Here is a 71,644-nt window from a genome sequence, read left to right as displayed (position 1 = left end):
GGTGAGTTACTACAGTGCATCTTGTAGGTGGTACACACAGCTCCCACTGTGCGTCGGTGGTGGAGGGTGTAATGATATGTATAATGTAAGGAGTGTAAAGGGTTGACAAGATGATGTTTGAGGAATCTCAACACTAGATGGCACCACAGAATAGTCTTTGAAAAGGCTGCGTCTCGGTGTTCTGGGAGAAAGTTGTGAAGAAGGATAGTGAGAGGTTGAGATAAGAGTGTAAAAAGATATAGATTTCTGTGACATAAATTTTATACTGTTGTTTTATTAGCTATTACTCGGTGAAGTGTGTGAGCCATTTGAAGTAGTGTAAAATAAACTAGTTTTGTTTCAAATACATAGCTTGATGTTCTTTGTCAACACTACAACTTCTAGCCATCTGGGAGAACTATACAAGGAACATCACAGATGGTTTGAATGTTTGCGGTAGGTGGAGCAATCAAGCGGACTTCTTTGTCCTGGATGGTGTTAAGCGTCCTGAGTGTTGTTGGAGCTGCACTCATCCAGGCAAGTGGAGAGTATTCCATCACACTCCTGACTTGTGCCTTGTAGATGGTGGACAGGCTTTGGGGGGGTCAGGAGGTGAGTTACTTGCCATAGGATTCCTAGCCTTTGACCTGCCCTGGTAGCCACAGTATTAATATGGCTGGGTCCAGTTCAGTTTCTAATCAATGGTAAGCCCCAGGATGTTGATTGTGGGGATTTAGTGATAGTAATGACATTGACTGTCAAGGGGTGATGGTTAGATCCATTGTTGCAGCAGATGGTCATTGCCTGGCACTTATGTGGCGCGAATGTAACTTGCCACTTGTCAGCCCGAGCCTGGATATTGTCCAGGTCTTGCTGCATTTGGACACGCACTGCTTCATTATCTGAGGAGTCACAAATGATGCTGAACATTGCACAATTAGCAAACAACCCCTCATGATGGGAGGGAGGTCATTGATGAAGCAGCTGAAGATGGTTGGGCCGAGGACACTATCCTGAGGAACTCCTGCAGTGATGTCCTGGAGCTGAGATGAGTCCTTCTCTTTGGTAAATACTGATGCAAAGTACAGTACTGATTTAGTACCTCACCCATTTCATCTGGCTCCACACAGAGATTCCCTCCCGTCCTTGAGTGGGCCAACCCTTTCCCTGGCTACCCTCTTCTTTTTATAGATGTATAAAAAACTTTGGGATTTTCCTTAATCCTGTTTGCCGATGACTTTTTGCGACCCCTTTTAGCCCTCCTGACTTCTTACTTAAATTCCTTTCTACTTTCCTTATATTCCTCACGGGATTTGTCTGTTCCCAGCCTTCTAGTCCTTCCAAATGCTTCCTTTTCTTTTGGACTAAACTCACAATATCCCTCATAATTCAGGGTTCCCGAAACTTGCCATACTTATCATTCCTCCTCACAGGAACATACTGGTCCTGAATTCCTATCAACTGACATTTGAAAACCTCCCACATGCCAGATGTTGATTTACCCTCAAACATCTGCCCCCAATCTAGATTCTTCAATTCCTGTCTAATTAGGTTATAATTATCATAGCATTATAGCATTTACAGTGCAGAAGGAGGCCATTCGGCCCATCGAGTCTGCACCGGCTCCTGGAAAGAGCACCCTACCCAAGGTCAACACCTCCACCCTATCCCCATTACCCAGTAACCCCACCCAACACCAAGGGCAATTTTGGACACTAAGGGCAATTTATCATGGCCAATCCACCTAACCTGCACATCTTTGGACTGTGGGAGGAAACCGGAGCACCCGGAGGAAACCCACGCACACACAGGGAGAACGTGCAGACTCCGCACAGACAGTGACCCAAGCCGGAATCGAACCTGGGACCCTGGAGCTGTGAAGCGATTGTGCTATCCACAAGGCTACCATGCTGCCCCTTCCTAAATTAGCCTTCCCCCAATTTAGCACCTTCACCCTGAAGGCTATTCTTATCTTTATCCAACAGTACCTTAAAACCTTCTGAATTATGGTCCTGTGGTAGCCATGGAATGAGTGGTCGCACGCAAGACAGTTCCGGCTCGAAGGTGTCTCTTTTTACCCGAAAGTGGGGGAATTTTGACAGGAAAGCTCATGGTGAGGAGGAGAAGCTCCTCCCTCGGGGGTGGTATGTCTGCTGATTATCAGACCCGGCAGAAGAAAGTCAAGTCCTGGAACTGGAGGAGACCTGTGAGGTAGCAACAATTGGAAAGATGACGAAGAGGAAAGGGTTGTCGCATGCTGGAAAACCCCAGATGGAGCAGCTGATGCTGTTCATCAGAGAGGAGTTCCGTCAGCAACGAAAGGAGATGCAGAAAGACCGGTAAAAGGCCATCGAAGGAGCGGTAGCATCCTCGAAAGGCTCAATGGAGAGTCGAGAAATACTTGGAGGCATGGGGATTGCCCATCCGGGAGATGGAGAGGGTGATGTCTGATAGTGATCGGGTTTGGCATCAGAGGCACAGGTAGGGCACCTGGGGGACCGTTACAAGTTGCGAAGGGCTAAGGTAGAAGAGCAGAAGAACAGATCGAGAAGGCAGAAGCTGCATATCGTGGATCTGCCTGAAGGTGTGGAAGGCACGAGTGCCACGAGGGCCGGTGGTGGAGCCGGCTGGACAAGACCCCGGAGGGGGACAGAGCGCACAGGTCCCCAAGGCAGAAGCCAAGAGCGGGGGAGCCGTCACGGATGGTGATCATGAGGTTCCATAAGTTTGTGGAGGAGGAGCAGATCCTGCAGTGGGCCAGGGAGAAACAGAACTGTGAATGGGAGGGGTACAGGGTCTGAATCTATCAGGACATTGGAGCGGAGCTGGCAACAAGGTGCGCGAGGTTCAACAAGGCAAAAGCGGTTCTAAACCGAAGGCAGATCCAGTTTGGAGTGCTGCACCCGACAAAACTGTGGGTGATGTTGAAGGTCAGGAGTACTATTTCGAAACCCCAGAGGAGGTCAATGACTTTATTTGAGACCTTGAACTGGGGGACAACTGAACGTTGATGGGAGATGGAGGAGTTGGAACAACAGAGTTTGGAAGATGCGGGTAGTATGGGGGTCGAAGGGTGGGGGGGGGTGTTCTTCTCGGGTGGGGTGATTGTTGTTGTTGTGATTGTTTGTTATGGGGCAATAAGTTTGTAAGGAGGCAACTGCCCCCCCCCCCCCCCCCCCCCCCCCCGGCTGCTTGTGGTGTTTTTTTCTTTTCTGGAGGGTGTGACCGTGGTTTTGGATGTGCCTTTGTTGGGGTGGGGGTGGGGGAGGTCCACAGGGATCCACTTGCACAGACTGATGCGACCATCAATTCACACGAAACAGAGAGTAGATGTAAACTGTGGCTTTAATCAACTAGAACAGTGCCTGCCTGTGACGGCTCTGCTACTGAGAGCCGCCTACAGGGCTACTGCTCTTTATGCCTCCCCTCAAGGGGAGGAGCCAGGGGCGGAGCCCACAAAGGCACCAACATGATACATCACAGGTAATACCTTACACTGGTCCATAGGTGGAGCCCTCATGGGCAACAGCGTGATACAGTTACATACATGGTGAATGGTTACTGCAATACATTAACCACACAGACCAAGGAGGAGAGGGTGGGGGGAAGGTGGAGGGGTAGATAGGAGGACCCTTGGGCGGGTACTGCCGCACTGGCAGGTAATGCTGGTGAACTGAAGGGAGGTGGGGGAGGTGGCTGATGGGATTGGCCAGGTTGGGGGGGTGGGTGATGAGAAAGAGGGGACACAACGTGGGGCTGGAATAGGAACGGGATCATGGATGGAGACGGGGCAATCTGGTGTGGGCCCGGTTTAGGGTGAAATTAGAGGGGACAGAATCGGAAGAGGAGGATGGCGGACAGTAGAGGGGAGTCGAGGTGCAAGCCTCCAGTAAGGTTCATAACATGGAACGTACGGGGGCTGAACGGGCCTGTGAAGAGGTCCAGAGTCTTCACACACTTGAGGAGCATGAAGACGGGGGTGGTCTTTCTGCAGGAGGCGTACATCCGGGTGAAGGATCAGGTTAGGTTGAGAAAGGGATTGGTGGGACAGGTATTTCACTTGAGGTTCGATTCAAAGTCACGGGAGGGCAGGGAGGGGGGGGGGGCATCCTGCTGAGCAAAAGAATGGGGGGGGGCGTGATTCTCCCTTTGGGGGACTGTCCCCACGCTGAGGGGACATGGTCAGGAATCCCCGGAGTCAGATTCCCCCCGGCCCCCCCCCCACCAGGACCGCAGCCGTGGGTTCGAGCTCCCGCTGGGTGGTACCAGATGTGAACCACGCCGGCGGGAACTCGTCCAGTCGACCGCGGAGAATGGCCTCTTCCGATGGGCCCCAATGGGCGGCGTGTCGACCGCGCGCGCGGGACTGTTGGGTCCGCGGACAATCGCGAAAGCGCCGTCACGCCGGTTTCTGCCGTGAACGGCTACTGTCCGACCCCGCGCCAGGTGCGATTCCGGCGCGGAGGGTCGGAGAATCCCGCCCGGGGTTTGTCAGTGCTAAGGAAGTTTGGAATTCAGGGGGGAGATGCGTGATAGCGAGCGGGGTGTTGGAGGCGATGCCGGTGGTGCTAGTGAATGTTTATGCGCCACATTGGGATGATGTAGGGTTTGTGAAAGGGTTACTGGGAGTGATTCCAGACCTGGACACGCATCAGTTGATTGTGAGGGTTGATTTTAATTGCGTGCTGCAGCCAAGAATGGATTGGTCGAGCCCTAAGTCAAAGGGAAGGTTGAGGATGGCGAAGGAGCTGGGAGGGTTTATGGAAAGGATGGGAATGCTGGATCCGTGGAGGTTTAGGAACCTGGGGGAAAGGGAGTATTCCTTCTTCCTGCATATGTACAAGGTCTACTACCAGAATTGAATTATTTGTGCTGAGCCGATCGGTGTTGGTGGGGGTGGTGGGGGCAGAGTATGCAGGAATCGCTTTCTCTGACCATTCACCACACTGGTTGGAGATTAATCTTAGCTCGAGGCAGGATCAGAGGCCGGGATGGAGGTTACTCAGGGCTTTTAGCGGACAAGGGGTTCTGTGACAGGGTGCGGTCGGTGATCAGAGACGATCTGGAGTCAGAATGACGGCCACATTTTGGGAGGCGTTAAAGGCAGCGGTTCGGGGGGGGAGATTATCTTGTTCAAGACGCACAGAGATAGGTGGAGGGAGGAGTATGGACAGTTGTTGGATGAGATAGTTGAGGTGGACAAGAAATATTTGCAGGCCCACCAAAGGAGGGGTTGGTGGAGAGAAAGACGTTACAGGGACAGTTCAACAGGCTGACGATGAGAACGATAGCTGGGCAGCGACAGAGGGCACGCAGGGTGCAGTATGAATATGGAGAGAAGGTGAGGCACATGCTGGCCCATCAGCTATGGAGACAGGCCACAACCAGAAAAATTCTGAGGGTACGGTCAAGAAAGGGGGGAGGTAGTGTCAGAGCCGGGGTGGATAAATGAGGCATTCAGGGAGTATTATGAGAAGTTATACAGGGCCGACCCGGGGGTGAGGAAGTGGACATGGGGTGGTTTTTAGACGGGCTGGAATTCCCACAGCTGGATGAGGGGAGGAGGATGTAGGCGCTGGAGGCACCTTCAGGGTTGGGAGAGGTGATGGAAAGCATAAAAGGACTGAAGTGGGGGAAGACCCCGGGACCGGAGGGTTACCTGGTAAAGTTCTATAACGGAGCAATGGAGCTGGCACCACATTTACTGGGAATGTTTAGCGAGGGGCTGGAGAAGGGGGAGCTGCCGAAGACACTGACCCATTGATCACGCTAATCCCGAAGAAGGGAAAGGTGAAGGACCCACTAGAGTGTGGGTCATATAAGCCCATATCGTTGCTAAATGCGGGTGTGAATGTGTTGGCTAAGTTAGTGGTGGGGAGGATGCGTTCTGAGGATGGTTGCAGAAGACCAAACGGGTTTTGAGATGGACAGGCATCTTTCCGGTAACATTAGGCGGTTATTAATTGTGATTATGACCCCGCCGAAGAGATGGACATGGAGAAGACTTCGAACCGGATAGAGGGGCAGTTACTGTTCGAGGTCCTGGAAAGGTTTGGGTTTGGGCCGAAGTTTGTGGTGTGGGTGTGTCTGCTGTATGTGGCACCGGTGGTGAGTGTCCAGCGAGATGAGCTCACGGAGTTTCAGGCTGTACAGGGGAACAAGGCAGGGTGTCCGTTGTCACCGCTGTTGTTTGCGCTGTTGATAGAGTCGGAGTAACCCTGTTGGTTGCTGCTCCCGGATGTGGAAGGGAAGGGTAGGATTGGAGATATATAAGGCGGCACTGTGGCGCAGTGGTTAGCACCACTGCCTCACGGTGCCAAGGTCCTGGGTTCGATCCCGGCCCCAGGTCACTGTCCGTGTGGAGTCTCACTCCCACAACCCAAAGATGTGCAGAGTAGGTGGTTTGGCCACGCTAAATCGCCCCCTAATTGGAAAAAAGATAATTGGGTACTCTAAATGTATTTTTAAAATTAGGATTGGGGATATATACGGTTGGATGGGGGAGCAGGGGGGGGAATGGGGGGGGGGGGTGCAGGTGGTGAGGATTAAGGAGAAATTGGAGGAGGAGCACAGAGGGAGATAGGGTGGAGTGTGTGGCGATGCACGGGGTGAATTCGACTTTGTGTGCGAGGATGAGTTTGATTCAGTTTAAGATGGTGCACAGGGTGAATATGACTTGGGCGAGGTTAAATGGGTTCTTCCAGGGGGTGGCAGACAAATGTGAGAAGTGTGGGCGAGCACCAGAAAATCATGCACACATGTTCTGGGGCTGCGAGAAGTTGGAGAGATACTGGGACGGGGTGGCGGCCTGGCTGGGGGACCTGTACAATTTTTTCTGAATGGAGAAGATTAAGTTTGAATTGAGGGGATCAGCAGAGGGCTTTGAGACACGGTGCGGACTATTCATGACTATGTTCGAGGAATTGTTCATTGTTGGGGTCGGGGGGGTAAAAAGGGAGAAATAAACTTGCACAAACTGTGAGATGTGAAGAATGCTCTTCAATGTATTTATGCTTTTGTACTTTTGAATATGTTTGGAATATAATACATTATAAAAAATTAATGAATTATGGTCAATGTTCCTGAAATGCTCCCCATCTGAAACTTCGACCACCTGGCCGGATTCATTCCCCAATACCAGGTCCAGTACGGCCCCTTCCCTAATTGGACTATTTACATATTGTTTCAAGAGGCCCTCTTGGATGCCCCTCACAAACTCTGCCCCATCCAGGCCCCCAGCACAAAGTGAGTCGCAGTCAATATAGGAGAAGTTAAAATCATCCACCACAACAACCCTGTTACTTTTACACCTTTCCAAAATCTGCCTACCTATCTGCTCTTCTATCTCCCGCTGGCTGTTGGGAGGCCTGTAGTAAACTCCCAACATTGTGCTGCACCCTTCCTATTCCTGATCTCTACCCATATAGCCTCGCTGCCCTCTGAGGTGTCCTCCCGCAGTCCAGCTGTGATATTCTCCCTAACCAGTAGTGCAACTCCTCCACCCCTTTTACATCCCCCTCTATCCCACCTGAAACATCTAAATCCTGGAACGTTTAGCTGCCAATCCTGTCCTTCCCTCAACCAGGTCTCTATAATGGCAACAACTTCATAGTTCCAAGTACTAATCTCTAAATTCATCTGCCTTACCTGTTTTACTTATCGCATTGAAACAAATGCCCTTCAAACCACCAATCCGTTGTGTTCAGCAACATCTCCATGCCTGCTCTTTCTCTGAATCTCACTGACCCTTTTCTCTAGTTCCCCCTCAGTTATTTCACTTTCTGATATATTGCTCCGGTACCCACCCCCCAGCCACACTAGTTTAAACCCTTCCGAGTTACACTAGCAAACCTCCCAGCCAGGATATTGGTGCCCCTCCAGTTTTGATGCAACCCGTCCTTCTTGTACAGGTCACACCTGCCCCGGAAGAGCTCCCAATGGTCCAGAAATCTGAAACCTTCCCTCCTACACCAACTTTTTAGCCACGTGTTTAGCTGCACTATCTTCCTGTTTCTAGCCTCACTGGCACATGGCACTGGGAGTAAACCTGTGATTACAACCCTACAGGTCCTGTTTTTTAACTTTCCACCTAACTCCCTGAATTCCTGCCGCAGGACCTCATCACTCTTCCTGCCTATGTCGTTAGAACCAATATGTCCTACGTCCTCTGGCTGTCCACCCTCCCCCTTCAGAATGCCTCCAGCCTGTTCAGAGACATCCTGGACCCTGGCACCAGGGAAGCAACATACCTTCCGGGAGTCTATTCCACGTCCACAGAAGCGCCTATCGGTGCCCCTGTATAAAGAGTCCCCTATAACTATTGTTCTCCTGCACTTTGCCCTCCCCTGCTGAGCAACAGAGCCAGTTGTGGTGCCACTGGTAGCTGCTGTTTCCCCATCCACCCAACAGTGTCTGAAATGGTTTACCTGTTACAGAGGGAGACAGCCACAGGGGATTCCTGCGCTGACTGCCTGCCCTTTCTAGCTGTCACCCACCTATCTTTCTGTTGTAACCATGTCTCTAAAACCCCTGTCTATGATGCTTTCCGCAACCTCCGTGCTCCTGTCGATGTAGTTGTCTCAAATGCTGGAAGCTTCACGGATCTCCCTCATCTCACAAGTGAAGCATTTTATCCCTCTAATTAAAAAATAAATACTTATTAAAATAAGTTAGTTACTTGCACTAACACTAGATTTCTACTCTAACTGTAAAATGCTAAATGCAGTAATCTCCTGCCTCAGGTTTAGGTACCCCTCTACTTATGATTAAGTAATTAATTAATTAGGTTTAATTAGTTTAACAATGTTTTATTTTCAAATTGAGTGCAGATTCCCTACCAGCCAATCATGGCACAACTGTGATGTCACTTTTTCAGTTTTTAAAATGAATTTAGAGTACCCAATTCATTTATGTTTCAATTAAGGGGTAATTTAGCGTGGCCAATCCACCTACCCTGCATATCCTTGGGTTGTGCGGCTGAAACCCACACAGACACGGGGAGAATGTGCAAACTTCACACGGACAGTGACCCAGGGCCGGGATTCAAACTCGGGTCTTCGGCGCTGCAAGGCAGCAGCGCTAACCACTGCACCACTGTGCCGCTCACACTTTTTCAGTTTTTTTCACCTGAGGCCAGTTACTCTGTTTACTCATCAGCTGGAACTCCGCCCTCTGACTCTGCTCTCCGTCAGCTGCACTCTTTGTAAACTCCGGACTCTCCTCACGCTCTTTGAGGAAATGTAGGAAATGATATGAGCACCTTGCTCCCTCCTCACCGAACTCCCTCAGTCATCAAACTCCCTCCTCACCGAACTCCCTCAGTCACCAAACTCCCTCAGTCACCAAACTCCCTCAGTCACCAAACTCCCTCAGTCACCAAACTCCCTCCTCACAGAACTCCCTCAGTCACCAAACCCCCTCAGTCACCAAACTCCCTCAGTCACCAAACTCCCTCCTCACCGAACTCCCTCAGTCACCAAACTCCCTCAGTCACCGAACTCCCTCAGTCACCAAACTCTCTCCTCACCGAACTCCCTCAGTCACCAAACTCCCTCAGTCATCGAACTCCCTCAGTCACCAAACTCTCTCCTCACCGAACTCCCTCAGTCACCAAACTCCCTCAGTCACCGAACTCCCTCAGTCACCAAACTCCGTCACCGAACTCCCTCAGTCACCAAACTCTCTCCTCACCGAACTCCCTCAGTCACCGAACTCCCTCAGTCACCGAACTCCCTCAGTCACCAAACTCTCTCCTCACCGAACTCCCTCAGTCACCGAACTCCCTCAGTCATAAAAATTTCTCAGTCACCAAACTCTCTCCTCACCGAACTCCCTCAGTCACCAAACTCCCACTTTAGCACTCTAATGCAGCCAAGAGTCAGCACTCCAGTGTCCAAGTCAGGATGGGAACCTCCAGGTGGTGGGGTTCACATGTAACCGCTGCCCTTGTCCATTTAGATAAATCTATCCCCTTAAATAAATCTGAAATTGATCATTCCCACTTTTGCCCTGGGTTTGGAAGGTGCTGCCGAACAAGAATTATAGAATCATGGGCCGGGATTCTCCCGCAATCGGCAGGCAGGCCGTGCCGGCGCCAAAGAGCGGCGTGAACCATTCCAGCGTCAGGCCGCCCAGAAGTTGCCGAATCCTCCGCACTTCCGGGGGCTAGGCCGGCGCTGGAGGGATTGGCGCCACACCAACCGGCGCCAAAGGGCCTCCGCCAGCCGGCGCGGGTTGGCGCATGCGCAGGACCACCAGCGTGTTCTGCCGCATGCGTAGAACCGCTGCCGTGTTTCCTGCGCATGCACAGGGGGTTTTGTCTCCGCTCCAGCCATCGCGGAGCTTTACAGAGGCCAGCGTGGAGGGAAGGAGTGCCCCCACGGCACAGGCCCGCCCACAGATCGGTGGGCCCCGATCGCAGGCCAGGCCACCGTGGAGGCCCCCCGGCACGATCACCCCGCCCCCCCCCCCCCCCCCCCCCCGAGGACCCCGCTAACCGCCCTCCAAGCCAGGTCCCGCCGGTATGGATCATGTCTAATCCACGTCGGCGGGACTGGCCGAAAACGGGTGGCCGCTCGGCTCATCGGGGCCCGGGAAATTGCCGGGGGGGCGCTGTCAACTGCCCCCGACCGGTGCGGCGTGATCCCCGCCCCCGCCTGAAAACCGGAGCCGGAGAATTCGGCAGCCGGCGTCGGAGTGGGATTCACGTCACCCACCGTCGATTCTCCGACCCCCCGCCATTGAATCTCTACAGTGCAGAAAGAGGCCATTTAGCCTATTGGATATGCACAACCCTCTGAAAGAGTGTCCTACCTTTGCCCACCCCCCCCCCCCCCCCCCCACCTATCCCCGTAACCTCACATAACCTGTACACTAAGGGCAATTTTATCATCAGCAATCTACCTAACCTGCACAGCCCCTGGTTGAGGAGACACGTCCTTCAAATTACTATTGGGGAGATTGACTTTGATCCCTTGCACACAATGGATTCCCTACACACAGGCTTCATCCCTTACCCTGGGCACTGAGACTAAACCAGATTGTCTGCAACCCTAATGTTGTTTGTGACTCAGTTAGCTTCAGTTTCATGCAGCTTATTGCTTCCTCTTGTAGCTGACTGCAAATCTTGTCCCAAGATCACTTTTGTGGTCAAGCGGGGGTCTGCAAGTTCAACGAACCTGACCCATAATCACTCCATTTAAGAGCGTAAACAACAGAAGATATTCAGTAAGATCAGGGCTGACATTAAATACCTTTCTACACTGTCCCCACATCCTTTGATTCCCTTATTATCCAAAAATCCACTGATGCCTAACCTGAATATAACAAAGTGTTCCAAGTAATAGAAAGATGGTTCTGGGCCTTTCCAATTCAATCGTAAAAGTGAACTAAGTCTCCAAACAAAGTAGACCACCTTGCCTCCAGGCAGAAGATAATCAATCCTTTCGTGGTTGGTCATGATCTGAAAACAGTTGTGGCCTTTCAATAAGATTCACACCAGCAATCTGCTAGAAGGTGGCCTTCGCAAGGTCCAAAGGGTAGATTTCCTGGGGTAACCTCTCATACCCCTCCGCTCGCCATCCTCCTTTGATGTGGGGATGGAGTAGATTAGCACCCCCCACAAAAGATTACTGTGATGTGACAAATAGAACAGAATCCTGGCCGAAACCTAGATTTTGTCCCAGACATTGTCCGTGTTTGTCTCAATCTGGAACATAAGGGTCAGAACTTGACTTGTCTTAATTCCATTTGTTGAGAGCTGTCTTGTGTGAAAGAAAATTAAAATATCTGACATTGTAAGTCACTTCTGAATGAAGAATTTGACATGTTGGAGCTAAAAAGCTTTTTTTTTAAATAAACAATTGAACAGGTTTAAAAAATTGTTGTTTGTGAGCCTGAGATAAGCATCTGACCACATATCCACTCCATTACAGTGGCCTCTTATTTTCACCTCTGTAACGTTGATCGATTCTGCCCCTGCCTCATCCGACAGCTGCTGAACCCCTCATCGAGAATCTGTCACCTCGAGACTATTGGAATGCTGTCTGACCCCTCTGGGATTCCCTCCATCCTGGACGACTGTGGGATTTGCAGTAGTCCCGGCAGCAGCCACCACACCACTGAGCAAGGCTGTGTGCATCGTCCACTTTTTCAGTGGCGTGGTGGGAAAGCTAATCACCCGAAACACCCAGCCCCATATTCCATTGCCTGTAATGTGGCTGAGTGGGTGTCACTTTCGCCTCTCTGCCAGAACGCCGAAGGATCAGCCACACTCCACAGTCCTCAGCCACAATCAAGAGATCGCATGACAGCATTTGTAAAATATCAAGGGAATCTGTCAGGGAACAAACCATCTCATTGCTGTTTGTGGGATCTTACTGTGCACAAATTGCCGTATTTCCTCCCCAGTGGTTACACTTCTAAACGGTTTCAATAGTTGCAAAATGCTTCGGGGAACCTTGGTGTAATGAAACGAGTGATAGAAATGCAAGTTAATGTTTCCTGTTAATGTACTGATTGATGCTTATGGTCCAGAGAAAAAATAAAACAAAGACACAGACATCAGAAAAGACATTTCCTTTAATTGTGATTTAAGTGTAAAACAACAGAAAAAAATATGTGGAAAGTTTGTCCTTATTGAATTTTTAAAAAAAATTTAGAGTACCCAATTCATTTTTTCCAATTAAGGGGCAATTTAGTGTGGCCAATCCACCTACCCTGCACATCTTTGGGTTGTGGGGGTGAGACCCACGCAGACACGGGGAGAATGTGATCTCCTTATCTAATTCAGAGGCATCCAGCAAAAAGATCCATGTGACAATGGAGAGGGGACAGTTTGAATGCCCCCTCCTTCCTTGGCAGACGCCAAGGCCCTTACTGCCACTTCCCTGGGGTAGAGGCGGGGCAGGCAGGAGGGATCCCGGGCGCAGGGGCTGGGTAAGGAGTGGACAGAGTTTTCTTGGAAAAATAAATCTGAAATTGATCATTCCCACTTTTGCCCTGAGTTCGTTAGCCAATGATCAGCAACTGACCCAGGCAAGCCCCCTTTATAAAGTGTGGCTCCCTGTAATGTCCACTAACAAAGAGAATATTCTAATCCAAACCCGATCACTAATCACTTTACTGAAAAGACTCTCCAATTGCCAGACTCTGAGCCGGTGGGAGTGCGACCTCAATCTGAACAGACTGCTCAGGGAAACAGGAAAGAGAAATAATGGCAGCCAGTTCAAGAGGGAGTGGGGTAGGTTACTGCTGAGCAAAGTGAGCGAGGCACACACAGGTATAGATTGGGATTTTTGTCCTCTGGGACTGGTCGTTTAGTTAACGTCTATAATTGTCATTCTGATCCATAAACCCCTCCTGATGGTGTGTACATGTGGCAGTAATACTGGCATTGAGGATCACCCACTCAGCTGTTGCCCAGCTCTCCTTGGGCGATTCAGTGTCCGCAGCATTCATCGGTACCATTTAGGTGTTTCTTCTTCAACATGGACATGCGGTAAACGAAGCTGAGGTGATGCTGCAGGCGCGGATGTAATGAGAAGAACTTTGTGAGGGGTGTGTTCCTCAGGGACACCGATGACAGGTCGAACCAGGGGAATGGGCTGTGGGGAGATATTTTTAAAAAATTGTGATTCTCGCAGAAACCTTTGAAAACACCGACAGGAAATGAACAAGCTGCACAGCACATCCTCTTTGCTTTTCCCCACTATTGGAAATGCTACCTGGGGTATGGTTCCCACAGATCCTCATGTGTGCCCAGGGAGTGGGGTGACTAGCTGACCACTTCACAAGTGAGCTTGATATGTGAGGTTGGCCAATGCCAGCAGCAGCAACAACTAGAAACAGGAGCCCAGACTGTGAATTGCCACTGTTCCCTATCCGTGGAGGGCACTCGTAGCTGAACTCTCTGATTGAGCACAGCCAGGTAAACACTGGACAGGGCGTGAACATGTCGGTGAGCTCCTCCTGCTCTGAACCAGCAGAGTAATCTGGGAATTGATGCTCCAATCATGGAAATAACTCCTGTTTTTCTTTCTAGTTTCTTTAGCCTTCAACCACTGCTGTGCCCTTGGGGACCTGCGCAGCAGCATCAACACTCGGGCAACGTTTGATAAGCAACTTTTTCCTTAACTTATCATTTTGCAGTTTAGTGTTTGTTATTTTATTTGAATTGATGACATTCATGTCATCCCAGTTGGCAGTCTCTAGGGTTTCATCTTCTCCACGAGCCAAGGAACAGGCTCATTTGCAAGTCCTGAAAAAGCCAATCTCAAAATTCAAATAATCCCCCATTTGCCTGTTCCTGTAACTAGCAGGAAAAGCTGACCTGTCTCCGGGACTGAGACGCTGCCCTGGTACAGGAGGTTCCCACCTGGAGTCTATAACCCCGCCAGGGGTTTGCACAATGCTTTCAAGAGTTCAGGAAAAGTTAACCAGAGAATGTGTGGAAAAAAATACAACATATCCCCATAAATTAACAGCTTGGTGTCCAGCTACATTCACTTGAATGAATAGGATGACTACATTCTGCAGGCAATTCCCTCTGTCAGGAGGTTTTGAAACATTTCAACTGCATGAAAAGGCATTTAATACTGTCGAAGACGTTTCCATCTCAACATGAGTACAGCCAGAGTCTGTCATGTAACAAATCAGCTCAAAAGGAGGGAGGCGAAGGGCAGCACGGTAGCACAGTGGTTAGCACAGTTGCTTCACAGCTCCAGGGTTCCAGGTTCGATTCCCGGCTTGGGTCACTGTCTGTGCGGAGTCTGCATGTTCTCCCCGTGTGTGCGTGGGTTTCCTCCGGGTGCTCTGGTTTCCTCCCACAGTCCAAAGACGTGCAGGATAGGTGGATTGGCCATTCTAAATTGCTCTTCAAGTCCAAAATAGTTAGGTGGGGTTACAGGGTGGAGGTGCAGGCTTAAGTGGGGGGTGCTCTTTCCAAGGGCCTGTGCGGACTCTATGGGCCGAATGACCTCCTTTTGCCCTGTAAATTCTAGGTCTACAAAATTATGAGGGGCATAGACAGAGTGGATAGTCAGAGGCTTTTTCCCAGGGTAGAGGGGTCAATTACTAGGGGGCATAGGTTTAAGGTGCGAGAGGCAAGGTTTAGAGGAGATGTATGAGGCAAGGTTTTTACACAGAGGGTAGTGGGTACCTGGAACTCGCTGCCGGAGGAGGTGGTGGAAGCAGGAACGATAGTGACATTTCAGGGGCATCTTGACAAATACATGAGTAGGATGGGAATAGAGGGATATGGACCCTGGAAGCGAAGAAGATTTTAGTTTAGATGGGCAGCATGGTTGGCGCAGGCTTGGAGGGCCGAAGGGCCTGTTCCTGTGCTGTACTTTTCTTTGTTCTTTGTATCAGCTATCAGGGTGCTAATCATTTGAGGTAGTTCCCCAGACACATTTCTATCTCACAGTGACTACTAGGTGTGAGGTGAGAGGTTGGTTAGGGACAGGGAGAAGAATTTAATATGGCTGATAGGTTAAAGCTTTAGTGTTAGTAATTGCGCAACTGAAGATATGGTTATAAAAATGCGCTTTAATTGGGGAGGGAGGCCATGAGACATTAGGTTTGAATGTTGGTGCGTGAATAGAGAATTTTTGCTCAGCACCAGGAGAGGTTCACACTAAATAATTAAAACAAAAATTAACAAAAAATGATTAATTATATAACTAAATATTAAAAATATGACTTGTGTTTCAGGGGTTTGAGGAATTGTTAAACCTCAGGAGGAGTTTCTGAAGCAAAAAGATTGATAACCCATTAGCTAACAGATGTCGTTAAAATGGTGGAAGGTTTGGTAGAGTTTGGGTTGTGTAGAGGAGATGGGCCCGACTTTAATTCTGTGGAAGTGGCTGGAATTTGAGTGTTGAAATCTTGCCTTATGGGGAGTTCAAACAAAGGGACCGTCAATATGAGACAGTTACTCAAAAATCCAATAGGAATTCAGGAGAAACCTCTTTATCCAGAGAGAGGTGAGAATGAGGAACGTGTTACCACACGGTGTAGCTGAGGTGAGTAGCATGCTGGGACATTGCTGGTGGTGTCTGACTATGTGTGTCTGACTACGTCAGGCTGTGGCTTGACTTCTCTGAGGGACAGCTCTCCCAATTTTTCAGCATAAGTCCCCAGATGTTAACAGGAAGAACCATGGAGGGTCAACTGGGCTGGGTCTGCCTTTGTTATGTTCAAATCTGATGTCTCGGTGAATGAAAATCGCTTATTGTCACAAGTAGGCTTCAAATGAAGTTACGATGAAAAGCCCCTAGTTGCCACATTCCGGCGCCTGTTTGGGGAGGATGGAACGGGAATTGAACCGTGCTGCTGGCCTGCCTTGTTCTGCCCTGTGCTAAACCAGCCCTACCGCCAGGGCAGGGCACTACAGGTCAATCCAGCTGGTGCTTTTTCAAAGCAGTTTGATACAATTGAGTTGCTTGCTGGGGTGTTTCAAGACCAGGGCCAGGATTCTCCGACCCCCCCCCCCGCCGGGTCGGAGAATCCCCAGGGCAGGCGGGAATCCTGCCCCGCCACACCGATGCTGGCTGCCGTATTCTCTGGCACTGTTTTTCGGTCGGCGACGGGATTCCCACCATGCCGGTCAGGGGCCGTTGACAGTGGCCTCCCCTTGGCGATCCTCCGGAACCTGGCGGGCCACGTGGCCGCCCAGTTTTGCCCAGTCCCGCCGGCGTGAATTACTCACCTCACGCAAGGTGGGACCTGGCAGATAAGTGTGCGGGGGCGGTCCTGGGTGGGGTGCAGGGGATCCGACCCTGGGGGTCTGGCCCACGATCGGGGCCTACCTGTGGGCGGGCTTTTTCTGTGGGGGCCTTCTTTCCTCTGCGCCGTGCCCCTGTAGGGCTCCGCCATATTGCCTGGGGGCCAGCATGGAGAAGAGAACCCCCGTGCATGCGCGGAAATACGCCGGCTGGTCCATGCATGCGCGAGATCACGGCGGCCGTTCCGCGCATGCGCGGACTCGCGCCGGCTCTTGACTGCCAGCTGAAGTGGCGCCACCCACTCAGGCTTCAAACTAGCCCCTGAAAATTTGGAGAATTCCTCAATTTCAGGGGCTGTTGACGCCGGAGTGGTTGGCGCCGGAGTGGTTGGCGCCGGAGTGGTTGGCGCCGGAGTGGTTGGCGCCGGAGTGGTTGGCGCCGGAGTGGTTGGCGCCGGAGGGGTTGGCGCCGGAGTGGTTGGCGCCGGAGTGGTTGGCGCCGGAGTGGTTGGCGCCGGAGTGGTTGGCACCGGTTTTCCTGCTGGCGTGGGGACTTTGCCCCATTATCGGAGAATCCCACCCCAGTTACTGCTGTCATTCTGGAGTCACGGGTAGGCTTGACTGGGTAAAGGCAATCGGTCTCCTCCTCCAAAGGACATTTGTAAACTAATTGGGTTTTCTTGAGAGTTTAATAGCTTCATGGTCACTTTTACTGACATTAGCTTACTATTCAATTCACTAAATTCAAATTCACAGACTGTCACAGTGGAATCTGAATTCACACCTCCAGGTTATTAATCCAGGTCTCTGGAATACTGTAACATCATCATTATGCTGCTGTATCTACAATCACATTATGAAGAATCATAGAATTTACAGTGCAGAAGGAGGCAATTCGGCCCATCGAGTCTGCACCAGCCCTTGGAAAAGAGCACCCTACTTAAGCCCACACCATCGCTGTAACTCAGTAACCCCACCTAACCATTTTTGGTCACTGAGGGCAATTTATCACGGCCAATTCACCGAACCTTTTTGAACTGTGGGAGGAAACCGGAGCACCCGGAGGAAACCCACGCAGATACGGGGAGAACGTGCAGACTCGGCACAGACTGTGACCCAAGCCGGGAATAGAACCTGGGAGCTTGGAGCTGTGAAGCGACAGTGCTAACTACTGTGCTACCGTGCCGCCCTAAAAATTTACCTTCCATCTTGCCAATGCTCAATTCATGAGATACAACATACCTGCTGAGTGACAGTGATTGTACGCAGGATGCATTGATAAAGCTTTCACTGGAAAACAAAACTGGGCTGTCTATTGCTTCCACACCTTCTGAAGGACCGAATAATAGGTCATTAAGCATGCCCACCATGAGGCCATGGGGCACTTTCAGTAAGTAGCTGAAATTCAGGACAGAATACAGAACTTCTTCAAACCACTTCAGGTCCACACATGACAAACCTGCGAAAATCAGAGGTAAATTCAGAACCAACACAACTGAGATGAGAAATATCAAACAGGGCGAGGTTACATCCAGTTTACTCAGATATTCAGAAGGCATTTGATAACGTTCCATAATCAGACTTTTAAAGTAGATAGCCATCTTAAAGTTTTCTCTACCTGTCAATCCTCTCCATTTTCCCCTCACCAGCATTAAGTAACTCATGGTGTAACTCAAACATCTGGCCTGGGCTTGCAAAATCCTGGCTTGAGACAATTCACACCTCTTTAACCTGGAATCACCCCTATCTCTGACTCTGTAAAGATTTAATTACCTGCAAATGCTCGCATTCTAAGCATTGTCTGGCATCTTTGAATTTGCCTATGTATATGTTTCTGGAACCCACCTCTTCATTCACCTGAGGAAGGAGCAGTGCTCCGAAAGCTAGTGTTTGAAATAAACCTGTTGGACTTTAACCTGGTGTTGTCAGACTTCTTACTGTGCTCACCCCAGTCCAACGTCGGCATCTCCACATCATATCTCAAACATGTCCAATCCAGGCATCAGCCTAGACAGTGTCAACCATCTGTTTTACAATGCGTGGTGCTGTAGCCAAATACATTGGGTCTGCACCAGCATCAGTGGAAAACAACAAGAAAGCATTAACCCTGACCGCACCGTCCCTATATCTTCCTTAACCCAAGGGTGCTGGGATCAATTTAATGTTCCACCACTGCCCTGTCTGAGGTCAGCACAAACCAGGTATGAATATTCAATCTTTAATTGGTGAACTCCAAAAGAAGATAAAATTGTATGTGGTTAAAGACAATTATGGAATTGGGTAGCAAGGGATGTGATTGGGAATAGTAACATTTGCTTCTTCAAGGGGCGATGCTGTTGGCGATCCAAGAATCCATATTACAACAATGGCTCCACAAGTATCAGTGTAACCTCCTTCAACTAGTTACAATAAATGTAGTCACAAAACATAGCATTTCATCAAATTAATTCTCCATCTAACTATGTGAGAATATCTAATAATTGTAAAAACCGTTCTAAGTCTGCAATGCACAACGTCTCTACTAATGTTGGGTAATAAATCTTCCATAAACTTTTTAAAAATAAATTTAAAGTATCAAATTCATTTTTTTTCCAATTAAGGGGCAATTTAGCGTGGCCAATCCACCTACTCTGTGCATCTTTGGGTTTTGGGGGTCAGACCCACGCAGACACGGGGAGAATGTGCAAACTCCACACGGACAGTGACCCGGGGTCGGGATTGAACCTGGGTCCTCGGCGCCGTGAGGTAGCGGTGCTCACCACCGTGCCGCCCACAAACCTTACATAAACTTAGCCACATCGACAGCACAGCTGTCCATGTGCTAACCCACACCAAATCCTGTTCACCCATCATCCTCACGCTCGCTGACCTGTACTTGGTTATGTGTCCAGCAAAGCTTCAATTTTAACATTCTCAACCTGGTTGCCTCTGCCGAAGGACAGTCCTATTTTTAGCCAGTCTGGCGCTGCATGTGGTAACGTCTGAATGGTAAATTCACAGAGTGTCTCGTATGTGATGATGCCACTCTGCCCATGTCACAACACGCTGCTGGTCTGCTGAATCTTGGGCTGGATTCTCTGCCCCGCCACGCCACATTTCTGCCCCGACCCGCTGGCGGGATTCTCCGTTACGCCAGCCGGTCAATGGGGTTTCCCATTGTGGGGCAGCCCCACGCCGTCGGGAAACCCCCCGGGCTGCCGGCAAAACGGAGAATCCCGCTGGCGGAGAATCCAGCAAAGTGTCTGGTTTTCTTGGTCTCCGGTCGTAGCCGGTTAATTCTGTAATCACACCTCCCCTCTCCAACGCCCCCCACTCACCCCCAACCCAATCCTACAAAGCACTGAAATCTCCCTGCTCCTCCGACTCTAGCCTCTTGACCATCCCTAACTTCAATCATGCCATCCTTTAGTGGCCATGCCTTCAGTCGCTTGGGTTCTAAGCTCTTAAATCCCCTCCCTAAAGTTCTCTGCTTCGCTCTTCTGCTTTAAGACCTACCAAATATTTGACTATCTGTCTTTTATAAATGTTTTTTTATTGAGTTTTCATATTTTATATATGACAAATTACAAGTTATTAGAGAGAGAAAAAAAAAAAGGAAAACACAAAAATTTAACATGAATATTTACAGGTAAGCATCTTCATAACAATAATTGTGGCCGCCCCCTTTAGCCAGCATACATATTTTACATTCCCCAATATGGCCGAGGCACATGTTTATAGGCATTTATTTATAGTTTGGTTTTGGGCCTTGGCTTGCCATCAAACCCCCGTACCGAGCCCGTATCCCCCCCGGCTACCTTCCCCGATTCCCGTCCATTTTCCCCTGGTTCTTGGCCACCCGACTATTCTTCCTCATGTACGTTGGCCACAAACAGGTCCCGGAACAGTTGCATGAATGGCTCCCACGTTCTGTGGAAGCCGTCGTCCGACCCTCGGATGGCGAATTTGATTTTCTCCATTTGGAGAGATTCTGAGAGGTCGGACAGCCAGTCTGCAGCTCTGGGTGGTGCTGCTGACCGCCAGCCAAACAGGATTCTACGGCGGGCAATCAGGGGGGCAAAGGCAAGGGCGTCCGCCCTCCTCCCCAGGAATAGATCTGGCTGGTCTGAAACCCCGAAGACCGCCACTATCGGGCATGGCTCCACCCTCACCCCCACCACTTTGGACATAGCCTCGAAGAAGGCTGTCCAGTACTCCACAAGTATGGGGCAAGACCAGAACATGTGGGCATGGTTGGCCGGGCCTCTCTGGCACCGCTCACATTTGTCCTCCACCTCCGGGAAGAACCTACTCATAAGGTTTCTCGTTAAGTGGGCTCTATGTACCACTTTTAGTTGCGTCAGGCTGAGCCTTGCGCACGTGGAGGTGGAGTTGACCCTATGCAGTGCTTCGCTCCAGTTGACTATCTGTCTTGACGCCTGTCTTTCTCTGTCTCAATGCCAGTTATTGTCGGCAAATGCTCCTGAGAATAGTTTTGAGACAGTTTTGCTACCTTAAAAATGTGAAATAATTGCAAATTGTTGTTAGTGTACTTAAGATTTGTGTGTGTGCTGTTCTTGAGGCAGTACTGTGTGACACTTTGATTTATTCCGTAACTAATTCCACCTTTGACTGTCTGGTCTGCAGTTCCCAAGCAGCAAGGTTCATGAGGTATGTGATATTTAGGGGAACACTGAACAATTCACACACTGGATTCGGGGCAGTTCACCACCTCAGTGTTTGGGCTGAGGAAATGCAGTGTGGCTTCCCCTTACCAGTCTCTTTGAATGGCGATGTCACTTCAATAACCTCCTGAACCTGTAAGGCTGTAAGAGGGCTTCTGCCAGTCTCCCACAGCTTAGACCAGGGATTTTGTTCGTTGAAGGAATAATGCGGCCTCACTATACTGCCGTGTGCCAGAAAGTTCCTGAGCCTGAGAAAAAAAAGAAAGCAATGTTTCAGTAAGCAGCAAATCCAACATAAATGAGAGATTTACAGACAAGTTTAAAATCAAGGGTTTTGACTGGGTAAATAAGAAGAATGTTTCCATTGACAGGGCACGACTGAACTAAATAGGAACACAGTCCCAAAGCGAGCGTGTTTATCCGCGTGTTTCCCGGCACTCACAGCACGGGTCACGCGTGATCCCAGCGGTCAGGGGCCTGGTGTTCTGGCTGTGGAGGGTGAGAGAGAGAAAGAGAGGCATGTGGTCAGCATCCAGCGCTGCCACACTCGGCCGAGATCCGTGCAGCTGGCCGGGGGACTTCCGTCAGGGCTGGGGGGAGTGGTGGCCAGGAGGTGGTGGGGGAGGTTGGGGTGGGGGAGTGGTGGCCAGGAGGTGGCGGGGGAGGTTGGGGTGGGGGAGGTAGGCTGCGAGGTTGGGGTGGGGGAGGGAGGCTGCGAGGTTGGGGTGGGGGAGGTAGGCTGCGAGGTTGGGGTGGGGGAGGTAGGCTGTGAGTTGGGCTGGGGGAGGTTGGGGTGGGGGAGGTAGGCTGTGAGGATGGGGTGGGGGAGGTAGGCTGTGAGGTTGGGGTGGGGGAGGGAGGCTGTGAGGTCGGGGTGGGGGAGGGAGGCTGTGAGGTTGGGGTGGGGGAGGTCGGGGTGGGGAGGGAGGCTGCGAGGTTGGGGTGGGGGAGGTAGGCTGCGAGGTTGGGGTGGGGGAGGTTGGGGTGGGGGAGGTAGGCTGCGAGGTTGGGGTGGGGGAGGTAGGCTGTGAGTTGGGCTGGGGGAGGTTGGGGTGGGGGAGGTAGGCTGTGAGGATGGGGTGGGGGAGGTAGGCTGTGAGGTTGGGGTGGGGGAGGGAGGCTGTGAGGTCGGGGTGGGGGAGGGAGGCTGTGAGGTTGGGGTGGGGGAGGTCGGGGTGGGGAGGGAGGCTGCGAGGTTGGGGTGGGGGAGGGAGGCTGTGAGGTTGGGGTGGGGGAGGGAGGCTGTGAGGTTGGGGTGGGGGAGGTTGGGGTGGGGGAGGGAGGCTGCGAGGTCGGGGGTGGGGGAGGGAGGCTGTGAGGTTGGGGTGGGGGAGGTCGGGGTGGGGGGGGAGGCAGCGAGGTTGGGGTGGGGGAGGGAGGCTGTGAGGTTGGGGTGGGGGAGGGAGGCTGTGAGGTTGGGGTGGGGGAGGTTGGGGTGGGGGAGGTAGGCTGTGAGGATGGGGTGGGGGAGGGAGGCTGTGAGGTTGGGGTGGGGGAGGTAGGCTGCGAGGTTGGGGTGGGGGAGGTAGGCTGTGAGGTTGGGGTGGGGGAGGTTGGGGTGGGGGAAGTAGGCTGTGAGGTTGGGGTGGGGGAGGGAGGCTGTGAGGTTGGGGTGGGGGAGGTTGGGGTGGGTGGGGGAGGTTGGGGTGGGGGAGGGAGGCTGTGAGGTTGGGGTGGGGGAGGGAGGCTGTGAGGTTGGGGTGGGGGAGGTTGGGGTGGGGGAGGGGGGCTGTGAGGTTGGGGTGGGGGAGGTAGGCTGTGAGGTTGGGGTGGGGGGAGGGAGGCTGTGAGGTTGGGGTGGGGGAGGTTGGGGTGGGGGAGGTTGGGGTGGGGGAGGGAGGCTGTGAGGTTGGGGTGGGGGAGGTTGGGGTGGGGGAGGTAGGCTGTGAGGTTGGGGTGGGGGAGGTTGGGTTGGGGGAGGTAGGCTGTGAGGTTGGGGTGGGGGAGATTGGGGTGGGGGAGGTAGGCTGTGAGGTTCGGGTGGGGGAGGTTGGGGTGGGGGAGGGAGGCTGTGAGGTTGGGGTGGGGGAGGTAGGCTGTGAGGTTGGGGTGGGGGAGGCTGGGGTGGGGGAGGTTGGGGTGGGGGAGGTAGGCTGTGAGGTTGGGGTGGGGGAGGTTGGGGTGGGGGAGGTTGGGGTGGGGGAGGTTGGGGGGGGGGAGGGAGGCTGTGAGGTTGCGGTGGGGGAGGTAGGCTGTGAGGTTGGGGTGGGGGAGGCTGGGGTGGGGGAGGTTGGGGTGGGGGAGGTAGGCTGTGAGGTTGGGGTGGGGGAGGTAGGCTGTGAGGTTGGGGGGGGGGAGGTCGGGGTGGGGGAGGGAGGCTGCGAGGTCGGGGTGGGGGAGGGAGGCTGTGAGGTTGGGGTGGGGGAGGTCGGGGTGGGGGAGGGAGGCTGCGAGGTCGGGGGTGGGGGAGGGAGGCTGTGAGGTTGGGGTGGGGGAGGTAGGCTGCGAGGTTGGGGTGGGGGAGGGAGGCTGTGAGGTTGGGGTGGGGGAGGTAGGCTGTGAGGTTGGGGTGGGGGAGATAGGCTGCGAGGTCGGGGTGGGGGAGGGAGGCTGTGAGGTTGGGGTGGGGGAGGTAGGCTGTGAAGTTGGGGTGGGGGAGGTTGGGGTGGGGGAGGGAGGCTGTGAGGTTGGGGTGGGGGAGGTTGGGGTGGGGGAGGTAGGCTGCGAGGTTGGGGTGGGGGAGGTTGGGGTGGGGGAGGGAGGCTGTGAGGTTGGGGTGGGGGAGGGAGGCTGTGAGGTTGGGGTGGGGGAGGTTGGGGTGGGGGAGGGAGGCTGTGAGGTTGGGGTGGGGGAGGTAGGCTGTGAGGTTGGGGTGGGGGAGGGAGGCTGTGAGGTTGGGGTGGGGGAGGGAGGCTGTGAGGTTGGGGTGGGGGAGGGAGGCTGTGAGGTTGGGGTGGGGGAGGTTGGGGTGGGGGAGGGAGGCTGTGAGGTTGGGGTGGGGGAGCTCGGGGGGGGGGAGGGAGGCTGTGAGGTTGGGGTGGGGGAGGGAGGCTGCGAGGTTGGGGTGGGGGAGGTAGGCTGTGAGGTTGGGGTGGGGGAGGTCGGGGTGGGGGAGGTCGGGGTGGGGGAGGTTGGGGTGGGGGAGGTTGGCGTGGGGGAGGTTGGGGTGGGGGAGGTAGGCTGTGAGGTTGGGGTGGGGGAGGTAGGCTGTGAGGTTGGGGTGGGGGAGGTTGGGGTGGGGGAGGTAGGCTGTGAGGTTGGGGTGGGGGAGGTTGGGGTGAGGGAGGGAGGCTGTGAAGTTGGGGTGGGGGAGGTTGGGGTGGGGGAGGGAGGCTGCGAGGTCGGGGGTGGGGGAGGGAGGCTGTGAGGTTGGGGTGGGGGAGGGAGGCTGCGAGGTTGGGGTGGGGGAGGGAGGCTGTGAGGTTGGGGTGGGGGAGGTTGGGGTGGGGGAGGGAGGCTGCGAGGTCAGGGGTGGGGGAGGGAGGCTGTGAGGTTGGGGTGGGGGAGGTTGGCTGTGAGGTCGGGGTGGGGGAGGGAGGCTGCGAGGTTGGGGTGGGGGAGGTTGGGGTGGGGGAGGGAGGCTGCGAGGTTGGGGTGGGGGAGGTAGGCTGTGAGGTCGGGGTGGGGGAGGTTGGGGTGGGGGAGGGAGGCTGTGAGGTTGGGGTGGGGGAGGTTGGGGTGGGGGAGGAAGGCTGTGAGGTTGGGGTGGGGGAGGGAGGCTGCGAGGTCGGGGTGGGGGAGGGAGGCTGTGAGGTCGGGGTGGGGGAGGGAGGCTGTGAGGTTGGGGTGGGGGAGGGAGGCTGTGAGGTTGGGGTGGGGGAGGTAGGCTGCGAGGTTGGGGTGGGGGAGGTTGGGGTGGGGGAGGGAGGCTGCGAGGTTGGGGTGGGGGAGGTAGGCTGTGAGGTCGGGGTGGGGGAGGTTGGGGTGGGGGAGGGAGGCTGTGAGGTTGGGGTGGGGGAGGTTGGGGTGGGGGAGGTTGGGGTGGGGGAGGGAGGCTGTGAGGTTGGGGGTGGGGGAGGTAGGCTGTGAGGTTGGGGTGGGGGAGGTTGGCTGTGAGGTTGGGGTGGGGGAGGGAGGCTGTGAGGTTGGGGTGGGGGAGGGAGGCTGTGAGGTTGGGGTGGGGGAGGGAGGCTGTGAGGTTGGGGTGGGGGAGGGAGGCTGTGAGGTTGGGGTGGGGGAGGGAGGCTGTGAGGTTGGGGTGGGGGAGGGAGGCTGCGAGGTTGGGGTGGGGGAGGTAGGCTGTGAGGTTGGGGTGGGGGAGGGAGGCTGTGAGGTCGGGGTGGGGGAGGGAGGCTGTGAGGTTGGGGTGGGGGAGGGAGGCTGTGAGGTTGGGGTGGGGGAGGGAGGCTGTGAGGTTGGCGTGAGGGAGGGAGGCTGTGAGGTCGGGGTGGGGGAGGGAGGCTGCGAGGTTGGGGTGGGGGAGGGAGGCTGCGAGGTTGGGGTGGGGGGGGGAGGCTGCGAGGTTGGGGTGGGGGAGGGAGGCTGTGAGGTTGGGGTGGGGGAGGGAGGCTGCGAGGTTGGGGTGGGGGAGGGAGGCTGTGAGGTTGGGGTGGGGGAGGTACATGTCCAGCACGGCCGGCGCCATCTTTTCCGGCGTGACCGGTGCGTGTGTGGGGGGTGTAGGCGTACGTATGGCTGCAGGTTGTCAGCACGGGATCCAGTGATTCTCCAACCGTTCTCCGTGCGTTCCGCGGGTGTCTCACATGGCGCCAGTGCTACCCCCTCACCGGTAGCAGAATCGGTGAGGTTGATGTGCCGATTTTCCCGTCATGGATCACCACCGATCTTCGGTTGGCGTCTGCACTTACCCTGAGGAACGGAGAATCCAGCCCCAGGGCTCTGAAAAGTTCATTATCGTCACAAATATCTCCAAGAGAAAGCTGTCACCCCATTCACCTCGCCTATACTTCCCTTTCAATACAGTCTTTATCAACATCTACGACTATAAACAAATTGATGCATTCCGTGGAACTACAGTTTCAGGAGTTCATTTTTTACAATTAAGGGGCAATTTAGCATGGCCAATACACCTAACCTGCACATCTTTGGGTTGTGGGGGCAGACACGGGAAGAATGTGCAAACTCCACACGGACAGTGACCCAGAGCTGGGATCGAACCCGGGTCCTCGGCGCTGTGAGGCAGCAGTGCTAACCACTGCGCCACCGGGCAGCCCTCACTTTCAGGATTCTGGAGAATCTTTGCACTTCCCTCCCTTAAACACCAGATGAACTCAATTTAAAATGCTTGAAATAGCAACTCATGTCCAGATATTTATCAATTCCGAATTCAAAAGCAGGCTTGGTGGTTTTCTGAAAGATTAGTCTTTTTATCTGTGCTTTAATTCTCAATACTACTGGCTTCACTCGGAGAGGGAAACCTGTTTAAAAAAACAAACATTCCACTCTGACTCTGATGAAGCACTCACTGAGTTAATGGTTGTGATCGAACAGAAACGTTTCAAGGTGTCATTTGTGGTGGGCAGTTCCAGGGTGGCAGTGCCAAGGTGGCCACATTCCAGGGGGAGGGTCAGGGAGCCATCCTGCACTGTGCCTGACCATCCAGGGGCCTGCAATGTCCCCTGGTCCCATTGCGCCTGGCCCACGTTTGTGTGAACCATACTGAATGGCACCTGGCTGGGGCCTCCTTGGGGAGGCTGGTGAATCTCGGGAGGCTGGTAGATCCCGGGTAAGTTTAAAATCAACTGAAGTGGGTGCGGCTTGGTCACGCGCATTATGGGCGGGATCCTGATCCCGACGCCTCACGGGATCTACCCAGATCTACCCATACTGGCTGCCAGGTAACTGGGGGAGGCCTCTCCTGGCATCTAACGGCCAGAACTGCAGTCCAGGTCGAGTGCAAAGCTGGCTGGTAAATCGTGGCCATTATGTCCAAACAGAGGTCACATTAAAAGAAAGCTGGGCAGCACGGTGGCGCAGTGGCTAGCACTGCTGTCTCACGGCGCCGAGGACCCAGGTTCGATCCCGGCTCTGGGTCACTGTCATAGAACATAGAACATTACAGCGCAGTACAGGCCCTTCGGCCCTCGATGTTGCGAAACTCCTCTAAAGCCCATCTACACTATTCCCTTATCGTCCATATGTCTATCCAATGACCATTTAAATGCCCTTAGTGTTGGCGAGTCCACTACTGTTACAGGCAGCGCATTCCACGCCCTTACTACTCTCTGAGTAAAGAAAAGCAGCAATGATTCCACTGGGGCTCGAACCCAGGACCTTCTGCGTGTACCCAGTGGAATGGGTTAAAGTGTGTCTGCTTCAATGCAAGGAGTGTCAGGAATAAGGTAGGTGAACTTAGACCATGGATCAGTACTTGGAACTACGACGTTGTGGCCATTACGGAGACATGGATTTCACAGGGGCAGGAATGGTTGTTAGATGTTCCGGAAGAATAGGGAGGGAGGTAAAAGAGGAGGGGGTGTGGCACTGTTAATTAGGGAGTGCACCACAGCTGCAGAAAAGGAGGTAGTTGAGGAGGGTTTGCGAAGCACTATCAATTATGACGAGACGTGGGTAGAATGTAATCGAGGCTTTATTACACAGAGATGTGTGGCCTCCTACAGCAGCTGACGAAATGCCTGCTGTACGGAGAGCACACACATTTATACTCCGCCTACTGGGTGGAGCCAGCAAGCAGGGATCTACCCCCATACCTGTAGTACAGGGGCCTTACCGTAAAACCCATATATACAATATAATACAACAGTGGTGGCTACAGGGTCCAAAGTGGCTGGTGGAAAACTATATACATACAGATTGCTGTCAAAAATTACAGAGAAGGTTACAAATTTAGACGATCCGGTGCCTTGATCTGTCGTTGAGAGCGCCGCAGTACTGGTGGCAACTCAGGCGTCAGCTTGGTCTTCGGTGAGTCCGGGAGCGTGTCGAAATCCTCTTCATCCCCGGGTGTGAGCAAGGGGAGGACGGATTGTCCTGGAGCGGGGGCTGCAGTGGGGTGGGCCGAGGAAAGGGAGGGTGGCGCCAGGGCGGGGGGGGGGGGAGCCAGCTGGTGCCAGGTCCCTGAGGGAGACTGTGTCTTGGCGGCCGTCGGGGTACGCTACGTAAGCGGGTTGGCGTGACGTAGCTGTACCCTCTCAACCAACGGGTCTGCCTTGTGGAGTTGCACGTGTTTACGGAGGAGAATGGGTCCTGGAGCTTCCAGCCATGTTGGGAGCGAAACCCCGGAGGTGGACTTCCTGGGGAAGGCAAAGCGATGTTCATGGGGAGATTTGTTAGTCACGGTGCATAGGAGCGACCGAATGGAGTGAAGGGCGTCGGGGAGGACCTCCTGCCAGCGGGAGGCCGGGAGATTTCTGGACCATAGGGGCAGCTGGATGGCCCTCCGACTGTCCCATTCTCCCACTCCACATGCCCGTTTCCCCGGGGGTTGTAGCTGGTCATCCTGTTTGAGGCGATACCCCTGCTGAGCAGGAACTGGCACAGCTCATCGCTCATAAATGAGGATCTCCGGTCGCTGTGGACGTAGGCTGGAAACCTGAACAGAGCGAAGATGGTGTTGAGGCTTTGGTGACGGTGGCAGGCGTCATGTCGGGGCATGGGATGGCGAAGGGGAATCGGGGATATTCATCGACCACACTGAGAAAGTACGTGTTTTGGCCGGTGGAGGGGTGGGGCCTTTTGAAGTCCACGCTGAGGCGTTCAAAGGGGCGGGGGCCTTCACCAGGCGCGCACGATCTGGCCGGTAGAAGTACGGTTTGCACTCCGTGCAGACCTGGCAGTCTCTGGTGATCGCCCTGAATTCCTCGATGGAGTAGGGCAGATTGTGGGCCTTTATGAAATGGTAAAAACGGGTGACCCCTGGGTGACAGAGATTGTCGTGCAGGGTCCGGAGTCGGTCCACTTGTGCGCTGGCACATGTACCTCGGGACATAGCATCGCGGGGGGGGGGCTCGTTGAGCTTACCGGGGCGATACAAAATCTCATAGTTATAGGTGGAGAGCTCGATCCCCCACCTCAAGATTTTATCATTTTTGATCTTGTCCCTCTGTGTGTTGTTGAACATGAAGGCAACCGACCATTGGTCAGTGAGGAGAGTGAATCTCCTGCTGGCCAGGTAATGCCTCCAATGTCGCACAGCTTCAATGATGGGTTGGGCCTCCTTTTCGACAAAGGAGTGCCGAATTTCGGAGGCGTGGAGGGTGCGGGAGAAGAATGCCACGGGCCTGCCTGCCTGGTTGAGGGTGGCAGCCAGAGCGACGTCTGAAGCATCGCTCCCGACCTGGAAGGGGAGCGGCTCGTCAATCGCGTGCACCGCGGTCTTGGCGATGTCGGCCTTGATACGGTTGAAGGCCTGGTGAGCCTCGGCCATCAGTGGGAAAACAGAGGAGTGAATTAGTGGGCGGGCTTTGTCTGCATAGTTTGGGACCCACTGGGCGTAACACGAAAGAAACCCAGGCATCGTTTGAGGGCCTTGGGGCAGTGGGGGAGGGGGAGTTCCATGAGGGGTGCATGCGATCGGCGTCGGGCCCGAGAACTCCGTTCTGAATCACATAGACGAGGATGGCTAAGCGGTTCGTGCTGAACACACACTTCTCCTTGTTGTAAGTTAGGTTGAGGAGAGTGGCGGTGTGGAGAAATTTGGAAAGGTTAGCGTCGCGGTCCTGCTGGTCGTGGCCGCAGATGGTGACGTTGTTCAGGTACGGAAAGATGGCCCACAGTCCGTACCGGTCAACCATTTGGTCCATCTCCCATTGGAAGACCGAGACCCCGTTGGTGACGCCGAAGGAAAGTGGTAAAGGCGGCCGTCTGCTTCAAACGCGGTGTATGGGCGGTCCGTCTTACGGATGGGGAGCTGGTGGTAGGCAGATTTCAGGCCCACTGTCAAGAAGACCCGGTACTGTGCAATCTGATTGACCATATCAGATATGTGAGGGAGGGGATACGCGTCGAGCTGCGTGTACCGGTTGATGGTCTGACTGAATTCAACGACCATCCTGTTTTTCTCCCCGGTTTTCACCACCACCACTTGGGCTCTCCAGGGGCTGTTGCTGGCCTCGATAATACCTTCCCGCAGCAGCCGCTGGACCTCAGACCTGATGAAGGTTCTGTCCTGGGCGCTGTACCGTCTGCTCCTGGTGGCGATGGGTTTGCAATTCGGGGTTAGGTTTGCAACAAGGGAAGGCAGGTCGACCTTAAGGGTCGCGAGGCCGCAAACAGTAAGGGGTGGTAGGGGCCCGCCAAATTTCAGGGTTAGGCTCTGGAGGTTGCACTGGAAGTCTAGGCCGAGTAGCAGGGCAGCGCAGAGGTTGGGGAGGACGTAGAGCCAGAAACAGCTGAACTCTACGCCCTGGACGGTGAGGGTGGTGATGCAGTACCCCCCGGATCGCCACGGAGGGAAGATTCTCTGGTTAGCGGGGTGTACCGTGAGGGAGCAGCGCCTTACCGTATCGGGGTGGATGAAGCTTTCAGTGCTCCCGGAGTCCAGAAGGCAGGATATCTCGTGCCCCTCGACCTTCACCTTTGTTGAAGCGGTCGCGAGGTTGCGCGGTCGAGACTGGTCAATCGTGACCGAGGCGCGACGCGGCTGGTCGACGGCAGTTGCAGGCGATGAGCGGCCTTATGAGGTGCCCGATGGGCAGCCGTCCTAAGGCGGGTACGATGACGGCGCCCATGGGCTGCACGTGTCCTGGGGCAGGCAAGATGGCGTCGCCCACGGGCCACACGTGTTGTGAGTAGAGCAAGATGGCATAGCCCACGGGCCGCACGTTGTCTGAGGAGAGAAAGATGGCGTTGCCCACGGGCCGCACGAGGGGAGTGCCGGGACAATAGCGGCGATTGAGCGGGCCTGGCACACTGCAGCGAAATGTCCCTTCTTGCCACAGGCCTTGCAGAGCGCACTCCGCGCCGGGCAGCGATGCTGGGCGTGTTTTGTCTATCAGCAGAAGTAGCATGTGGGTCCCCCAGGCCTGCCGCGTGGCGCAGGCGTGGGGTTGGCTGGGGCCAATCGCTGATGGGGTCCACAATGGGGTGGCCGCCGGCGGGGTCCACGATGCACAGGGGGGGTGGGCTGTGCGGCTGGGGGCATAAGCCTGTACGTTGCGTGAGCGACCGTAAGCAAGAGCGCTAGTTTCGTGGTCAAGCATGGCCCCTTCTAAGAGGCGCTGGCGGATGTAGTCAGACCCTATGCCCGTAATGAATGCGTCTCTCATCAGCAGGTTCGAATGTTCAGTGGCTGAAACGGCCTGGCAGTCACAGTCTCTCACCAGGGCGAGCAGGGCATGCCAGAAATCTTCCACAGACTCACCGGGAAGTTGGTGCCGCGTGGACAGGAGGTGCCTGGCGTAGATCTTGTTGGTCCGCTGAGCGTAATTCTCCTTCAGTTGCACCATGGCTTCTGCGTAGGTCGGCGGGTCCTGGACGAGGGGAAAAACGTTGGACCACAGCCGCGTGTACAGAATCTGGAGCTAATGTGCTTCTGGGATTGGGTGTATGCTTCAAAGCAGACTAGCCAATGTTCAAAGTCTTTTTTGGCGTTGTCTGCTTGAGGATGAAGCTTCAGGCAATCCAGCTTGATGCGGAGGTCCATCTCTGAAATATCTCAGTGTAATAAATTGATGCACTATCAATTACGACGAGACGAGAGTAGAATGTAATCGAGGCTTTATTACACAGAGATGTGTGGCCTCCTACAGCAGCTGACGAAATAGCTGCTGTACGGAGAGCACACACATTTATACTCCGCCTACTGGGCGGAGCCAGCAGGCAGGGATCTACCCCCGTACCTGTAGTACAGGGGCCTTACCGTAAAACCCAAACATACAATATTATGCAACAGTGGTGACTACCACAGTTTGTCTAGTGAGTCACTGTGGGTGGAAGTCAGAAACAAGAAAGAAACAGTCACTTTCTTGGGAGTTTTCTGTAGACTCCCCAATAGCGGCAGAGAGATGGAGGAACAGATTGGGTGGCAGATCTTGGAAAGGTGCAGAAGTTGTTGTCATGGGTGACTTCAACTTCCCTAATATTGACTGGAACCTCCTTAGTGTAAATGGTTTGGATGGAGCAGATTTTGTCAGGTGTGTACAGGAAGGATTCCTGACTCAATATGTAGATAAACCGACTAGGGGGGAGGCCATATTGGACTTGGTGCTCGGCAACGAACCAGGCCAGGTGTCAGATGTCTCGGTGGGAAAGCATTTCAGTGACAATGACCGCAACTCCTTGACCTTTACCATAGTCATGGAGAGGGATAGGAACACACAGTATGGGAAGGTATTTAATTGGGGGAGGGGAAATTATACTGCTATTAGACAGGAGCTGAGGAGCATAAAGTGGGAATAATTGTTCTTGGGGAAAAGCACAACAGTAATGTGGGGATTGTTTAAGGAGCACTTGCTGCGAGTGCTTAATAGTTTTGTCCCACTGAGACAAGGAAGGAATGGTAAGGTGAAGGAGCCTTGGATGACGAGAGAAGTGGAGCTTCTAGTCAAAAGGAAGAAGGAAGCTTAGGTTGAGGAAGCAAGGATGTGACTCGGCTCTAAAGGGTTACAAGGTAGCCAGGAAGGAACACAAAAATGGACTGAGGAGAGCTAGAAGGGGGCATGAAAAAGCCCTGGCAGGAAGGATTAGGGAAAACCCCAAGGTGTTCTACCCTTATGTGAGAAATAAGAGGATGATCAGAGTGAGAGTAGGGCCGATCAGGGATAGTGGAGGGAACTTGGGAGATGGGGGAGGCCCTAAATGAATATTTTGCTTCAGTATTCACTAGAGAAAGGGACCTTGTTGCCCATGAGAACAGTGTGAACCAGGTTAATAGACTCGAACAGATTGATATTAAGAAGGAGGATGTGCTGGAAATTTTGAAAAGCATCAGGATAGATAAGTCCCCTGGGCCTGACGGGATATACCCAAGGTTACTACGGGAAGCGAGGGAGGAGATTGCTGCGCCGTTGGCGATGATCTTTGCATCCTCACTCTCCACTGGAGTAGTGCCGGATGATTGGAGGGAGGCGAATGTTGTTCCCCTGTTCAAGAAAGGGAATAGGGAAATCCCTGGGAATTACAGACCCATCAGTCTTGCGTGTGTGGTGAGCAAAATATTGGAAAGGATTCTGAGAGATAGGATTTATGATTATTTAGAAAAACATAGTTTGATTAAAGATAGTCAGCCTGGCTTTGTGAGGGGCAGGTCATGCCTCACAAGCCTCATTGAATTCTTTGAGGATGTGAAGAGACACATTGATGAAGATCGGGCAGTGGATGTGGTGTATATGGATTTCAGTAAGGCATTTGATAAGGTTACCCATGGTAGGCTCATTCAGAAAGTTAGGGGTCATGGGATGCAGGGAAATTTGGTTGTCTGGATACAGAATTGGCTGGCCGAAAGAAGACAGCGAGTGGTAGTGGATGGAAAGTATTCCACCTGGAGGTCGGTGACCAGTGGTGTCCCGCAGGGATCTGTTCTGGGACCTCTGCTCTTTGTGGTTTTTATAAATGATTTAGATGAGGAAGTGGAAGGGTGGGTTAGTAAGTTTGCCGATGACACGAAGGTTGGGGCAGTTGTAGATAGTGTCGAGAGCTGTTGCAGGTTACAGCAGGACATTGACAGGATGCAGAGCTGGGCTGAGAAGTGGCAGATGGAGTTCAACCTAGATAAATGTGAAGTGATTCATTTTGGAAGGTCGAATTTGAATGCTGAATACAGGGTTAAAGGCAGGATTCTTGGAAGTGTGGAGGAACAGAGGGATCTTGGGGTCCACGTACATAGATCCCTCAAAGTTACCACCCAGGTTGATAGGGTTGTTAAGAAGGCGTATGGTATGTTGGCTTTCATTAACAGGGGGATTGAGTTTAAGAGCCGCAAGGTTTTGCTGCAGCTTTATAAAACTCTAATTAGACTACACTTGGAATATTGTGTCCGGTTCTGGTCGCCTCATTATAGGAAGGATGTGGATGCTTTGGAGAGGGTGCAGAGGAGATTTACCAGGATGCTGCCTGGACTGGAGGGCATGTCTTATGAAGTAAGGTTGAGGGAGCTGGGGCTTTTCTCACTGGAGCAAAGAAGGCGGAGAGGAGACTTGATAGAGGTGTACAAGGTGATGAGAGGCATGGATAGAGTGGATAGCCAGAGACTTTTCCCCAGGGTGGAAATGGCTGTCATGAGGGGACATAATTTTAAGGTGATTGGAGGAAGGTACAGGGGAGATGTCAGAGGTTGGTTCTTTACACAGAGAGTGGTGGATGTGTGGAATGCACTGCCAGCAGAGGTGGTGGAGTCAGTCATTAGGGACATTTAAGCGACTCTTGGACAGGCACATGGACAGCAGTAAATTGAAGGGGTGTAGGTTAGGTTGATCTTAGATTTGGATAAATGGTCAGCACAACATCGTGGGCTGAAGGGCCTGTACTGTGCTGTACTGTTCTATGTTCTATGTTCTAACACTGACGACTCAAATGTGCGGCATTCCTTCAACTGGATAAATGAAGTAAGGGTTGTGGAGTCATGTCTAACCTTACACACTGGCATTGCCTTATGACACAGGAGAGGTGGAGGAAAGTGCTTTCAACTGTAGCCAGATAGCCAACGGCCTGAGAAGCTGGGCCAGATACAGAACTGGACAATCTAAATTAAACAATGGGCTGGCCTGTTGAGAATTGGGACAGGCCAAATGAACACAGACACTGGTCAGAGGCAAACAAGGGCAAGTCTGGACTCGTCCTGGAAGCTGGGACTGGAGGTGCTCGACCTTGGCCAAGGTCATAGATCATAGATCATAGAATTTACAGTGCGGAAGGAGTCCATTCGGCCCATCGAGTCTGAACTGGCCCGTGGAAAGAACATCCTACCCAAGCCCGCACCTCCACCCTATCCCCGTAACCTAGTAACCCCACTTAACCTTTTTTTGGATACTAAGGGCAATTTAGCATAGCCAATCCATCTAACCTGCACATCTTTGGACTACGGGAGGAAACCGGAGCACCCGGAGGAAACCCACGCAGACACGCGGAGAACGTGCAGACTCCACACAGACAGTGACCCAAGCCGGGAATCGAACCTGGGACCCTGGAGCTGTGAAGCAGCTGTGCTAACCACTATGCTACCGTGCTGCCCAAATAAAGACCTGATTTTTGTGTACCGGGCAGACTTGCAGGCACCTGTTACCAGTTTATTCATGATTCAAGCACGGAGGGAACTACCCCAGAGAAACGAACATCCTCCTCTGATTCAGCTCTCTCAGCTTTAACACAGCTCTCACAGGAGAAGATGATAAACCTGCCCTCAGCTCGAAATCACTGATACAGCCTGCTTATACAGTGAATCAGTACACAGAGCATTGTTCACAATTCCAATCTTGAGTTATTAAACCTTCACCCAAAAGCTTGTCTGTAATCTCATGGCCAGGAACCGTCTGTTGTCCAACAACCTTGCTGGCAGCTTCTGCTGGTATTCGGACCTTGGGATATAACTATTTAATTAGCCTGTGATTTTACTCTAATGCAGGGGTGTCAGATCTATTTCCTCTTTTACTAAATCTATGAATTCACTCTTACAGCAACAGATTGTGTCTGTATTATGAGACTCCTGTCCTGTGTAAGTGACAGACTTACCTGGCAGCAGGCACTACAGTTACTAAGCTGTACAGACTTACCTGGCAGCAGGCACTGCAGTTACTAAGCTGTACACAATACAGGTCTTGGGGATGGAGCCCCGGATCTGGGAAGAAACAGCAAATAACTGGGACGGTAGACAGCAGAGAAACATCACGTCCACTGAAGCGGCTAGACGTCTGTTATCATAAAAACACTGGATTCCCAAGTCAGTTAGGTCACCTGAAACAGAAAGCAGTTGGCGTAGCATCAAAGAAAGCTCTTCAGTCCACCGGATCTTACTGACTTAGAATTCTACCCCTACAATCTCCCCATTCAGCTGCTTCTCACATCAATCCAGTGTCCTGGACCCTCCCAATGTTAAGCAAACCTGTGCGGGGAGGCCCAGACCAGAGACATGCAGGGCTGCAATTCTAAACTCACTCGGCCTTTCCCAATGGGCACAGGTCCCCCAAGGTGGGAAACATGGCAGGTTGTGAGCCGTTGCTGGGGTAAAGCGATATTTGGGGGGGAGGGGATGGAGAGCAGGCAGTCACCATTTGAATATCTGCTGCAAATGAGTTTTACCCTGATAATGCTATTTCCCTTAAGGTTCCTGAAGATAGTTTGGACAAGGTAAGTCAATTCATGAACTTTGGATAAGCCGGCTGCCTGAAACTGGCAAGACCTTTTGATAGATAAGTTTAAAAGTTCTTGCCAACTTCAAATGTCACAATGTAACGGTGTATGAAGATTAAGGTATGCATGAATGCAGTGATTGGGCTCTGTCTTTAAAAGGTAACTGACCATTAAATTAACCAGTATTGTGGAAGTGTACTAATGCATTAGAGTACTTTATCAAATGGATAAAGTTTTATTTAGCATTCAACAGTATTTAGAATCTGATTTAAATGGGTCATCAAGACATTCTGGTTTAAGTTTTACACGGATTTAAAGTAAAGGGATCTGTTAAAACTTGCAATCATGATCTTTACCCACCACATTATAGGTAATGAGTTCCAGGTCATTACCACTTTCTGAGTAAAAATGTTCTTCCTCACATTCTTCCCTGCATCTCTTGTCCAAAACCTTAAATCAGCTTCCCCTAGTCTTGTACCATCAGCTAATGGAAACAATGTTTATTTGTCCACCTTATCTAATTGTTATAAACTTGTACACCACTATCAAATTCTCCCAAGGAGAGGATGCCCACTTTTTATATCTAACCATGTGGCAAAAATACCTCATTCCTGGAACTATTTTGGTAAATTTCCTCAGCAGCCTCTCAAGGACATTCACACTCTTCCTGAGGTGTGGTGATCAGTCCTGGGCTTAATACTCTCCCTGTAACCCAACTAGAGCTTTATAAAGATTATGCATAAACTCCTTCCGTCTGTACTCAATACCTCTGTTTATGAAGCTCTGCTAAATACTCCCTCAATATGGCTTGCCACCTTCAAAGATCGATTCACTTGCTATCATGGCCCCTCTGTTCCTGCACAATTTTGAAAACTGTGGCATTAGATTTATTTAGCCTCTCCAGGTTGCTGAAGCCAAAATGAATCATTTCACTCATTTCTGTATTAAATTCCATCTGCCACTTGTCTGCCCATTCTATCTGCCCATGTCCTGTTGCAGGCAATCTTTACTGTTTACCACTCCCCCACGTGTGATATCATCAATACATCTGAAACTTTACTCCGAATTCCGATATCTAAGTGATATGTATCAGAAAACCAGTGGTCCTTGCACTGACCCATGGAGAATACCATTGTCGACCATCCTCCAGTCTAAAAATCAAGTATTGACGAAAACTCACTGCTTTCTACCCTTAAGCCAAGCTGACACAGACCCGTCTGTTCCATCCACCTCAATTTTGTTAAGCAGCCTTTAATGTGGGACCTTCTCAAAATCTTCCTCAGTAAACATTGTTAAGTATTGTCGCCTTGCCCAGCTGATCTAAGTATCTATCAATCTTTTTGTTCCTAATAGGACCCACTCTACCTCTGACTGCCCACTCACAGTTTCCAGGCAAGTAGATGATATTTGGGTTACCTTTCCTACTGATTGCAATTACATTCTCAGATTCTCCTCTTTGCATGGCATGTTTTGCTCTTCACTCTGCCTTTCAAATAATTGTATTGGACCTGGCTCTCTCCTGAAGAATTCATCTGACATGCATCATACTGCCTCTACTCTGTTTAATAATATTCTCTATCCTGCTCATCATCCTGGCTTTACTTCCCAATCTTTTGCCCTTTATGAAATGAACCCAGCTTTGACTGAGGCTGCCCCCCTTAAACAACACCTCGGTACTGACCCTCCAATGGTGCAGCACTCCCTCAGTACTGACCCTCTGACAGTGCGGCACTCCCTCAGTACTGACCCTCCAATGGTGCAGCACTCCCTCAGTACTGGCCCTCTGACAGTGCGGCACTCCCTCAGCACTGACCCTCTGACAGTGCGGCACTCCCTCAGTACTGACCCTCTGACAGTGCGGCACTCCCTCAGTACTGACCCTCTGACAGTGCGGCACTCCCTCAGTACTGACCCTCTGACAGTGCAGCTCTCCCTCAGTACTGACCCTCTGACAGTGCGGCACTCCCTCAGTACTGACCCTCTGACAGTGCAGCACCCCGTCAGTACTGACCCTCTGACATGCAGCACTCCCTCAGTACTGACCCTCTGACAGTGCGGCACTCCCTCAGTACTGACCCTCTGACAGTACAGCACTCCCTCAGTACTGACCCTCTGACAGTGCGGCACTCCCTCAGTACTGACCCTCTGACAGTACAGCACTCCCTCAGTACTGACCCTCTGACAGTGCAGCACTCCCTCAGTACTAACCCTCTGACAGTGCAGCACTCCCTCAGTACTGACCCTCTGACAGTGCAGAGCTCCCTCAGTACTGACCCTCTGACAGTGCAGCACTCTCTCAGTACTGACCCTCTGACAGTGCGGCACTCCCTCAGTACTGACCCTCTGATGTGCAGCACTCCCTCAGGACTGACCCTCTGTCAATGCGGCGCTCCCTCAGTACTGACCCTCTGACAGTGCGGCACTCCCTCAGTACTGACCCTCTGACAGTGCAGCACTCCCTCAGTACTGACCCTCTGACAATGCGGCACTCCCTCAGTACTGACACTCTGACAGTGCAGCGCTCCCTCAGTACTGACCCTCTGACAGAGCGGCACTCCCTCAGTACTGACCCTCTGACAGTGCGGCACTCCCTCAGTACTGACCCTCTGACAGTGTAGCGCTCCCTCAGTACTGACCCTCTGACAGTGCAGCACTCCCTCAGTACTGACCCTCTGACAGTGCGGCACTCCCTCAGTACCGACCCTCTGACAATGCGGCACTCCCTCAGTACTAACCCTCTGACAGTGCGGCACTCCCTTAGTATTGACCCTCTGACAATGCGGCACTCACTCAGTACTGACCCTCTGACAGTGCGGCACTCCCTCAGTACTGACCCTCTGACAGTGTAGCGCTCCCTCAGTACTGACCCTCTGACAGTGCAGCACTCCCTCAGTACTGACCCTCTGACAGTGCGGCACTCCCTCAGTACTGACCCTCGGACAGTGCGGCACTCCCTCAGTACTGACCCTCTGACAGCGCGGCACTCCCTTAGTATTGACCCTCTGACAATGCGGCACTCACTCAGTACTGACCCTCTGACAGTGCGGCACTCCCTCAGTACTGACCCTCTGACAGTGCGGCTCTCCCTCAGTACTGACCCTCTGACAGTGCGGCACTCCCTCAGTACTGACCCTCTGACAGTGTGGCACTCCCTCAGTATTGACCCTCTGACAGTGCGGCACTCCCTCAGTACTGACCCTCTGACAGTGCAGCACTCCCTCAGTACTGACCCTCTGACAGTGCGGCACTCCCTCAGTACTGGCCCTCTGACAGTGCGGCACTCCCTCAGTACTGACACTCTGACAGTGCAGCGCTCCCTCAGTACTGACCCTCTGACAGAGCGGCACTCCCTCAGTACTGACCCTCTGACAGTGCGGCACTCCCTCAGTACTGACCCTCTGACAGTGTAGCGCTCCCTCAGTACTGACCCTCTGACAGTGCAGCACTCCCTCAGTACTGACCCTCTGACAGTGCGGCACTCCCTCAGTACTGACCCTCTGACAATGCGGCACTCCCTCAGTACTAACCCTCTGACAGTGCGGCACTCCCTTAGTATTGACCCTCTGACAATGCGGCACTCACTCAGTACTGACCCTCTGACAGTGCGGCACTCCCTCAGTACTGACCCTCTGACAGTGTAGCGCGCCCTCAGTACTGACCCTCTGACAGTGCAGCACTCCCTCAGTACTGACCCTCTGACAGTGCGGCACTCCCTCAGTACTGACCCTCGGACAGTGCGGCACTCCCTCAGTACTGACCCTCTGACAGCGCGGCACTCCCTTAGTATTGACCCTCTGACAATGCGGCACTCACTCAGTACTGACCCTCTGACAGTGCGGCACTCCCTCAGTACTGACCCTCTGACAGTGCGGCTCTCCCTCAGTACTGACCCTCTGACAGTGCGGCACTCCCTCAGTACTGACCCTCTGACAGTGTGGCACTCCCTCAGTATTGACCCTCTGACAGTGCGGCACTCCCTCAGTACTGACCCTCTGACAGTGCAGCACTCCCTCAGTACTGACCCTCTGACAGTGCGGCACTCCCTCAGTACTGACCCTCTGACAGTGCGGCACTCCCTCAGTACTGACACTCTGACAGTGCGGCACTCCCTCAGTACTGACCCTCCAATGGTGCAGCGCTCCCTCAGTACTGACCCTCTGACAGTACAGCACTCCCTCAGTACTGACCCTCTGACAGTGCAGCACTCCCTCAGTACTGACCCTCTGACAGTGCGGCACTCCCTCAGTACTGGCCCTCTGACAGTGCGGCACTCCCTCAGTACTGACACTCTGACAGTGCAGCGCTCCCTCAGTACTGACCCTCTGACAGAGCGGCACTCCCTCAGTACTGACCCTCTGACAGTGCGGCACTCCCTCAGTACTGACCCTCTGACAGTGCAGCGCTCCCTCAGTACTGACCCTCTGACAGTGCAGCACTCCCTCAGTACTGACCCTCTGACAGTGCGGCACTCCCTCAGTACTGACCCTCTGACAATGCGGCACTCCCTCAGTACTAACCCTCTGACAGTGCGGCACTCCCTTAGTATTGACCCTCTGACAATGCGGCACTCACTCAGTACTGACCCTCTGACAGTGCGGCACTCCCTCAGTACTGACCCTCTGACAGTGTAGCGCGCCCTCAGTACTGACCCTCTGACAGTGCAGCACTCCCTCAGTACTGACCCTCTGACAGTGCGGCACTCCCTCAGTACTGACCCTCGGACAGTGCGGCACTCCCTCAGTACTGACCCTCTGACAGCGCGGCACTCCCTTAGTATTGACCCTCTGACAATGCGGCACTCACTCAGTACTGACCCTCTGACAGTGCGGCACTCCCTCAGTACTGACCCTCTGACAGTGCGGCTCTCCCTCAGTACTGACCCTCTGACAGTGCGGCACTCCCTCAGTACTGACCCTCTGACAGTGTGGCACTCCCTCAGTATTGACCCTCTGACAGTGCGGCACTCCCTCAGTACTGACCCTCTGACAGTGCAGCACTCCCTCAGTACTGACCCTCTGACAGTGCGGCACTCCCTCAGTACTGGCCCTCTGACAGTGCGGCACTCCCTCAGTACTGACCCTCTGACAGTGCGGCACTCCCTCAGTACTGACCCTCCAATGGTGCAGCTCTCCCTCAGTACTGACCCTCTGACAGTACAGCACTCCCTCAGTACTGACCCTCTGACAGTGCAGCACCCCCTCAGTACTGACCCTCTGACAGTGCAGCACTCCCTCAGTACTGACACTCTGACAGTGCAGCACTCCCTCAGTACTGACTCTCTGACAGTGCAGCACTCCCTCAGTACTGACCCTCTGACAGTGCAGCACTCTCTCAGTACTGACCCTCTGACAGTGCAGCACTCCCTCAGTACTGACTCTCTGACAGTGCAGCACTCCCTCAGTATTGACCCTCTGACAGTGCGGCACTCCCTCAGTACTGACCCTCTGACAGTGCGGCACTCCCTCAGTACTGACCCTCTGACAGTGTAGCGCTCCCTCAGTACTGACCCTCTGACAGTGCAGCACTCCCTCAGTACTGACCCTCTGACAGTGCGGCACTCCCTCAGTACTGACCCTCTGACAATGCGGCACTCCCTCAGTACTAACCCTCTGACAGTGCGGCACTCCCTTAGTATTGACCCTCTGACAATGCGGCACTCACTCAGTACTGACCCTCTGACAGTGCGGCACTCCCTCAGTACTGACCCTCTGACAGTGTAGCGCTCCCTCAGTACTGACCCTCTGACAGTGCAGCACTCCCTCAGTACTGACCCTCTGACAGTGCGGCACTCCCTCAGTACTGACCCTCGGACAGTGCGGCACTCCCTCAGTACTGACCCTCTGACAGCGCGGCACTCCCTTAGTATTGACCCTCTGACAATGCGGCACTCACTCAGTACTGACCCTCTGACAGTGCGGCACTCCCTCAGTACTGACCCTCTGACAGTGCGGCTCTCCCTCAGTACTGACCCTCTGACAGTGTAGCGCTCCCTCAGTACTGACCCTCTGACAGTGCAGCACTCCCTCAGTACTGACCCTCTGACAGTGCGGCACTCCCTCAGTACTGACCCTCTGACAATGCGGCACTCCCTCAGTACTAACCCTCTGACAGTGCGGCACTCCCTTAGTATTGACCCTCTGACAATGCGGCACTCACTCAGTACTGACCCTCTGACAGTGCGGCACTCCCTCAGTACTGACCCTCTGACAGTGTAGCGCGCCCTCAGTACTGACCCTCTGACAGTGCAGCACTCCCTCAGTACTGACCCTCTGACAGTGCGGCACTCCCTCAGTACTGACCCTCGGACAGTGCGGCACTCCCTCAGTACTGACCCTCTGACAGCGCGGCACTCCCTTAGTATTGACCCTCTGACAATGCGGCACTCACTCAGTACTGACCCTCTGACAGTGCGGCACTCCCTCAGTACTGACCCTCTGACAGTGCGGCTCTCCCTCAGTACTGACCCTCTGACAGTGCGGCACTCCCTCAGTACTGACCCTCTGACAGTGTGGCACTCCCTCAGTATTGACCCTCTGACAGTGCGGCACTCCCTCAGTACTGACCCTCTGACAGTGCAGCACTCCCTCAGTACTGACCCTCTGACAGTGCGGCACTCCCTCAGTACTGGCCCTCTGACAGTGCGGCACTCCCTCAGTACTGACCCTCTGACAGTGCGGCACTCCCTCAGTACTGACCCTCCAATGGTGCAGCTCTCCCTCAGTACTGACCCTCTGACAGTGCAGCACTCCCTCAGTACTGACCCTCTGACAGTGCAGCACTCCCTCAGTACTGACCCTCTGACAGTGCGGCACTCCCTCAGTACTGGCCCTCTGACAGTGCGGCACTCCCTCAGTACTGACACTCTGACAGTGCAGCGCTCCCTCAGTACTGACCCTCTGACAGAGCGGCACTCCCTCAGTACTGACCCTCTGACAGTGCGGCACTCCCTCAGTACTGACCCTCTGACAGTGTAGCGCTCCCTCAGTACTGACCCTCTGACAGTGCAGCACTCCCTCAGTACTGACCCTCTGACAGTGCGGCACTCCCTCAGTACTGACCCTCTGACAGTGCGGCACTCCCTCAGTACTAACCCTCTGACAGTGCGGCACTCCCTTAGTATTGACCCTCTGACAATGCGGCACTCACTCAGTACTGACCCTCTGACAGTGCGGCACTCCCTCAGTACTGACCCTCTGACAGTGTAGCGCGCCCTCAGTACTGACCCTCTGACAGTGCAGCACTCCCTCAGTACTGACCCTCTGACAGTGCGGCACTCCCTCAGTACTGACCCTCGGACAGTGCGGCACTCCCTCAGTACTGACCCTCTGACAGCGCGGCACTCCCTTAGTATTGACCCTCTGACAATGCGGCACTCACTCAGTACTGACCCTCTGACAGTGCGGCACTCCCTCAGTACTGACCCTCTGACAGTGCGGCTCTCCCTCAGTACTGACCCTCTGACAGTGCGGCACTCCCTCAGTATTGACCCTCTGACAGTGTGGCACTCCCTCAGTATTGACCCTCTGACAGTGCGGCACTCCCTCAGTACTGACCCTCTGACAGTGCAGCACTCCCTCAGTACTGACCCTCTGACAGTGCGGCACTCCCTCAGTACTGGCCCTCTGACAGTGCGGCACTCCCTCAGTACTGACCCTCTGACAGTGCGGCACTCCCTCAGTACTGACCCTCCAATGGTGCAGCTCTCCCTCAGTACTGACCCTCTGACAGTACAGCACTCCCTCAGTACTGACCCTCTGACAGTGCAGCACCCCCTCAGTACTGACCCTCTGACAGTGCAGCACTCCCTCAGTACTGACACTCTGACAGTGCAGCACTCCCTCAGTACTGACTCTCTGACAGTGCAGCACTCCCTCAGTACTGACCCTCTGACAGTGCAGCACTCTCTCAGCACTGACCCTCTGACAGTGCAGCACTCCCTCAGTACTGACTCTCTGACAGTGCAGCACTCCCTCAGTATTGACCCTCTGACAGTGCGGCACTCCCTCAGTACTGACCCTCTGACAGTGCGGCACTCCCTCAGTACTGACCCTCTGACAGTGTAGCGCTCCCTCAGTACTGACCCTCTGACAGTGCAGCACTCCCTCAGTACTGACCCTCTGACAGTGCGGCACTCCCTCAGTACTGACCCTCTGACAATGCGGCACTCCCTCAGTACTAACCCTCTGACAGTGCGGCACTCCCTTAGTATTGACCCTCTGACAATGCGGCACTCACTCAGTACTGACCCTCTGACAGTGCGGCACTCCCTCAGTACTGACCCTCTGACAGTGTAGCGCTCCCTCAGTACTGACCCTCTGACAGTGCAGCACTCCCTCAGTACTGACCCTCTGACAGTGCGGCACTCCCTCAGTACTGACCCTCTGACAGTGCGGCACTCCCTCAGTACTGACCCTCTGACAGCGCGGCACTCCCTTAGTATTGACCCTCTGACAATGCGGCACTCACTCAGTACTGACCCTCTGACAGTGCGGCACTCCCTCAGTACTGACCCTCTGACAGTGCGGCTCTCCCTCAGTACTGACCCTCTGACAGTGCGGCACTCCCTCAGTACTGACCCTCTGACAGTGTGGCACTCCCTCAGTACTGACCCTCTGACAGTGCGGCACTCCCTCAGTACTGACCCTCTGACAGTGCAGCACTCCCTCAGTACTGACCCTCTGACAGTGCGGCACTCCCTCAGTACTGACCCTCTGACAGTGCGGCACTCCCTCAGTACTGACCCTCTGACAGTGCGGCACTCCCTCAGTACTGACCCTCCAATGGTGCAGCTCTCCCTCAGTACTGACCCTCTGACAGTACAGCACTCCCTCAGTACTGACCCTCTGACAGTGCAGCACCCCCTCAGTACTGACCCTCTGACAGTGCAGCACTCCCTCAGTACTGACACTCTGACAGTGCAGCACTCCCTCAGTACTGACTCTCTGACAGTGCAGCACTCCCTCAGTACTGACCCTCTGACAGTGCAGCACTCTCTCAGTACTGACCCTCTGACAGTGCAGCACTCCCTCAGTACTGACTCTCTGACAGTGCAGCACTCCCTCAGTATTGACCCTCTGACAGTGCGGCACTCCCTCAGTACTGACCCTCTGACAGTGCAGCACTCCCTCAGTACTGACCCTCTGACAATGCGGCACTCCCTCAGTACTGACACTCTGACAGTGCAGCGCTCCCTCAGTACTGACCCTCTGACAGAGCGGCACTCCCTCAGTACTGACCCTCTGACAGTGCGGCACTCCCTCAGTACTGACCCTCTGACAATGCGGCACTCCCTCAGTACTGACCCTCTGACAGTGCGGCACTCCCTCATTATTGACCCTCTGACAATGTGGTACTCACTCAGTACTGACCCTCTGACAGTGCGGCACTCCCTCAGTACTGACCCTCTGACAGTGCGGCACTCCCTCAGTACTGACCCTCTGACAGTGCAGCAATCCCTCAGTACTGACCCTCTGACACTGCAGCTCCCTCAGTACTGACCCTCTGACAGTGCAGCACTCCCTCAGTACTGACCCTCTGACAGTGCGGCACTCCCTCAGTACTGACCCTCTGACAGTGCGGCACTCCCTCAGTACTGACCCTCTGACAGTGCGGCACTCCCTCAGCACTGACCCTCTGACAGTGCAGCAATCCCTCAGTACTGACCCTCTGACAGTGCGGCACTTCTCAGAGTAAGGGTGTCGCCCATTTAAGACCGAGATGCCGAGGAATTTCTTCTCCCAGAGAGTAGTGAATGTGAGGAACTCTTTACCGCAGAGAGCTGCCGAGGCTGGGCCAATCAGGATGTTTAATGCTGTCATAGACCGATTTTAATCAGTAACAGAATCAAGGGTTCTCCGGATAATGCGGGAAAGTGGAGTTGAGGATTTCTTTAATTTGTTAATGAGACGTGGGTGTGGCCGGCTGTGTCAGCATTTATTGCCCATCCCTAATTGCCCTTCAGGGGGAAGATAAGAGTCAAGCACATTGCTGTGGGACTTGAGTCACATGTAGGCCAGACCATAAGGATGGCAGATTTCATTCCTCAAGGGCATTAGTGACCCAGATCAATTTTTCTGATAATGGACAATGGTTTCATGGTCTTCATTAGACTTTTAATTCCAGATATTTATTTGAGTTTAAATTCCATCACCTGCCGTGATGGGATAGGATCCCGAGGCCCAGATCTGTGCCTCTGGATTACTAGTCTGACGACAATACCACTATGCAACTGCCTCCCTGTATATCAGGCTTGATGGGCCGAATGGCCTACTTAATAATAATCGCTTATTGTCACAAGTAGGCTTCAATGAAGTTACTGTGAAAAGCCCCTAGTCGCCACATTCCGGTGCCTGTTCGGGGAGGCTGGTACGGGAATTGAACCCGCGCTGCTGGCCTTGTTCTGCATTACGAACCAGCTGTTTAGCCCACTGTGCTAAACCAGCCCCTGCTCCTTCTGCTCCTACGTCTTATGGTTTAGGGGTTAAGCAACTTAGAGAGTTTCTATCGCAGTTTCTTTCTTTTAGGTCTTGCGTCATACAATCTAAAATAATAGTAGAACTAGTTTGAAGAAAACCATACTGAGTGTCTCTGGCCTCCTGGTGGATACAGAGATGCAACCTGCGGTCAATTCTGTCAGCTGAAGGAAGGAGTACACCAGCTGCTTCCCAAAGTTGCCACAGCCCAGCACCCCAATTTTCAGGCAGCCTCTGTTGGATTTCAGGATCTTGTATTTAGCCAGCCAGGAGTTGGGAAAGTGAGCTTCCTCCAGTAACTTGCATCTATGGAAATGAGAAACCTCAGTTAGTCTGCCTTGAAGGATGTAATATTGAACTCCGTAGATTATACAGCAGAGAAACAGGTTCATTCAACTATGTCAGTTTTGATGCTCCACTCAAATCTTCTCTCCCCTTCACTCTGACAGAATATGGTTCTATTCCTTTCTCTCTCGTGTACAAAGAACAAAGGAAAGTACAGCACAGGAACAGGCCCTTTGGCCCCCCAAGCCTGCGCCAACCATGCTGCCCGTCTAAACTAAAATCTTCTACAATTCCGGGGTCCGTATCCCTCTATTCGCATCCTATTCATGTATTTGTCAAGATGCCCCTAAAATGTCACTATCGTCCCTGCTTCCACCACCTCCTCCGGCAGCGAGTTCCAGGCACCCACTACCTCTGTGTAAAAAACTTGCCTCGTACATCTCCTCTAAACCTTGCCCCTCGCACCTTAAACCTATGCCCCCTAGTAATTGACCCCTCTACCCTGGGAAAAAGCCTCTGACTATCCACTCTGTCTATGCCCCTCATAATTTTGTAGCCCTCTATCAGGTCGCCCCTCAACCTCCGTCGTTTCAGTAAGAACAAACCAAATTTATTCAACCTCACCTCATAGCTAATGTCCTCCATATCAGGCAACATCCTGGTAAATCTCTTCTGCACCCTCTCTAAAGCCTCCACATCCTTCTGGTAGTGTGGCGACCAGAATTGAACGCTATACTCCAAGTGTGGCCTAACTAAGGTTCTATACAGCTGCAACATAACTTGCCAATTTTTATACTCAATGCTCCGGCCAATGAAGGCAAGCATGCCGTATGTCTTCTTGACTACCTTCTCCACCTGTGTTGCCCCTTTCAGTGGCCTGTGGACCTGTACACCTAGATCTCTCTGACTGTCAATACTCTTGAGGGTTCTACATTCACTGTATATTCCCAACCTGCATTAGACATTCCAAATTGCATTACCTCACATTTGTCCAGATTAAACTCCATCTGCCATCTCTCTGCCCAAGTCTCCAAACAATCGAAATCCTGCTGTATCCTCTGACAGTCCTCATCATGATCCGCAATTCCAACAACCTTTGTGTCGTCCGCAAACTTACTAATCTGACCAGTTACACTTTCCTCCAAATCATTTATATATACTACGAACAGCAAAGGTCCCAACACTGATCCCTGCGGAACACCACTAGTCACAGCCCTCCAATTAGAAAAGCACCCTTCCATTGCTACTCTCTGCCTTCTATGACCTAGCCAGTTCTGTATTCACCTTGCCAGCTCACCCCGATCCCGTATGACTTCACCTTTTGTACCAGTCTGCCATGAGGGACCTTGTCAAAGGCCTTACTGAAGTCCATATAGCCAACATCCACTGCCCTACCTGCATCAATCATCTTTATGACTTCCTCGAAAAACTCTATCAAGTTAGTGAGACACGACCTCCCCGTCATAAAACCATGCTGCCTCTCATTAATACGTCCATTTGCTTCCAAATGGGAGTAGATCCTGCCTCGAAGAATTCTCTCCAGTAATTTCCCTACCACTGACGTAAGGCTCACCGGCCTGTAGTTCCCTGGATTATCCTTGCTCCCCTTCTTAAACAAAGGAACAACATTGGCTATTCTCCAGTCCTCCAGGACATCACCTGAAGACAGTGAGGATCTAAAGATTTTTGTCAAGGCCTCAGCAATTTCCTCTCTAGCCTCCTTCAGTATTCTGGGGTAGATCCCATCAGGCCCTGGGGACGTATCCACCTTAATATTTTTCAAGACGCCCAACACCTTGTCTTTGGATCTCAATGTGACCCAGGCTGTTTGCACTCCCTTCTCCAGATTCAACATTCACCAATTCCTTCTCTTTTTGGTGAATACTGATGCAAAGTATTCATTTTGTTCCTCACCCATTCCCTCCATCTATGTGAGGGAATCCACACATAGATTCCCTTGCCTGTCCTTCAGTGGGCCAACCCTTTCCCTGGCTACCCTCTTGCTTTTTATGTACGTGTAAAAAGCCTTGGGATTTTCCTTAACCCTATTTGTCAATGACTTTTCGTGACCCCTTCTAGCCCTCCTGACTCCTTGCTTAAGTTCCTTCCTACTTTCCTTATATTCCACACAGGCTTCGTCTGTTCCCAGCCTTCTAGCCCTGACAAATTCCTCCTTTTTCTTTTTGACGAGGCCTACAATATCCCTTGTTATCCAAGGATCTTATCTATTTGTGCCTTAAGTGTATTTATGCTCTATGCCTCAACCATTCCTTGTGGTAGCGAGTTGCATATTGTCACTACTCTCTGGGTAAAGAGGTTTTTCCTGAATTCCCTATTTGATCTTCACACTGCTATCTCTGGCATCTCGTGAGGATTAATCCATGGCCCCCTCCTATTTCACACCTACCTTCTGCCCCTTGACAACATCATCTGAAAGTACAGTGTCACACGCACTGACCATACTCAGCTTTCCCTCACCAATATCTCTCCCAAAACCTTCTAAATGGATGGACAGCAGCTGCCGGATGAACAGAAATTTCCTCCCATTAAATATTGGGAAGACTGAAGCCATTCTCTTCAATCCCTGCCACAAACTATATTCCTGGGGAGTTAATTCCCATCCTTCTCCCTGGTGACTGCCTGGAGCTGAACTAGTCTGTTCGCAACCTTTGTATTATATTATCTACGTGCTTTTAGATGATGCCATCCTAAAACACAATCTCAGCTTTGACACAGAGATGTGCTACCAACCACATACGTGCACCACCTCAGTTACATCTCTAGACTCCATCAGATGTGGCTCACCTGCTGCTAAAACCCCCACCCATTTTGTTACCTCCAGACTTGACAATTCCAACACACACCTGGCTGGTTTACCATGATCTGCCCTCCATAAACATGAGGTCAATAAAAGCTCAGCTGCCTGTGACCTCACCCACACCATGACCCGCTCACCTCTCACTCCTGTCCCTGCTGACCCACACTGGCTCACATGTAATCAACAATAATCAATGAATAAGTTGCAATAATGAACTAATAAAAAAATGACATGATTGAATGTGTCCTGCCCTCGTTGGCATGTTACATGAGGAACTTTCAGTCAATACTTTTTAAATTGGTCACAAACAAGCTATTAAGATAGCTGCTGAAAATCATGTGACTTTCGGCATTTGTACTACAGGCCAACAATCTCCGATGAATACTTTTTTTTAGAAAACATTTTATTGAGGCTTTTATAATTTTAACATTTTAACATTCTAAATAACAAGACGGTCCGACACACGCAAAAAACCCACAATAACATACCCAACTTCCCCCCGTCCTAACTCCCAGCTACCCGGATATTATTCCCTGCCCTTATTCTCCACTGCCATGCCGCCCCCTTCCCCTCCCCCCCCCACTCGCCCCCCCCCCTTCTTTTTGCTGACAGTCAGTTTTCCTTAAAGAAGTCGATGAACGGCTGCCACCTCCAAGCGAACCCCTGGATTGAACCCCTTAAGATGAACTTAATGTTCTCCAGCCTGAGAAACCCGGCCCTGTCGTTGAGCCACATCCTGGACGTTGGAGGCTCCGAGTCCCTCCAAGATGAAAAAGGAAGCATACATAGGCGACTCAAAACTGATGAAGCTTACAAGGAATATCGGGAAAGTAGGACGAATCTCAAATGCGCAATAAAGAGGGCTAAAAGGGGTCATGAAATATCTTTGGCTAACAGGGTTAAGGAAAATCCCAAAGCCTTTTATTCGTATATAAGGAGCAAGAGGGTAACTAGAGAAAGGATTGGCCCACTCAAAGACAAAAGAGGGAATTTAAGCGTGGAGTCAGAGGAAATGGGTGAGATTCTTAATGAGTACTTTGCATCGGTATTCACCAAGGAGAGGGACATGACGGATGTTGGGGCTAGGGATGGATGTTTAAATACTCTAGGTCAAGTCGGCATAAGGAAGGGGGAAGTTTTGGGTTAGGCATTAAGGCATTAAGGCATTAAGGCATTAAGGTGGACAGGTCCCGAGGACCGGATGGGATCTATCCCAGGTTACTGAGGGAAGAAATAGCTGGGGCCTTAACAGATATCTTTGCAGCATCCTTGAGCACGGGTGAGGTCCTGGAGGACTGGAGAATTGCTAATGTTGTCCCTTTGTTTAAGAAGGGTAGTGGGGATAATCCAGGGAATTATAGACCTGTGAGCTTGACGTCAGTGGTAGGCAAACTGTTGTAGAAAATACTGAGGGATAGGATCTATTCACATTTGGAAGAAAATAGGCTTATCAGTGATAGGCAGCATGGTTTTGTGCAGGGAAGGTCATGTCTTACAAACCTAATAGAATTCTTTGAGGAAGTGACAAAGTTAATTGATGAGGGAAGGGCTGTAGATGTAATATACATGGACTTCAGTAAGGCGTTTGATAAAGTTTCCCATGGCAGGTTGATGGAGAAAGTGAAGTTGTATGGGGTTCAGGGTGTACTAGCTAGATGGATAGAGAACTGGCTGGGCAACAGGAGACAGAGAGTAGTGGTGGAAGGGAGTGTCTCAAAATGGAGAAAGGTGACTAGTGGTGTTCCACAGGGATCCATGCTCGGACCACTGTTGTTTGTAATAAACATATATATGATCTGGACGAAGGTATAGGTGGTCTGATTAGCAAGTTTGCAGATAATACTAAGATTGGTGGAGTAGCAGATAGTGAAAGGGACTGTCAGAGAATACAGCAAAATACAGATAGATTGGAGAATTGGGCAGAGAAATGGCAGATGGAGTTCAATCCAGGCAAATGAGAGGTGATGCATTTTGGAAGATCTAATTCAAGAAGGGACTATATGGTCAATGGAAGAGTCCTGGGGAAAATTGATGTACAGAGAGATCTGGGAGTTCAGGTCCATTGTACCCTGAAGGTGGCAACGCAGGTCGATAGAGTGGTCAAGAAGGCATATAGCATGCTTGCCTTCATTGGACGGGGTATTGAGTACAAGAGTCAGCAGGTCATGTTACAGTTGTATAGGACTTTGGTTAGGCCACATTTAGAATACTGCGTGCAGTCCTGGTCGCCACATTACCAGAAGGATGTGGATGCTTTAGAGAGGGTGCGGAGGAGGTTCACCAGGATGTTGCCTGGTATGGAGGGTGCTAGCTATGAAGAAAGGTTGAGTAGATTAGGATTGTTTTCATTGGAAAGACGGGGTTAAGGGGGAGGGGACCTGATTGAGGTGTACAAAATTATGAGAGGTATGGGCATGGTGGATAGCAACAAACTTTTTCCAAGAGTGGGGGTGTCAATTACAAGGGGTCACGATTTCAAGGTGAGAGGGGGAAAGTTTTTTACGCAGAGGGTGGTGGGTGCCTGGAACGCTTTGCCAGCGGAGGTGGTAGAGGCGGGCACGATAAGATGCATCTGGACAGATACATGAACGGGCGGGGAACAGAGGGAAGTAGATCCTTGGAAAATAGGCGACAGGTTTAGATAAAGGATCTGGATCGGCGCAGGCTGGGAGGGCCGAAGGGCCTGTTCCTGTGCTGTAATTTCTTTGTTCTTTGTTCTATCCCAGCAAAATCCATCTCCGGGCCACCAGGGAGGCAAAGGCCAAAACGTCAGCCTCTCTCCCCCGCCCCCTTGGGCTCCCGGATCTTCCGACACTCCAAATATTGCCACTTCTGGACTCGGAGTCACCGTCCCTTCCAGGACCTCAGACATGACGTCCGCAAATCCCTGCCAGAACCCCCTCCGCCTCGGACACGCCCAGAATATGTGTACATGATTCGCCGAACTTCCCCCACACCTCACACACCTGTCCTCCACCTCCTCAAAAAACCTACTCATCCGGGCCACAGTTATGTCAGCCCCATGGACCACCTTGAACTGGATCAGGCTGAGCCTGGCACACGATGAGGATGTATTGACTCTCCTCAGGGTCTTCTCCCATAGCCCAACTTCCAACCCCCCTCCCAGCTGCTCCTCCCACTTCCTCTTCACCTCCCCGATTGGGACCCCTTCCCACTCCATCAATTCCTTATCTACTTCCGAGACCCTCCCTTCCCCATCCCCTGTTTTAGACAACACCTTATCCTGTAGTCCCCTTAGGGGGGAGGTGAGGGAAACTTGGAACCTGCCTCCGGAGGAAGTCCTGTACCTGCAGGTATCGAAACCCATTCCCAACCGGCAACTCAAACTCCTTCTCTAGCTCCTCCAGGCTCAGGACCCCTCCTCAATGAAGGGATCCCCAAATCACTCAATCCCTGCCCACTGCCACCTCCTAAAGCCCCCATCCAGCCCCCCTCCAACGCCTCTTCCAGTCTCATGTGCTGCCTCCATTGCCCCCACACCCTCAGGGCTGCCACTACCACTGGGCTTGTGGAGTACCGAGCCGGCGAGAATGACAGAGGTGCCATTAACAGAGCCTCCAGACCTGTGCCCTTACAGGATGCCGCCTCTACCCGCTCCCACACCGACCCCTCCCCACTACCCACTTCCTAACCATCGGAATATTAGCCGCCCAGTAGTAATTAATAAAAATTCGGAAGGGCCAAGCCCCTCTCCCCGCGCCCCCCGCTCAAGAGGGACCTTCTTCACCCTCGGGACTTTCCCAGCCCATATAAAACCCGGGATCGCCGCATTCATCTTCCTAAAAAATGCTTTGTTGATGAAGATTGGGAGACACTGAAACACGAACAGCAATCTCGGGAGGGCTGTCGTTTTCACAGTCTGTACCCCCCCACCCCAGTGACAGCGGGAGCACGTCCCACCTTCGGACATCCCCTTTCATTTACTCAATCACCCTGCCCAAATTTAATTTATGAAGCTGACCCCAGTCCCTTGCCACCTGAATCCCCAGGTACCTAAACTCCTTCCCACCACTTTGAATGGCATCTCCCGCAGTCTCCCCTCCTGCCCCCGTGCCTGGATCGCGAAGACCTCGCTCTTGCTCGTGTTTAGTTTGTCGCCTGAGAACCGGCCAAATTCCTCCAGTATCCCCATAATTCCTGCAATCCCCTCCAATGGGTCTGTTGTGTACAGGAGCAAATCGATCTCCGATGAATACTTAATTAAGTATGAACGTAGCTGAAGGTATATCACAGCCATCTGTGGAATTCACACATCTCATTGTTTAAGGATGGGCCAATGTGGTAAAATGGGCAACGGCCCGAATTTTGGCCCAATATAAAATTGGACACTCTAAATTAAAAATTGGATGTTTTAAATCAAATCACAGTCACTCTAGGGACTGGCCTGATGGGATTTTGAACTTGGCCAAGTTCGGATACACTGAACACAGACAAAAATCTCATGACATGTCTGGACCTGCCCTGTCAATCACACATCAGGAGATAATCGGTCCCATTCATCTGGATCGATTATTTTGGGGTTGCTCAGATAAAGCTAGACATTCTGGCACCCAGTTTTTCCACATGACCATATATGGAGGGAGGTTACATGCAAACAATAGACCTCGGAATAGACCCCCTCCCCGAGACTCATTGGCTGAGGGCCAGAAAACTTTCTGGCAAGGTGAGAAGAGGGATATAAAGATCGACCATGAGGACTCTACCCAGCGAAGATTCGCAGAGGTAGCAGCGTACATGACCAACCAGAGACAGAGGCAGCAGCGTGCATGACTGACCAGAGACAGAGGTAGCAGCATACATGACCAACCAGAGACAGAGGTAGCAGCGTACATGACCAACCAGAGACAGAGGCAGCAGCGTACATGACCAACCAGAGACAGAGGCAGCAGCGTACATGACCAACCAGAGACAGAGGTAGCAGCGTACATGACCAACCAGAGACAGAGGTAGCAGCGTACATGACCAACCAGAGACAGAGGTAGCAGCGTGCACGACCAACCAGAGACAGAGGCAGCAGCGTGCACGACCAACCAGAGACAGAGGCAGCAGCGTGCACGACCAACCAGAGACAGAGGTAGCAGCGTGCACGACCAACCAGAGACAGAGGCAGCAGCGTGCACGACCAACCAGAGACAGAGGCAGCAGCGTGCACGACCAACCAGAGACAGAGGTAGCAGCGTGCAGGACCCACCTTCGCAGACAAAGGCCCTGAGGAATCGAGACTCAGAAAATCAGACCTGCAGCTCGACTGAGTCCATCGACTCGGGTAGTATTAGGAATCTTGGGATCATTTAGTATTGCTTAAGGATAATTTAAGAAGGGTAACTTGTTTTACTGTTTGATCGATAATTTTGGTTGAATCATACACTTGTTTTTGTCCTTTGTTCATCTGCAAAGAAAGACACCTGAGTAAAACGTGTGAGTAATAAACTGATCAAAGTGTCGGAGGTTTTACAGACAACATAAGACCATGGAATTTCTAGATAGCCTTTCTCCATGTTTCATACTGGACACAAGGGAAGGTTGAAGCTTAGTGGCCACTATCAACTTTCCATTGTATCATGATGACAGCCCCACACCCCTCCACTACGCCATCCAAACCTGACTGGGTGGGCTTCAGGTGTGTTAACCCAGTGGGCATGTGATCAAAACTGATTTTTGGGTCCTGCACTCTTATTACCTGTGGACCCAGCAGATCCATCGGAACCATCAGCCAGTCTGAGACCCTGACTCTGAAACTAGCTTCAGCCATCAAACAACCAAACCTGTTCCAGTTTCAAAGTTCACTGAGAACCAACCTCATGAAATGAAATGAAAATGGCTTATTGTCACAAGTAGGCTTCAATGAAGTTACTGTGAAAAGCCCCTAGTCGCCACATTCCGGCGCCTGTCCGGGGAGGCTGGTACGGGAATCGAACCGTGCTGCTGGCCTGCTTGGTCTGCTTAAAAAGCCAGCGATTTAGCCGAGTGAGCTAAACCAGCCCCTTAACTATCATTGATAGTCAACTACAAAAAAACTCACAACCTGCTGTGAACCCTTCGCTTTACATGACCCACAATTCAACTTTAAATCATTTAACCCATTCAAGAAACCATGGCCTGCAAATGGGAGACTGAAAGTCATAAATCAGAAACTGAATTAATTGTAATATGTAAAAGTGCACTATCTTTATTTGTATCCAATTTATGTGTGTGTGTGCATGTATGCATGTGATTGAGCATGTGGTATTGCGTTAATGTGGGATAAAAATGTGAGAATAAATCACCTTTACTTTTAACTCATGAAAGCTTGCTGCTGAATTATTTAATTGAAATATACACTCCGAGGATAAGAACAGGCACACCTCTTTCCATAGAAAACATACTGACCAGAGAGAATAAGAAAGCAGATACATTCTGTGCACAACCAATGTTATTCTTAATTATTTATTTGGTGTTTTAATTATTTTTATTATGTTATTAGAAATCATTAGCTTGTTGTTACTTGTTTATTTATTATTTGGGTATTATTTATTAATTCATTCTTAGTTAGTGTTTGATTATTAATTTGGGTGTTTAAAAAAAAAAAAATTGTTGATGAACGGGGAGATGGGAGAGCCGCTGCTGCCCTGAATACAGCAAGAAGTCTTCCAACACCACATCATGGCTACCATCGACGCTGTGAATACTGTTGGTGTATTCAATTTGGATTTGGGTAGTGAGCCAACATCATAACACTGGCTGGTCTGCTGAATATTTCCAGCATTTTATGTTTATACTAATTTCTTGTTGATTTCATTCTTGTAGTTGTAGAAAAGCTGTCAGTTTGATTTTATTTAACTTTTGGTGAAAAATGTAATATGTACATTATTTGTGCAATTAAGTAACACTGGGAAACACAGCTGGGTTTGCAAAATATTCTCCAGAATGCCACGTTCAAGTGAGCACCATTTAGCAGAATTGGAAGGAAGACCTGTTCTGTGCTGTATTTTTCTATGTTCTGAAACTAGTCTAGTTTATGGGAAATCTTTTTTTAAATTTACAATAGTAATGTATCTAAATATCTAAATTAAGCTAATTCCTGGGATGGCAGGACTGACATATGAAGAAGGACTGGATCGACTGGGCTTGTACTGACTGGAGTTTAGAAGAATGAGAGGGGATCTCATTGAGACATAAAATCCTGTTGGGACTGGACAGGCTGGATGTGGGAAGAATGTTCCCGATGTTGGGGACGTCCAGAACTAGGGGTCAGAGCCTAAGAATAAGGGGTCAGCCATTAAGGACTGAGATGAGGAAGAACTTCTTCTCTCAGAGAGTTGTGAACTTGTGGAATTCTCTACCACAGAAAGCTGTTGGGGCCAGTTTATTGGATATATCCAAGAGGGAGTTGGACGTGGCTCTTCCGACTAAAGGGATCAAGGCAGTATGGAAAGAGAGCAGGAGTGGGATACTGAATTTGCATGATCAGCCATGATCATATTGAATGGTGGTGCAGTCTCAAAGCGCCAAATGGACTACTCCTGCACCTATTTTCAATGTTCCTATCTAAATATGGTGAGAATGTTGTTAAAGCTGATTTGGCCATAGTTGTTTTGTGTTGGATCTGATCTGTGAACTGATAGCGAGTAATCACTTTAAAAGCTGCTCAGCTGACATGCATGCACTATAATGCTACTGGAGTCGCACTTCTCCTTTATCTCGAGTTTCTTTGGCTGGTCTAATCACTGACAACAGCAGGAAAATAATCCTCAGATTTCTATTCCAAGTAATTACCTGTTTTCCAATAATCCTTATCAAAACACACTTATTCATCAGAAGAAAGTCCTGCATGTTATTATGCAGTATTTTAATTTAGATTGGGAATTCTGTGATTACTAAACCATTTGAAAAGAACACCTCCAACCAGAAAGTATAAAATACACAGATTTATTAGATGGATGTTACTGTTTAATATAATTTATTTTGTAATTAATTATCAGTTGGTGTGATTTGCTCTGTGATATTGATTACAGATTATTTTGTAGCTCAGTGATATTGATTATTGTGTGATTGCTCTGATTTGGGTAGTGATTGATATTAATTGCTCTGATTTGCTCAGATATTCAGAATCAGACAGCACAGATAGAGGCCCTTCGGCCCATCTGTGTGCGCTGGCCATTCTAATCCCATTTTCCAGCATTTGGTCCATAGGCTTGTACGCTGTGTCATTTCAAGTTAATTATTAATTGCAGTGATATTGATTGTTAATTGCTCTATATTGATTGATTCCTGTGGTATTGACTATTCATTGATTGCAATTATATTGATTCCTCTGATATTGATTGATCGGTTACTTTGATTAGTTGCAGTGATATTGATTAGTTGCAGTGATATTGATCAGAGGCAGTGATATTGATCAGCGGCAGTGATATTGATCAGATGCAGTGATATTGATCAGCGGTAGTGATATTGATCAGAGGCAGTGATATTGATCAGAGGCAGTGATATTGATCAGAGGCAGTGATATTGATTAGTTGCAATGATATTGACTAGTTGCAGTGATATTGATCAGAGGCAGTGATATTGATCAGCGGTAGTGATATTGATCAGAGGCAGTGATATTGATCAGAGGCAGTGATATTGATCAGTGGCAGTGATATTGATCAGAGGCAGTGATATTGATTAGTTGCAATGATATTGACTAGTTGCAGTGATATTGATCAGAGGCAGTGATATTGATCAGCGGCAGTGATATTGGCCAGAGGCAGTGATATTGATCAGCGGCAGTGATATTGATCAGCGGCAGTGATATTGATGAGAGGCAGTGATATTGATGAGAGGCAGTGATATTGATCAGAGGCAGTGATATTGATCAGAGGCAGTGATATTGATGAGAGGCAGTGATATTGACTAGTTGCAGTGATATTGATCAGAGGCAGTGATATTGATCAGCGGCAGTGATATTGATCAGATGCAGTGATATTGATCAGCGGCAGTGATATTGATCAGAGGCAGTGATATTGATCAGCGGCAGTGATATTGATCAGCGGCAGTGATATTGATGAGAGGCAGTGATATTGATGAGAGGCAGTGATATTGATGAGAGGCAGTGATATTGATCAGCGGCAGTGGTATTGATCAGAGACAGTGATTGATCAGAGGCAGTAATATTGATCCGATGCAGTGATATTGATCAGCGGCAGTGATATTGATGAGAGGCAGTGATATTGATGAGAGGCAGTGATATTGATCAGAGGCAGTGATATTGATGAGAGGCAGTGATATTGATTCGAGGCAGTGATATTGATCAGCGGCAGTGGTATTGATCAGAGACAGTGATTGATCAGAGGCAGTGATATTGATCCGATGCAGTGATATTGATCAGTGGCAGTGATATTGATGAGAGGCAGTGATATTGATGAGAGGCAGTGATATTGATTCCAGGCAGTGATATTGATTCGCGGCAGTGATATTGATCAGCGGTAGTGGTATTGATCAGAGACAGTGATTGATCAGAGGCAGTGATATTGATCCGATGCAGTGGTATTGATCAGAGGCAGTGATATTGATCAGAGGCAGTGATATTGATGAGAGACAGTGATATTGATGAGAGGCAGTGATATTGATCAGAGGCAGTGATATTGATGAGAGGCAGTGATATTGATGAGAGGCAGTGATATTGATGAGAGACAGTGATATTGATCAATGGCAGTGATATTGATGAGAGGCAGTGATATTGATCAGAGGCAGTGATATTGATGAGAGGCAGTGATATTGATGAGAGGCAGTGATATTGATCAGAGGCAGTGATATTGATCAGAGGCAGTGATATTGATCAGAGGCAGTGGTATTGATGAGAGGCAGTGATATTGATGAGAGGCAGTGATATTGATCAATGGCAGTGATATTGATCAGAGGCAGTGATATTGATGAGAGGCAGTGATATTGATCAGAGGCAGTGATATTGATCAATGGCAGTGATATTGATGAGAGGCAGTGATATTGATCAGAGGCAGTGATATTGATCAGAGGCAGTGATATTGATCAGAGGCAGTGATATTGATCAGAGGCAGTGATATTGATTGCTCTGGTATTGTTCCATTGCTGAGCTGTGGATCACTGATGCTCTGAGTACCTGAACGCTGTCAGGAGGCGGCAGTAGAAGGCAGCGTGCGCGCAGCCACAGACGGTCCTGGCCCAGGCCCGTATCCGGATGTTTTGGGTGAAAGTTTTTTCCTCCTCGCTCAGCGGGGCCTCGAAGCTGAGGGACGGGAGGCGGTGGGTCAGACTCAAAAAATCCTCTTCCGCCATTACCCGGGTCCCAGGCTTCAGCGGCACCAAGGCCGCGGCGCCTCAATCACCCCGGCAACGGCAACAGCCCCGCCCCTTCGGTCACCCCGGCAATGGCCCCGCCCTCTCCGTCATCGCGGAAACAGCCCCGCCCCCTCCGTCACCACAGCAACGGCCCCGCCCCCTCGGGCACCCGGCAACAGCCCCGCCCCCTTCGTCATCGCGGAAACAGCCCCGCCCCCTTCGTCACCACAGCAACGGCCCCGCCCCCTCGGGCACCCGGCAACAGCCCCGCCCCCTCCGTCATCGCGGAAACAGCCCCGGCAACGCTCCCTCGGTCACCCCGGCAACAGCCCCTGCCCCTACGTCATCGCGGAAACAGCCCCGCCCCCTTCGTCACCACAGCAACGGCCCCGCCCCCTCGGGCACCCGGCAACAGCCCCGCCCCCTCCGTCATCGCGGAAACAGCCCCGGCAACGCTCCCTCGGTCACCCCGGCAACAGCCCCGCTCCCTCCGTCACCTCGGCAACGTTTGAAACCTCAGATAGTATTTCCGGGTGAAAGGTTGAAGGTTACAGTTGTCCTCTTGAGTTCAATGTGAGGACAACCTGTCCAATAATCCCCGCTGACCTTCCCAGACCCCCCTCACCCCCAGACCCCCCTCACCCTCTCCCAGACCCCCACCCCCCCCAAACCCCCCTCACCCCCAGACCCCCCTCACCCCCAGACCCCCCTCACCCTCTCCCAGACCCCCACCCCCCCAAACCCCCCTCACCCCCAGACCCCCCTCACCCTCTCCCAGACCCCCACCCCCCCAAACCCCCCTCACCCCCAGACCCCCCTCACCCTCTCCCAGACCCCCACCCCCCCAAACCCCCCTCACCCCCAGACCCCCCTCACCCTCTCCCAGACCCCCACCCCCCCAAACCCCCCTCACCCCAGACCCCCCTCACCCCCAGACCCCCCTCACCCTCTCCCAGACCCCCACCCCCCCAAACCCCCCTCACCCCCAGACCCCCCTCACCCTCTCCCAGACCCCCAAACCCCCCTCACCCCCAGATCCCCCTCACCCCCAGACCCCCCTCCCCCTCCCCCAGACCCCCAACCCCCCTCACCCCCAGATCCCCCTCACCCCCAGACCCCCCTCACCCTCTCCCAGACCCCCACCCCCCCCAAACCCCCCTCACCCCCAGACCCCCCTCACCCCCAGACCCCCCTCACCCTCTCCCAGACCCCCACCCCCCCAAACCCCCCTCACCCCCAGACCCCCCTCACCCTCTCCCAGACCCCCACCCCCCCAAACCCCCCTCACCCCCAGACCCCCCTCACCCTCTCCCAGACCCCCAAACCCCCCTCACCCCCAGATCCCCCTCACCCCCAGACCCCCCTCACCCTCTCCCAGACCCCCAACCCCCCAAACCCCCCTCCCCCCCAGACCCCCCTCACCCTCTCCCAGACCCCCACCCCCCCAAACCCCCCTCACCCCCAGACCCCCCTCATCCCCTAGACCCCCCCACTGACCCCTCCCAGACCCCCCACCCCGACCCCCCAGACACAGGCCCCCGACCCCCCCACCCCCTCAACACCCACACCCCTCCACCTCCAGACCCCTCCACACCCCCCGACCCCCCCTCAGAATACCCCCCAACCCCCTCCTAGACCCCCCTCACCCCCAGCCCCCCCTCACCCTCTCCCAGACCCCCACCCCCCCAAACCCCCCTCACCCCCAGACCCCCCTCATCCCCTAGACCCCCCCACTGACCCCTCCCAGACCCCCCACCCCGACCCCCCAGACACAGGCCCCCGACCCCCCCACCCCCTCAACACCCACACCCCTCCACCTCCAGACCCCTCCACACCCCCGACCCCCCCTCAGAATACCCCCCAACCCCCTCCTAGACCCCCCTCACCCCCAGACCCCCCTCATTCCCCAGACCCCTCCCAGACCCCCCACCCCCCAGACACCCCCCCCCCCCCCCACCCCCACAGACCCGAGACTGCTTGACAGGCAATGTTCAGATACTTTCAAATCATTTTAAAGAGACTTTAAAATCAAACAAGCTTTGAGGCGTTGAGATGGCGGCTGGCTGCTCGATCAGCCGCAAGATCTGCCCGAGTTCTAAATCAGCAGACTGAGCTGTGAGACTAGAAATGTAATATTAAAACGGTCCAAAAGACTAGAAGCATGGTATCATGTAACGTGGCCCACAAGCCATTTCTGTGTTTCTGGCCGAAGTCCATTGTTTCCCAGAGAATGGAAATTCTTTATTCGTTCATGGGATTGGGCCAGCATTTGTTGCCCATCCCCGAGGGCATTTAAGAGTCAACTACATTGCTGTGGGCCTGGTGTCACATGTAGGCCAGACCAGGTAAGGATGGCAGATTTCCTTCCCTAAAGGACATTAGACCATAGAACATACAGTGCAGAAGGAGGCCATTCAGCCCATCGAGTCTACACCGACCCACTTAAGCCCTCACTTCCACCCTATCCCCGCAACCCAATAACCCCTCCTAACCTTTTTGGACGCGAAGGGCAATTTATCTTGGTGAATCCACCTAACCTGCACGTCTTTGGACTCTGGGTGGAACCCGGAGCACCTGGAGAAAACCCACGCAGACACCGGGCAAACGTGCAGACTCCGCACAGACAGTGACCCAGCGGGGAGTTGAACCTAGGAACCTGGCCACTTGTGCTACCGTGCTGCCCTAAACAGCAGCAGCCCCGCCCCCTCTGTCACCCGGCAACGGCAACAGCCCCGCCCCCTCCATCATCCCAGCAACGGCAAATTAGTGAAATGGTGGCTGTTAATACCCTTTATGTTTTGATGTCACTGTCATCATCCTGGCTGGGGAAATCATTTTGAATGTTAGTTGTCTGGTTTTGTGATTATAATATGACTTTACAATGGGGTGTGAAATTCCACAAGAAAGAGAGTGGAACTCTTTTATTCCTGTAATCTCTGTTGGAAGGTTCTGGAACAGATGGTCAATCTGGAGTCATGAGACCTGTAGCAGCCACCTTATGCTTCAACAAAAGTTAATTTAAAAAATAGCATAGAAGAATAAAGTTTTAATAAACACATTTTTTATTTTTTAAATGTTTTATTGACATATGTCTGTCTTCACTGTAAAATACTTAGAAACTTCCCAAATATACTTGAAAATCAAGCAGTGAATGGGAGGGACGAATTCAAAACAATCACTATCACCAAGAAAAGTCATGCTACAGTTGTATAGAACCTTGGTAAGTCCGCACTTAGAGTATTGCACACAATTCTGGTTGCCACACTACCAGAAGGATGTGGAGGCTTTGGAATGAAATGAAAAAAAAATGAAAATCACTTATTGTCACGAGTAGGCTTTAATGAAGTTGCTGTGAAAAGCCCCTAGTCGCCACATTCCGGCGCCTGTCCGGGGAGGCTGGTATGGGAATCAAACCGTGCTGCTGGCCTGTTTTAAAAGCCAGCGATTTAGCCCAGTGAGCTAAACCAGGAGAGGGTGCAGAGGAGGTTTACCAGGATGTTGCCTGGTCTGGAGGGTGTTAGATGTGGGGAGAGGCTGAATAGACCCGAAGTGCTTTCATCAGAACGACGGAGGCTGAGGGGTGACCTGATAGAGGGCTACAAGATGATGAGGGGAAAGGATAGAGTGGCTGGGCAGGCACTCTTTTCCAGGGTGGAGGGGTCAGTCACCAGGGGGCATAGGTTTAAGGTCCGTCGGGCAAAGTTTAAAGGAGATGTGCGAGGCAGGTTTTTTACGCAGAGGGTGGTGAGTGCCTGGGGCGCGCTGCCAGGGGAGGTTGTGGAAGCAGATACATTAACGGCGTTCAAAAGGCATCTCGATAAATACATGGATAGGATGGGTATAGAGGGATACGGCACAAGGAAGTGCTGAGGGTTTTGGCCAAGGGTGGTAGCATGACCGGTACAGGCTTGGAGGGCCGAAGGGCCTGTTCCTGTATTGTTCTTTATTCTTTGTCTTTGTTCTAAAGGGGCTGTTTAGCTCACAGGGCTAATCGCTGGCTTTGAAAGCAGACCAAGGCAAGCCAGCAGCATGGTTCGATTCCCGTAACAGCCTACCCGAACAGGCGCCGGAATGTGGCGACTAGGGGCTTTTCACAGTAACTTCATTTGAAGCCTACTCGTGACAATAAGCGATTTTCATTTCAAAAGGTGCTGGGAAAGCGAAAGGCTGACAAGTCACAGGGTCAGAGATGACCTGCATTCTAGGGTCTTAAAGAAGTAGTTGCAGAGATAGTAGAGCCATTGGTTATAATTTTCCAAAATTCTTTACATTCTGAAGGATCCCAGTGGATTGGAAAATGGGAAATATAACAACTTTAATCAAGAAAGGAGAAGGAAAGCAGGAAATTATAGTTCAGTCAAAGGAAAATTGTTAGAATCCATTACCAAGGAGGATACATTTTATCAGGCAGGGCCAATCTGGGTTTGTGAAAAGGAAATGATGTTTAACTAATTTATGGCACTCTCCCCGTGTCTGCGTGGGTCTCACCCCCACAACCCAAAGATGTGCAGGGTGGATGGATTGGCCATGCTAAATGGCCCCTTAATTGGGAAAAAAATGAATTGGGTACTCTAAATTTATTTTTCAAAATGCTTTAAAAAACTAATTTATGTGAGTTTTTTGAGGAAGAAACAGCACGGTGGATAATTGTAGATGTGATGTACTTGAGATTTCCAGAGGGATTTAATTAGGTTAAAGGTTACTGCACAAATTGGGGTTAGCTTGCTGTAACGGAATGTCACCGGGATCAGTGCTGGGGCCTCAGCTGTACCCAATCTACATCAATGATGTGATGAAGTGACCTAATATACGGAGCTAAATTTGACATCGACAGGACAAGTAAATTGCCCTTGGTGTCCGGAAAGGTTAGATGGGGTTACTGAGTTACGGGGCTATGGTCAGGTGTGGGCTTAGGTAGGGTGCCCTTTCCAAGGACCAGTGCAGATTCGATGGGCTGAATGGCCTCCTTCTGCACCGTAAATTCTATGACATGTGTGCGATGTTTCCCGCTTCCCAAACCACCCCCCCTCCATTCTCCCACCATCCTATTCTTGGCGTTTCTTTGGGGGGGGGGGTTCTGTTTCTTGCGGCCCTGATTTCTGTATCGGCAGTTTTCCAGCCTCCCCCGCCTCTCTCTCTGGCTTCCCCCCCGCCACACCCCCTTCTATGTCTGTTCCCTGCAGACTCGCTGGCTCTCGTGTGTCTCCCCCACCCACCCTACCCCACTTGTGGAGCTGTGTCCAGTTGTGGGCTATCTGGACCCCCGGGCAGCAGAATTTATTTGGCATAGTTTGAATAGTAACCCCACCAGCTCTGCCCAGTCTCGGATTCACACGGAAGACTTTGTTTTTGCCCAGGTTGAGTTTGTAGCCTGAGAAGCTCCAAACTCTCACAGGAACTTCTTGATTCCTTCCATGCCACTGTGCGGGTCCGAGATGTAGAGGAGCAGGTCACCAGCATAGAGTGAGACTCTGTGCTCTCTGTCTCCTCTTCGGATACCCTTCCAGCCTCTCGTGTCTCATAGAGCGATGGCGAAGGGTTCGATAGCCAAGGTGAACAGGAGCGGGGACAGTGGGCATCCCTGCAGAGTGCCTCCGTGCAGCTGGAAGTATTCAGAGCCGGTGGTGTTGGTCCGTACGCTCGCCTTGGGGGCGTTGGACAGGAGTTTCACCCACGCGGTGAACCCTGTCCCCAGCCCAAACTGCTCCAATACCTCAATGAGGTACTTCCACTCGACCCTGTCAAAGGCCATTCCTGTGTCCAGGGAGACAATCACCTCACATTCACAGCGGTCTGATGTTCACAGTTAGCTGCCTAACCTTAACAAAACCCGTTTGGTCCTCTGCAACCACCTGTTACGCAGTTCTCCACCTGCTTGAATTCATAGAATTTACAGTGCAGAAGGAGACCATTTGGCCCATCGGGTCTGCACCGGCTCTTAAACAGCACCCCACCTAAGCCCACACTTCCACCCTATCCCCGTAACCCCACCTAACCCAAAGGCAATTTAGCATGGCCAATCCACCCAACCTGCCCATCTTTGGACTGTGGGAGGAAACCGGAGCACCCAGACACGGGGAGAACGTGCAGACTCCGCACAGACAGTGACCCAAGCCAGGAATCGAACCTGGGACCCTGGAGCTGTGAAGCAACTGTGCTAACCACTGTGCTACCGTGCCACATGGCCAGGTGAAACAGGTCTGTGATATCTGTATTCTATTGGGTCTTTGTCCTTTTTGGGTATTAGCGATATGTTGGCCTGTGTTAGCCTTGGAGGCAGGGTGCTGCTCTCCACCAGAAGCTCTATGGTCGGAGCCTCAGAGTATCTTCTGTCGACCTCCAGAATAGAATCATCAGTTGCTGCCTGGCAGCACTCTCCCTGTCCCTGCAATCCTTATAGGCTATAATATCTGCTCTAATCACTGCCTTCAGTGCCTCCCAGAGCGTGGAAGGTGAGACTTCCCCGTTCCGGTTGTTTTTTTTTTGGTTTTTTTTTAAAAATAATTTTTATTGGAATTTTTTACAGAAAATATAACAAAAATTATAGCAAAAAGCAGTAATATGCAACTAACAGCCCCATAACACCCACAATTCCCCCCATACCGTAACATCACATGTATCACATTCCCCCCACCCCCCCCCCAAACAAGAGAACTTAACCATAAATTAAAATTAGATAAATCAAATTTAAATAAAATAAGCTAACATAATCAACGTCCCCCCCCACCCGCCCCCCCCCCCCCCCCCCCACGTTGCTGCTGCTACTGTCCCAGTACCCTATCGTTGAGCCAGAAAGTCGAGGAAAGGTTGCCACCGTTTAAAGAACCCTTGCACCGATCCTCTCAGGGCGAATTTAACCTTCTCAAGCTTGATGAAGCCCGCCATGTCATTGATCCAGGTCTCCACGCTTGGGGGCCTCGCGTCCTTCCACTGTAGCAAAATCCTTCGCCGGGCTACTAGGGAAGCAAAGGCCAGCACACCGGCCTCTTTCGCCTCCTGCACTCCCGGCTCTACCCCAACCCCAAAGATCGTGAGTCCCCATCCTGGCTTGACCCTGGATCCCACCACCCTTGACACCGTCCTCGCCACCCCCTTCCAGAACTCCTCCAATGCCGGGCATGCCCAGAACATATGGGCATGGTTCGCTGGACTCCCCGAGCACCTGGCACACCTATCTTCACCCCCAAAGAACCTACTCATCCTCGTCCCAGTCATGTGGGCCCTATGCAGCACCTTGAATTGGATGAGGCTAAGCCGCGCACACGAGGAGGAAGAATTTACCCTCTCCAGGGCATCAGCCCATGTCCCGTCTTCGATCTGTTCCCCCAGTTCCCCCTCCCACTTCGTTTTCAGCTCCTCCCCGATCCGGTTGTTAGTAACATACTCACTATGGCCTGCGCTGTTTTCTGGCCGAAGACCTTGTCGGCCAAGAGGTCCGTGTCCAGCCTGTCTCCAACCTCACATCCATTTAATGTGGAGCGTAGTCGGAGATTACAATCGCGGAATATTCCACTCTGTCTCTGTAAGCACCGATTTTCCCACTACAAAGATGTTGATGCAGGTGTATACCTTGTGTACTGGTGAGAAAAACGAGAATTCCTTCTCACCCGGGTGCATGAGCCGCCGTGAGTCCACTGCCCCCATGTGTTTCATAAACACTCCCAGTTCTCTCGCTATGCCTGTCGTTTTCTCCGTTCTGAGGTTTGAATGGTCTGTCAGTGGATCCCGTTTCCCCATTCCCCCGTGATCAGTTGGTTGCTGTCTATGTTGGAGATTTCCACCATGGTCTTTACAAATTCCGTGTCATCCCAGTTGGGCGCGTACACGTTCACCAGGACCACCGGTGCCCCGTCTAGCACACCACTGACCATTACGTCCGGTCCCCCTGGGTCCATAATCATCACAATAAACATCGTCCTCTTATTTAGCTGTATGGCTGCCCCCCCTCTGACTCTGGTCCTATAGCAGGAATGGTAGGTCTGTCCCACCCAACCTTTCCTTACCCAGTCGGTCCTTCTCCCTCAGGTGCGTCTCTTGAAGGAAGACAATGTCGGCTTTCATACTTTTCGTGTGGGCGAAGATTCTTGGATCTTTTCACTGGGCCGTGAAGTCTCCTGACGTACCTGGTGACTATCCTGGTGGGCCTTTTTTGAAACCCTCCGCCCTCCTGCTGCGGGATCAACCGCACTTGTGAATGTGCCCCAGCACTCTGGGGTTTCCCTTTGTCCAGGGGGCACCCAACACGGCTGCTAACTATGCGTACGCCATGTGGGTGAGCCCCTGCTCTCCAGGGGTTTCCTTTTTTTAGGGACCCTCCAAAGTGGCTGCTTGCGGTGCCACCTTGTTCCACGTTTCCGAAAGTGACCTGCTAAAGCCAGTCTAGAGAAACCACCCCCCACCCGCTCTCTCCTCCGGGAGGTGCACAGCGGCCCCCCTCTCACTCAGACCTCCTGGCACTAGCTTTCCTGCGAGAGTGGTGGGGCCCCTCCCAGGTCAATCTGACCCCCTCCTACACCCACTCTGCTTGTGTTCCTATTATCTCCTCCTCACCTTCTCTGTGCTCTGCTGCACTGCCCCTTTCTTCCGATCAGCTGGTTTCCCTGTTCACAGCGAGGTGATGCAGTCCCGCATAAAATTATCCATTTTTCTTTCGCCTCCTCTGCTTTCCTCACCGCTGCCTCTCTGCTGTCTGTCCAAACCTTTCTTATGGACAAACTCATCCGCCTCTGCTGGGGCAGTAAAATAATGTTCCTTGCCCTGATATGTTACCCAGAGCCTGGCTGGAAATAGCATCCCGAATCAGATTTTGTTTTTCTATAGGGCCATCTTTGCCTGATTAAACTCCGCCCTGCACTTTGCCAAGTCCGCCCCAATGTCCTGGTAGACTCTGATTTTGTGTCCCTCCCAGTTACAAGCTTTCGTCTGTCTGGCCCAGTGAAGGATCCTTCCCGGTCCTGGTATCTGTGCAGCTTGGCTATGACTAATCTCGGCTACTTTCCCACCTTGGGCTTTGGTTGGAGTGACCTGTGAGCCCTGTCCATCTCCGGCAGCTTGGGGAAGCTGACCCTTCCCACTAGGCTCCCCAGCATTTGGGCCGGTTTGTCCCTGCTCTTGATTCCCTCCAGCAGGCCCACCATTCTGATGTTCTGCCGTCTTGACCGATTTTCTTGGTCCTCGACATTTCATTTCAGGTTCCCCGTGGTCGTCACCAACCTTTTGATGTCGGACCACAGGGCAATGATTTGGTCGCTCTGGTCTATCAATTCTTTTCCAGTTCCTGCACTCTGCTCCCTTGGGCTTCCAGTCTCTTTCCCATGCCATCGAGAGCCATCTGCATGGTGACTAGTGGCTCTGCAACCTTGACTGTCCTCCTTCATCACCTTCAGTTCCCTGGTGAGGAACGTCTTCCATCCATGGTAGAGGGGCAAACAATCAGGTTGGATGACCCTCTTGGTTGCCTGCTGCCTCGACCTATTTATAGCAAATTTGTCCAGGCTCAGGGAGTAGGTTCACAGAGAAGTCCTCCTCTCTCCCCACCCCACCCCCCTCCACACCAGGTATCTGTTCAGTTTCCAACCAGGCTGGTAATCTGCATCCAGCAGATGATCTACCTGCAGTCAGAAAATCGAAGTTAAACTGAATTTCAGAACCTGGAATTTACACACCCTCGTAGAGAACGAGCAAAAAAAAAAAATCAACGGTAATGGAGAACTGCCCTTATTGCCGTGAACTCAGGCACTTCAACACTGACATTGCTGCCCTGCAAGAGACTCGAAGAGCAAGTGAGGAAAACCAGAGGATCAGCCCACATGGAATCGGATTCATCATCAAGAACTAACAATTGCTCGAGGACTCCTGACGGCAAGAAGGGGCTCAGAAAAGGAGCCTGAGAAAGGAATACCAACGATCGAGAGTCCAAGCACCAATCTCACCTCCTGGAAACGGCTGCCAAGTGTGCGGTCGAAGATGTGGCTTCAGGATCAGCTGATAAGCCATGCCAGGCCCCACAGAACCCATGACCAGTAACACAGAGTTTCTGAGGTGGACAACCATACAAGTCAGTGAGTGGTTGCCAAAGACGCCAAATTAATCTATTAGTATGGAAACGAATAGATCGCAAAGCAGGATAATGTACACATACACACAAGACTGTGTATTATTTATTTTCTTCCCTTTCTCAAGTACATCGACTATGGTACATTCCTTCATAACCATCGCTATGATACACCCACAGCAACATTATTCAGAAATATGTACAGTTGTTATGGTAACAGACAATTCTAAATAAACCCACAAAAGGTTGTATAATCTGCTGTACAAAAGAAATTAAAAATTTATACAAAGCAACACAAATCTCAACTATCCGACTCAGTATTTGTAGCAGTGTCCACAGACCACGGTGACATTGCAAGGAAATTTAGTTTGAAGAGCAAGTTTTGAAATGCAAAAGTGTGATGCAAAGGTTTGGGGCTGTTAGTCAAGTTTCTAATTCTTACTCTTTTTTAAAATAGAAAATGTTCTCTGAAACAGGGGAGAGAAGGTTTTCCAATAATTTCCCATCCCGTCGATATTCTGCTTTTACCCAGCAATTCTTTTTAGAGACAATACTTTGGATCACAGTGGCAAGTGCAAGCACCTTTAATTTAAGGAAACTCTTCCAAGCAACAGGCCCTGTTGACGGGAACAGATAGAGAGAAAGAGAGTGTGGCACCCAGCACACCGAGGAAAATAATAATCCAGTCAGGGCCCCTCTGACATTGGGGGTGCAGGAGAGAATTAATTAGACAACCGCTCCTAGTCTGTGCCTGCACTCTACATCCAGAGCTGCACTGGACACCTAACACCGAGTTTTCCTTTACAACTTGATGCTGGCTGAAGGACATCAATAGCACCAAATCAAATAATAATTAAATAATTTCTCCTTCTCTCTTACGTCCACAACACGCTCCGGTTGAAGAGCAGGAAGAAGTGACCATTCTCTGCACTGTGTCATGAAGGACCATCCTGTGGGAACTCATTAGTAACCCAGGCTGTTGTACCAGCTCCTTCTCAGTGGATTCATCTGAGAGCGAGTGAGCAACAGGATGAGTTTGCTGACAGCACTGGGTGACTAATGTAAGATGGTTTTACACAAACTTTTTTTTAAAATGAAGAATTCGAGGATATCAAGGATCTGAAACACCATTTACACCTGCCAATGGGAAAGAAAGTCAGCCCCTCCTCTGCCAAGTTCACTTTCTGCTGCTTACATTAAAGGTTTAAT

At 51.9% G+C, this 71,644-nt stretch overlaps 1 protein-coding gene across 1 annotated transcript; it reads right to left on the bottom strand.

Moving 5' to 3' along the window:
• Positions 1–12,540: 12,540 nt before the first annotated feature.
• Positions 12,541–60,465, bottom strand: LOC119979514 (NADP-dependent oxidoreductase domain-containing protein 1-like). The gene is made up of 6 exons (XM_038821849.1): positions 60,203–60,465; positions 47,089–47,288; positions 35,934–36,114; positions 21,457–21,614; positions 17,945–18,161; positions 12,541–13,583 (listed from the first exon to the last, which is right to left on the bottom strand). The coding sequence occupies exons 1-6, from the start codon at positions 60,376–60,378 to the stop codon at positions 13,418–13,420; spliced, it is 1,098 nt and encodes a 365-aa protein (XP_038677777.1). The 5' UTR covers positions 60,379–60,465; the 3' UTR covers positions 12,541–13,417.
• Positions 60,466–71,644: the final 11,179 nt, after the last annotated feature.

This window comes from Scyliorhinus canicula, chromosome 2, assembly GCF_902713615.1.
Source record: "Scyliorhinus canicula chromosome 2, sScyCan1.1, whole genome shotgun sequence".
NCBI lineage: Eukaryota > Metazoa > Chordata > Chondrichthyes > Carcharhiniformes > Scyliorhinidae > Scyliorhinus > Scyliorhinus canicula.
The sequence above is the reverse complement of the archived record's forward strand: the minus strand, read 5'-3'. Positions and strand labels throughout refer to the sequence as shown.

Excerpts from the sequence above, each read along its gene's own strand:
- LOC119979514 (XM_038821849.1), bottom strand. The coding sequence starts at position 60,378 with ATGGCGGAAGAGGATTTTTTGAGTCTGACCCACCGCCTCCCGTCCCTC. Across the intron at positions 36,115-47,088 it reads CAGGAGGCCAGAGACACTCA|GTGACCTAACTGACTTGGGA; the intron begins GTATGGTTTTCT and ends TTTCTGTTTCAG. Across the intron at positions 21,615-35,933 it reads ACTGCAGTGCCTGCTGCCAG|GCTCAGGAACTTTCTGGCAC; the intron begins GTAAGTCTGTAC and ends TTTTTTTCTCAG.